The sequence below is a fragment of the Eutrigla gurnardus genome, assembly GCF_963514095.1.
Source record: "Eutrigla gurnardus genome assembly, chromosome: 10".
In the NCBI taxonomy this organism is placed as follows: Eukaryota; Metazoa; Chordata; class Actinopteri; order Perciformes; family Triglidae; genus Eutrigla; species Eutrigla gurnardus.
The window spans coordinates 29,621,292-29,682,239 of record NC_139924.1 but is presented as its reverse complement, the minus strand read 5'-3'; the positions used below and the strand labels follow the sequence as shown (position 1 = coordinate 29,682,239).

The 60,948-nt window shown below is 45.1% G+C and overlaps 2 protein-coding genes across 4 annotated transcripts in view; both read right to left on the bottom strand.

Annotated features, from left to right (window-relative positions):
- Positions 1 to 6,265: 6,265 nt before the first annotated feature.
- pld3 (phospholipase D family member 3) lies at positions 6,266 to 15,292 on the bottom strand. Of its 3 annotated transcripts, XM_084019071.1 has the most exons (13): positions 15,123 to 15,265; positions 13,218 to 13,288; positions 12,727 to 12,774; positions 12,493 to 12,653; positions 9,599 to 9,779; positions 9,374 to 9,491; positions 9,131 to 9,258; positions 8,761 to 8,958; positions 7,789 to 7,928; positions 7,507 to 7,672; positions 7,239 to 7,338; positions 6,940 to 7,169; positions 6,266 to 6,836 (listed from the first exon to the last, which is right to left on the bottom strand). In XM_084019071.1, the coding sequence occupies exons 2-12, from the start codon at positions 13,242 to 13,244 to the stop codon at positions 6,982 to 6,984; spliced, it is 1,455 nt and encodes a 484-aa protein (XP_083875197.1). In that variant the 5' UTR covers positions 13,245 to 13,288; positions 15,123 to 15,265; the 3' UTR covers positions 6,266 to 6,836; positions 6,940 to 6,981. The 3 variants fall into 3 exon arrangements, with proteins under 3 accessions (XP_083875197.1, XP_083875198.1, XP_083875196.1); XM_084019072.1 differs by having other exon boundaries at positions 6,266 to 7,169; positions 15,227 to 15,292; XM_084019070.1 differs by having other exon boundaries at positions 6,266 to 7,169.
- A 43,975-nt stretch (positions 15,293 to 59,267) lies between these two features.
- Positions 59,268 to 60,948, bottom strand: part of foxa3 (forkhead box A3) — a 3,520-nt gene continuing 1,839 nt past the window's right edge. The window contains exon 2 of the mRNA XM_084019251.1: positions 59,268 to 60,948. This exon is cut by the window's right edge and continues 590 nt beyond it. Within this exon, the coding sequence (XP_083875377.1) occupies positions 60,237 to 60,948 (712 nt within the window). The 3' untranslated portion in view covers positions 59,268 to 60,236.

The following is a 60,948-nucleotide window of genomic DNA, read 5'->3' as shown; positions in this document are numbered from 1 at the left end:
GCAAAATATGAAATATGTAAAAGGTGTGCAGATGCTTCACTGTTCCATCCATCCATTGTCTTCCGCTTATCCTGTATTCAGGGTCGCGGGGGGGCTGGAGTCGATCCCAGCTGAGGCGCGAACGCAGGGTTCACCTGGACAGGTAACCAGTCTATCACAGGGAGACATGTAGAGACAGACAGGTAACCAGTCTATCAGAGGGAGACATGTAGAGACAGACAGGTAACCAGTCTATCACAGGGAGACATGTAGAGACAGACAGGTAACCAGTTTATCACAGGGAGACATGTAGAGACAGACAACCATTTACACTCACATTCACACCTACGGGCAGTCATCTATTTACCTATCCCCATCCTGCATGTCTTTGGACTGTTTGCATGTGAACATGCAAACTCCACACAGAAGAAACCCGAACCCGAACCGGGAATCGAACCCAGGACCCTCTCGCTGTGAGGCGACCATGTAATGGGTAGCACCGTGCAGCCAGATGCTTCACTGCAAAATGCTAAATCTTTTTAAAAACACATTTTTTTAAATGCTTGTATTATCAGGTCAACACTTGTCAACACTTGCTGACCTGATAATACAAGCATTTATAAAAATTCAGTGAAACTTTTCCATACTCTCGCGTGAAACTCGCGTGACGGCATCGGCTGGGTAAACACGGAAGTGGTGTCGACGCAGCAGTATTGTTAGCAGCAGAGGATAGAAGATATCAGGCAAGTGTTCTTTTAAATAAACTCCTGGTGTACTTACAAACTTTCAAATGTACCATTAGCGCCAGTACTAAGCCATTCGGCTGATAGCCCTATCTTGACCAATGTTGACCATCACTAAAAATGCTTCTTAGGGGGTATTTGGCTGGATGTCATGGTGGAAATGACCTAGGGTGCATTTTACTCCGAACCATCACTTTAAGACAAAATCAGCTAACAAGTTATATTTCAGGGAGATACAGGGGAATTTTAGACAAAGCATCTGTATATCTTGTTACTACTTTTGAGTATTACAGCCTTATTATGACACAATCATAATACTGATGAAATATGGCACAAAATGGGTTACTTTCCCAAATTTCCAACGAAGTGGCCTCTTTTACAATAATAATAATCAATAATCGACCTCGAACCCTGGGCTTTATAAACCACAACCCCCCCTCATGGACCCAGTACAGCACAATGCGGCCCCGTAACCATAGTCCTATAGATGAGCGATGGCCGCCGGTGCTGGAGCGGAGATGCTGTCAGAGCAGATCAGACCGCCAGGACTGTGTCAGCTAACATGCTCATTGTTGGACTGCAGCTCCAACACAAAGCCCGGATTTAGATGTGGGGGGGGAGGGCAGAGTTGGAGAGAGAGCCAGATACTGGTTTTCCGCACTGAAGGATTATGCTTGATAATGAAAACAAGCAAGTGGATCATCGAGTCAAAAACAAGGATTCTGTTCAAAGAGAACAGAGACATTTTACGATAAGTCTTTTCACAGACAAAACCACCGTTAGCTTTCGAGGACAAAACCACCGTTAGCTTTATACAACAAAACCATCGTTAGCTTTAGACGACAAAACCAACGTTAGCTTTATACGACAAAACCTACATTAGCTTTAGACGACAAAAGCTACGTTTGCTTTATACAACAAAACCATTGTTAGCTTTATACGACAAAACCAATGTTAGCTTTATACGACAAAACCAATGTTAGCTTTAGATGACAAAACCTACATTAGCTTTAGACGACAAAAGCTGTTAGCTTTATATAACAAAACCAACGTTAGCTTTAGACAACAAAACCAACATTAGCTTTAAACAACAAAACCAACGTTAGCTTTAGACGACAAAACCAACAAACACAAACACAAGTAATGACCAGACTAACAATCAGACTAACGAGCATTGCTGCCAATAACACACCAAACCTTAGAAATATTCATATTATTCATCCTCACAAAGAATTACAGGTGTGAACATGTTAGCCACAGTATCAGCACCATGTGGTCCACCTCTGTCCAATGGAAGGACATGGTGCATTCCCAACAAACCAATGCATGACGAGCAGATCTACAACTGAGATTCAGGATCACCAAAACCTGAAATCCACCAAAATACTAGGAGAATTGTGGTGCCGTCACTTCAGGTTGTTGCCGAGATCACAGTTTAGTTTTCTTCGGTTCTTATTGTTGTTGCTGTTGACAGTGATGGTTTTTAAGTGTGGTACACAGATAAAGTTTGACACCTTGTATTTTAATGCTCTACGTCCAATCACATCAACTCAAACCTGACCGCAGTCACATGTTACACGAAGGAGCCACAAGTAGAAAACTACCAGAACCAAATCAGCAGTTTGAGGCTGAAACAGTGAAAAGAAAACCTTTTCTGATGGGCGTCGACTTCTGCCTTCTTTTCTATATAGAAACGCTTTACATGGTGAACGAACTCCGAAGTGATCATCAACCAGCAGAGACCTGAACAGGTTCACTGACTCATCAATAACATGCTGATCTGATCAGAAGAAGAAGTATTGATCCTGACCTGCGTTGGAGGAAGGCGTCCAGGTGACTCTGAATATTCCACGCAGACACTCACACATGGTCCTCAGCAGGAAGCCGCCGGAGGAAACAGCGATGGAGCAGCCCACACAGGGGCTTGAGAGCTGGGAGGACTGGGAGAGCTGGGAGAGCTTGGAGGACTAGGGGAGGCAGGTGGACGTCGGAGGTGATCTGGTTGTTCTGTTTGACTGTTTGGACCCACAGGAGACCAACCTACACTGTCTGTGTGGAGCTGAAATAGAAAGAGAGGGAGGGGGGAGGGGTGAGAGGAGTGGGGGAGAGAGGGATGGAGGGGGGAGTCAACAGGAAGAGAGACAGAAAGGAGGGACTGTCTCATCAGTCTGTACATATCAGTATGTACAGTCTGTACATAGAGACCACTGGACTCAACCTAACTATGTAGTTTAGTCTCAACCTAACTATGTAGTTTAGTGATTTCAACCTAAATATGTAGCTTAGTGGTCTCAACATAACTATGTAGTTTAGTGATTTCAACCTAAATATGTAGCTTAGTGGTCTCAACATAACTATGTAGTTTAGTGATCTCAACCTAACTATGTAGTTTAGTGGTCTCAACCTAACTATGGAGTTTAGTGGTCTCAACCTAACTATGTAGTTTAGTCTCAACCTAACTATGTAGTTTAGTGATTTCAACCTAAATATGTAGCTTAGTGGTCTCAACATAACTATGTAGTTTAGTGATCTCAACCTAACTATGTAGTTTAGTGGTCTCAACCTAACTATGTAGTTTAGTCTCAATCTAACTATGTAGTTTAGTGATTTCAACCTAAATATGTAGCTTAGTGGTCTCAACATTACTATGGAGTTTAGTGATCTCAACCTAACTATCTAGTTTAGTCTCAACATAACTATGTAGTTTGGTCTCAACATAACTATGTAATTTGGTCTCAACCTAACTGTAGTTTAGTATCAACATAACTATGTAGTTTAGTCTCAACATAACTATGTAGATTAGTCTCAACATAACTATGTAGTTTAGTCTCAACATAACTATGGAGTTTAGTGGTCTCAACCTAACTATGTAGTTTAGTCTCAACCTAACTATGGAGTTTAGTGATCTCAACCTAACTATAGAGTTTAGTGATCTCAACCTAACTATGTTGATTAGTGGTCTCAACCTAACTATGTAGTTTAGTCTCAACCTAACTGTAGTTTAGTCTCAACCTAACTATGTAGTTTAGTCGTCTCAACGTAACTATGTAATTTAGTCTCAACCTAACTATGTAGTTTAGTGGTCTCAATCGAACTATGTAGTTTAGTGATCTCAACCTAACTATGTAGTTTAGTCTCAACCTAACTATGTAGTTTAGTCGTCTCAACCTAACTATGGAGTTTAGTGGTCTCAACCTAACTATGTAGTTTAGTGGTCTCAATCGAACTACCGTAAATCCTCTAATATAGGCCCGGGCCTTTATTTACTCAAGCGTATCGCGGCCTAGGCCTTTATTGGAAGGAGGCCAGAATTAGAGACAGGCCCCTATTTCGGACTGCCAGTAGAATTAATAAAAACGAGATTTTGTGTCTATTTGAACCTATAAAATACTAGGTGCTCCGCAGCTGCCATATTACGGTAAACAACGTTTACTGCTTGCCAGTATTGCACGCTTGGTGGGCTGCCACTAGGAGGATGAATGACAGGCGCTCTCCTTCATACAATCACACGCACACTTCATGGCTGCACCTGATTGGACGATCGCTTTCACAGCTGTCCTGTCTGCTCCTGGATTTCAAACCGACCAACATGGCGGCTCGTTTGGAAACTTTCTCTTATTTTACGACGAAATGTGTTTCTGAAAACATTTTATGCGAGAAATAAGCGATGCAGTTGCTGAATCTGTCTTTATTTTAGATCGATCAGTTCAAACGGTCAGTTTGAAAGATTTTCGAGAGCTTGCAGGAGGCGGCGGCGCACCGTCTCTCGACAGTTGCCGACAGTCGAATGCATTGCAGGGCTTCTTATGGGAAGTGTTGAAATAACGCTGCCTGTGGACACTTGCCCCGGCCTCCATTAGAGACCGGCCGTTATTTACCTCCACCGACAGCGAGACCGGCCGGTAATAGAATACAGGCCAGTATTAGAGGATTTACGGTATGTAGTTTAGTGGTCTCAACCTAACTATGTAGTTTAGTCTCAACCTAAATATGTAGATTAGTGGTCTCAACCTAACTATGTAGTTTAGTCTCAACCTAAATATGTAGATTAGTGGTCTCAACATAACTATGTAGTTTAGTCTCAACCTAAATATGTAGATTAGTGGTCTCAACCTAACTATGTACCCTGTAAATGTGACGGAGAGTGAAGTTTGTTATTATGTGAATGTAGTTTTGTTGGAGAGTGAGTTGGTGTGTGTGTGTGTGTGAGTGTGTGTGTGAGCCAACAGTACTGAGACAGCATGTGTGTGTGTATTGTGTGTATTAACACTGCTGGACAGTCAGCAGTCCTCTGTAAAGCTGCTCCATTGTTCGTGCTGCTGCAGGGTTTAGTTGTGGTCCAACAGGGTCTGGTTCCTGGGCTTAGATGGGCTGGATTCTGGATCCCAGTCTGACAAAACCACGGCCCACACTGCTCGGACACTGCAGGTCCTCATGGACTGATCAGAAACTTTAGGACGGTGAATCTGAAACCAGACGTATAACGCGTGGACATTAAAGTGCTACTTCCTGTCCGTCATCACACCATCATGTTATGTCATGTTCCATATGGTAGTTAACGTGCTGCAGATGTTTGGTGCTGTTTTTCATGTTGTGTGGACAAGCTGAAAAGTTAAACGCCAACTTCTCAGCACACACATGGTGGGGGGGGACATAAATAACCTCCAGGGTGGGGCTCGGCTGCCTTCATTCTAAATACTTTACATACTGGGAGGAGACATGTTGGACATGCCTCAGTATAATAGTGTGTGTGAGCAGGTCCTGCTATATCTGAGAGCAGCAGAGCATTATTACTCCTCTTAGTTCTGTTCGTTCCTCAAAATGAGAAGTGTGTTTTTGAGATGGGAGGCTTCGGAATATTTATAACAGAATCACAAAGCTGCATCCTCTCTTCTGGCCACCAGGGGGCGACTCCTCTCTGCTTGTATAGAAGTCTATGAGAAAATGGTCCTACTTCTCTCTGCTGGCCACCAGGGGGTGACTCCTCTCTGGTTGTATAGAAGTCTATGAGAAAATGGTCCTACTTCTCTCTGCTGGCCACCAGGGGGTGACTCCTCTCTGGTTGTATAGAAGTCTATGAGAAAATGGTCCTACTTCTCTCTGCTGGCCACCAGGGGGCGACTCCTCTCTGGTTGTATAGAAGTCTATGAGAAAATGGTCCTACTTCTCTCTGCTGGCCACCAGGGGGCGACTCCTCTCTGGTTGTATAGAAGTCTATGAGAAAATGGTCCTACTTCTCTCTTGATGTATTATCTCAGTAAACATTGTAAACATGAGTTTATGGTCTCAATCTCTAGTTTCAAGTCTTCTTCAATCCAGCGTGATGTTCATTTAGTACATTATGGTCCATTGTTACACATTCTGAGTCTGATGTGAGGAGACGGTATCTAAACCTGCACCAACAATGCCATCTAGTGTTGGACATCTGCTACTGCAAATAATACAATAAAGACAGTTACTGGTGTGAATGAAAACACATTTACTGTAAACAGGAAGTGGTGGTAGACGGAGCAGCAACGTCATCAAACCACAGGAGAACGAACTGGTTTAAACTGGTTTATTGATAGTTGATCGTTTGTGAAGAGGACGAGGTTTCATCGCTCCAAACGAAGAGTTCATCGTCGTCCTTGTCATCAGCATAAAGTTTAAAAGCAGACGCAGCAACATTTAAGTACCTGAGCCGAGCGGGGGGCCCTGAGCCGAGCCGGGGGCCCTGAAGGGAGCCAGGGTCCCTGAGCTGAGCTGGGGTCCGAGGGAACCCACAGAGGATCCCACAGAGGCTGAGAAATGCATTGTGGTCGATTTTTAAAACTAGAACGTGATCAATGAAGAGATCATGTAACATGTCGTTCCATCAGTGAAACAGCACCCCCTTGTGCACCCGGCTCGACACCACATGATGGAACCCACCAGAGTTCATCTTCCTGGTTCTCCTGCTCTGAGCACAGCAGGTCACAGCAGAGGAGCTCTGATTGGTCAGCTGTGAAAGAAAAGGCGTGAAGATGCTAAATGCTAATACGAAATGTACCTTGCACCACGTGGACCATATGAGACTAGGGGTTCTGGGTTCGGGTTCAGGGTTGTTCTGCTGGTCAAAGAGGAGTCAATGACCTTCTTTGGACCTGAACCTCTGTTTAATGTTGCTGCCTTTTAAATACTGAAGTAAACTAACAAGTCTCTGAGGTCCGAGTGCTGGGTCAGACCTGCAGAAACTAACACAAGTCTCTGAGGTCCGAGTGCTGGGTCAGACCTGCAGAAACTAACACAAGTCTCTGAGGTCGGAGTGCTGGGTCAGAGGAGCGCTGTAGTCCGAGTCCCAGTCCCTCTCAAACACAGCCTTCAGCTGTGATTGGACGGTGGGCTCCAGAGACTTTGATGCGGTTTGGTTGACGACCAATGCTGAGCCTGCTGTGCTCACAAAGTAGTCCCCCGACCAGTTAGACGTCCCTGCAGACAGAAGACAGGGATTAGATTTCAGACACGGGGCTGATGGGTAATGGCGAGGCGGTTCCTTACCGATGTAGGCCACTTGGTCTGTCACCATGTACTTATTGTGGTTGACTCTGGCGAAGGGGATCTCCTTCTGCTGGGGGCTGGCAGGAACCACGAATAGCCTCTGGAGGGGGACAGGAGTCATCGTTACCGACTCTAATCAGGATCCTCGTGGACACCTGGCTTCCTACAGACTACATGACCACTAACTCTTTGGAAGGCCACCGCCATGGATTGTTTACGCTATGTGGACGTGGTCTTGGTTTTTGGCCTTCGCAGTTCTGGTACTCACCACCTGGATGTCCAGTCTGGTCTGGGGGTCCTGAACGGAGGCCAGAGACCTCAGGAAGGGGATCATGACGGGCTGGGTGCTAGCCCAGCAGCTGATCAGCAGGCGCACTTTGACCTTCTTCTCGTAGCCGACTCTCCTCAGCTGGGTGTCGATGTCGGCCCAGTACCTGAGAACAAGCCAGCACCACTTTAGTGATCCAGGTTATGTATGATTGAATTTCACTTCAAATAGATTATGATGTAATGACGGACATGGTTTTCTGGTCTCTGGTCTCTGGTCTACCTTTTTGGGTGGGAGAACTCCATGGTGGGCAGGTAGTTCATGACGGCGATGTAGATGAAACTCTGAGCATCGTCTATCACGGCGAGGATCGACTGGAGGTCTGAGGTCCTGCCAGACCCGCAGAAGGATGGAGGGGAACTCTAGGACACGAGGAACCACAGCTTCAGTTTAGAACCTCAATGGACTCTGGTCTAAACCTGAGGTCCACTAAGACCTATCTCTGGTCTAGACATGGGGTACACTTAGACCTGTCTCTGGTCTGCAGCGTATCCAGAACGCTGCAGCACGCCTTATCTTCAATCTACCCAAATTCTCCCATGTGACCCCCCTCCTCCGTGACCTCCACTGGCTCCCTGTTGCAGCACGCATCCAATTCAAGACGATGACACTGGCCTTCAGGGCCATCAATGGAACGGCACCCATCTACCTTCAAACATGGTCAAACCTCACGCCCCGACCCGAGCACTTCACTCCTCTACTTCAGCTGGCCGGCTGGTACCACCATCGCTGAAATCAAACAACTGTGGCTCAGCAAAGTCCAGACTCTTCTCTGTTCTGGTCCTCAGTGGTGGAACGAACTCCCATTCAGACTGTTCAGACTTTACCTCGACTCTGCATAGCATGACCCACTAACGACCCCCCCACCCCTAAAAATAGCACTTCTATGTTCTTACCTATAGCACTTTGATCATAGCACTGTTGTTCTTAAGGTATGTTTGCTGAACAGCTACTACTTTACTCAGACGAGGACCGAACACTTGTTTCTATTTTTAGCTCTTACTTTATCAGCAATGATAGGTTGTGGTTTCCTTGTTTCCTTCTTTTGACAAATGTACTTATTGTAAGTCGCTTTGGACAAAAGCGTCTGCTAAATGACCTAAATGTAAATGTAAATGGTCTAGACCTGGGGTCCACTCAGACTGGTCTCTGGTGTAGACCTGGGGTCCACTCAGACCGGTCTCTGGTCCTCACCGTCAGGTAGACGCTGGAGGGCGTGCTGTTGAGTGACAGCTGTAGGGGCGTGTCCTTGTTGTAGTGGGTGGAGAAGCTGCTGGGCCACGGAGAAGGGATAGACTGGCTCCCCCCCAGGAACCAGTAGGCCTCAAAGATCTTACTCAGGTCCTCCGCCAAGCAGCTGCAGTTGTAGACGACGGCGCCGAGCTCCTTCACCTGCAGCAGGAAGTGACATCATCACCTCTTACACAAGCAGCTCACTCTATTATCAACACTGAAACATCCAGACCCTGTCCACACAGACCTGATTCAGAATCAGGGAGTCCTGTTGACACATAAAGGGTATAAAATACTAGATTACATTGTGTGTGTGTGTGTGTGTGTGTACCTGTGTGAGAGACCTCCAGTCCATGTTGGCGCTGCCGATGTAAATGTGTTTCTTGTCGACAACCCAGAACTTCGTGTGGAGAACACCAGAGGTTAGCTGCCTCATGTTCACTGGCCTGATGTCAGCTCCTACACACACACACACACACACACACACACACACACACACACACACACACAAAAAGGTAAATGTGTGATAACTACAATATTATGAGTGATCAGAAGAACAAAGAGCTCCTGTCACCTGATTGGCTGAGGAGCCTCAGGTCTCCCTGTGGTTGGCTCTCCTGTGGTGTGTTCACTGCAATACGAACAGACAACTTCCCAGAGAGCTCAGCAAGTGTCTTCAGGATGGTCTCACCCTGTGGACATGAGGAGATAACGTTCATGTTGGAAAGATGGAACGAGGCCAACACCAAGACGAGACCAGTAACAGACTAGACCAGTAACAGTCCTCCTCCCAGCTCACCTGATAGGCTGTCGGCTCATGAGTGCCAGTGTCTTCGTTAGTGAGCGTCCAATAGAAGGAGGCGATGTCGACGGTGCTGTGAGCCACCGCCATCAGATTGAGCCAAGCCTGGAAGATGGAGGGGTGGGTGGTGCTGGAGTTGAAGTCCAGTCCTTCAGGGACGCTCTCCACCATCACAATCCTGAGGAGAGGGACGGCTTTCTGATCACTGATCAATAACTTCAGTCCTGCTGGGGTTGTCTCTAGAGTCTCCATCTAACACGGTGACGTATTTACACTAAACACCTCTAGAGTCTCCATCTAACACGGTGACGTATTTACACTAAACACCTCTAGAGTCTCCATCTAACACGGTGACGTATTTACACTAAACACCTCTAGAGTCTCCATCTAACACGGTGACGTATTTACACTAAACACCTCTAGAGTCTCCATCTAACACGGTGACGTATTTACACTAAACACCTCTAGAGTCTCCATCTAACACGGTGACGTATTTACACTAAACACCTCTAGTCTCCATCTAACACGGTGACGTATTTACACTAAACACCTCTAGAGTCTCCATCTAACACGGTGACGTATTTACACTAAACACCTCTAGAGTCTCCATCTAACACGGTGACGTATTTACACTAAACACCTCTAGAGACTTCATCTAACACGGTGACGTATTTACACTAAACACCTCTAGAGTCTCCATCTAACACGGTGACGTATTTACACTAAACACCTCTAGAGTCTCCATCTAACACGGTGACGTATTTACACTAAACACCTCTAGTCTCTATCTAACACGGTGACGTATTTACACTAAACACCTCTAGTCTCTATCTAACACGGTGACGTATTTACACTAAACACCTCTAGTCTCTATCTAACACGGTGACGTATTTACACTAAACACCTCTAGTCTCTATCTAACACGGTGACGTATTTACACTAAACACCTCTAGAGTCTCCATCTAACACGGTGACGTATTTACACTAAACACCTCTAGTCTCTATCTAACACAGTGACGTATTTACACTAAACACCTCTAGTCTCTATCTAACACAGTGACGTATTTACACTAAACACCTCTAGTCTCTATCTAACACAGTGACGTATTTACACTAAACACCTCTAGTCTCCATCTAACACGGTGACGTATTTACACTAAACACCTCTAGTCTCCATCTAACACGGTGACGTATTTACACTAAACACCTCTAGAGTCTCCATCTAACACGGTGACGTATTTACACTAAACACCTCTAGTCTCTATCTAACACGGTGACGTATTTACACTAAACACCTCTAGTCTCTATCTAACACAGTGACGTATTTACACTAAACACCTCTAGTCTCTATCTAACACGGTGACGTATTTACACTAAACACCTCTAGTCTCCATCTAACACGGTGACGTATTTACACTAAACACCTCTAGTCTCTATCTAACACGGTGACATATTTACACTAAACACCTCTAGTCTCTATCTAACACGGTGACGTATTTACACTAAACACCTCTAGAGTCTCTATCTAACACAGTGACGTATTTACACTAAACACCTCTAGAGTCTCTATCTAACACGGTGACGTATTTACACTAAACACCTCTAGAGTCTCCATCTAACACGGTGACGTATTTACACTAAACACCTCTAGAGTCTCCATCTAACACGGTGACGTATTTACACTAAACACCTCTAGTCTCTATCTAACACGGTGACGTATTTACACTAAACACCTCTAGTCTCTATCTAACACGGTGACGTATTTACACTAAACACCTCTAGTCTCTATCTAACACGGTGACGTATTTACACTAAACACCTCTAGAGTCTCCATCTAACACGGTGACGTATTTACACTAAACACCTCTAGTCTCTATCTAACACGGTGACGTATTTACACTAAACACCTCTAGTCTCTATCTAACACGGTGACGTATTTACACTAAACACCTCTAGTCTCTATCTAACACGGTGACGTATTTACACTAAACACCTCTAGTCTCTATCTAACACGGTGACATATTTACACTAAACACCTCTAGAGTCTCCATCTAACACGGTGACGTATTTACACTAAACACCTCTAGTCTCCATCTAACACGGTGACGTATTTACACTAAACACCTGTAGAGTCTCTATCTAACACAGTGACGTATTTACACTAAACACCTCTAGTCTCCATCTAACACGGTGACGTATTTACACTAAACACCTGTAGAGTCTCTATCTAACACAGTGACGTATTTACACTAAACACCTGTAGAGTCTCCATCTAACACGGTGATGTATTTACACTAAACACCTCTAGTCTCCATCTAACACGGTGACGTATTTACACTAAACACCTGTAGAGTCTCTATCTAACACAGTGACGTATTTACACTAAACACCTCTAGTCTCTATCTAACACAGTGACGTATTTACACTAAACACCTCTAGTCTCCATCTAACACGGTGACGTATTTACACTAAACACCTCTAGTCTCCATCTAACACGGTGACGTATTTACACTAAACACCTCTAGAGTCTCCATCTAACACAGTGACGTATTTACACTAAACACCTCTAGTCTCCATCTAACACGGTGACGTATTTACACTAAACACCTCTAGTCTCTATCTAACACGGTGACATATTTACACTAAACACCTCTAGTCTCCATCTAACATGGTGACGTATTTACTCTAAACACCTGTAGAGTCTCCATCTAACACGGTGACGTATTTACACTAAACACCTGTAGAGTCTCCATCTAACACGGTGACGTATTTACACTAAACACCTCTAGTCTCTATCTAACACGGTGACGTATTTACACTAAACACCTCTAGTCTCTATCTAACACGGTGACGTATTGTGTGTGTTTGTGTGTGTGCAGATGTTTGCCTACTTGCAGGGGTCTGAGCAGACCTGGTCCTGGGACAGACGGAGGTCCGGGACAGGCTGGGAGGAGGAAGTCCTCGGTGTCAGGAGGTTATAGAGGAAGGTGGCAGCCAGCAGCAGGGTGACCACGGTAACCACGGAGACGACGGCCATGACACACCTGCAGTACTGGAGGAGGGGGTTCACATTCATGTCTGAGAGGATTCAATTGTGGATCTGAAGTGGTCTCGTTGGGACCTACCAGCTGGCATCTCCTCTCAGATCCCCGTCGGAGCACCTCGTCCTCCAGCTTCAACCAAACAGGAAGACACAGATTTGATTTTCAAAATAGGAGTTTGTCGAACTGAACTGACTGAAGATCCTTCTCTGTATCCATTAAAATACATTTATCCATCCATCCATCCATCCATTTTCTACCGCTTATCCTGTATTCAGGGTCACGGGGGGGCTGGAGCCGATCCCAGCTGTCATTGGGTGAACGCAGGGTACACCTGGACAGGTAAACAGTCTATCACAGGGCCAACATGTAGAGACAGACAACCATTCACACTCAAATTCACACCTACGGGACATTTAGAGTCATCGATGAACCTATCCCCATCCTGCATGTCTTTGGACTGTGGGAGGAAGCCGGAGAACCCGGAGAGAACCCACACTAACACGGGGAGAACATGCAAACCTTTAACACTAATTGATTGATTGAGTGAGTGATTGATGAAGCCTCCATCTCACCTGGTTGTAGACGACGTCCGTCTTCATCGTCAAACAGGAAACAGCAGCCTCAGATCAGCAGCTCGGCAGCTCTGAAACAATCAATTTATTGTGCTAATGAGCCACTTCTGACATCATCAGTGGGTTGAGGAGCAGAGTGTGTGTGTGTGTGTGTTTGTGTGTGTGTGTGTGAGAGAGAAGTGAACGCCGTTTCCAAACTATATAAACACTAAAGAAGAAACCAGAATCATTAACTAGACACATCTGTTTGATTCTGTTTAATAAATATAGCTGAAACATAAAGATAAAATCTACTCACACACACACTGACAAACACACACACACACACAAACACAAAAACGCACACACACACACTTAACAAACACATAGACACACACACACAGTTCCAACCAAAGAGAAGCTTCCGGGTGTTTTCAGTCTCTAACACAAAGACCTGTCGACCCCCTGCTGGGGGATGACATCAGCACCGGCCGGCCACATGACCACACCACGATCCAGATCCATTCTGATCTAGACCCATTCTGATCCAGATTCATTCTGATCGTCGTGACGATGACGTTTAGAGGAAGTCCAGCAGCCTGAACGCTGACACAGCAGTTTCTCTTCGTCATGTGACTCTTCTAATGAGGAACAGCTGACTGTATCAGTGAATCATCGGGAAAATCCAGATCTCCAGTCCTGAAACCAGAGAGCTAGAATCCAGATCTCCAGTCCTGAAACCAGAGAGCTAGAATCCAGATCTCCAGTCCTGAAACCAGAGAGCTAGAATCCAGATCTCCAGTCCTGAAACCAGAGCCAGTGAGACCAGAGACACATCCATAGTAGGGCTGTTCGATTTTGCCCAAAAATAAAATCCAGATTTTCTTCTCTTAAAATCCGATTTTCGATTACGATTATTGTGTGAAATGACAAAAGGCAAAGAAATTATTTCAAATATGCTGTTTTTTATTGAACATTTTGCATTGGGATTTGAGTAAACCAAAAAATAAAGAACAATTAATGAACGTTTGCCATCTGGTTTTGCTCCATGTTATCTTCTTGTAGACCTCTTTAAACAAAAAACAATCCCTCTGGGATTAAGAGAAAAACCTCACTTTCACATGTATCTTAAGGTGTGTCCATTAAACAAGAATGAATGAATAAAGTGCAGAACTTTAACTTAACTAAAAATCGATTTTACGAGTTTCACGTTTTTTAACATCGTCCTAACTACATAATCGCGATTACGATTTAAAATCGATTAATCGAACAGGCCTACTCCATGGTAATTTATTCCATAACATATGAGACATGCTTTCATGCTACCGGGTCACAGATAATCCCTTATTAGGTTTTGTGCAATAGCCCCCTGGTGAAGATTTCATAGAGCTCTCTGCTGGTCTCCTGTGGTCTCTGCTGGTCTCTGGGGATCTACTGTGGTCTCTGCTGGTATCTGAGGGTCTCTGCTGGTGTCCTGTGGTCTCTGCTGGTCTCTAGGGGTCTCTGCTGGTCTCCTGTGGTCTCTGCTGGTCTCCTGTGGTCTTTGTCATCTCCACGTGAAACCGTGACGAGCTCGAGAAGTGATAGAGAACCCTCTTGACGTCTTCCTCCTTCACTCAAGTTGACTCGCACAAGTTTAGTGTCGGAGTGACGTCACCTCACGCAGGCTAACCCAGCTAGCATAAAAACAGCGACGGTATTCGGCAGTTAGGAGTCTTTAAAGCACACGTTAGTCTGAGAGGCTTCGGTTTAGGTGACTGTGACTCCGGTAACCGCGTCACAGTGACCGTTAACGTCGTCAACAACAACAACAACAACAACAACAACAACAACAACAACAACAGCAGCAGCAGCAGCAGCAGCAGCAGCAGCAGCAGCAGCAGCCACAACAGCAGCACTTAAAACTTCGTGACACCGTGAACTCACCCGTTAAAACGCGTCCGGGTTCGTTAACTTCCCGCCTCGTCGTCTCTTCGTCGCACACGGCTCCGTTACAAGTCGTTAAACGTCATTAAAAGTCGTTAACTCACCGGCAAACCGACGGAGACGCTGAAGCAGCGGGACGGGGCGGCGCGTTCACGTGATCACAGCCGGACAGCCAATCAAAAAGGAGCTGGACGGGCACGAATGGCCCGATCACGTGATCGAAGCCGGACAGCCAATCAAAGAGGAGCTGGACGGGGGGCGGTGCGGTCTGATCACGTGAACACGGTAGGCCAGCCAATTAGAGAGGAGCTGGTCGCCTGACGTCGCAAGCCGCGAAAATGCAGCTGTGAGTTGTGACCAGACGAGGGCGCTATTTGTCCGCGGGAGCGGCGCAGAGCCGCAGCTCGTCACCTGGTTTCAGGATTGTTACACACATTTTAGTCTCGTTGCGTCAAAACTCAACGCACAAAAACACAACACGTCTCGCTGCTAAACCCTCCAATCAGAAGCCGACAATCCAACGTTCAAACGATGACGCATGAAGGATGTAAAACACTGCTGCGTAGATGATTAATTTAATCTCTTTAATCTCATACACTTCTGTATTCATCAGGTCAGTGTCAAGTCAGACAAAAATTTATACAAATACATATATATATATATATATATATATATATATACAGCTGATATTATTGCAGGTTTTTACAACAACAATAACAAAAACAAAATAAAATAAAAGTAGAATACCAGGACAGAAACGCACAGAAACTAATAATTCTAGTAAAATGAGTGAAATAGAATCGAGAACCCAGAAGGAACCTGAACCCTGACCAGAACCCGGGTCCCTCTTGTCACCACGCCACCATGCAGCCCGCCATGACATTGTGTGTTTTAATATGCAAATGAGGCATAATTGAATGGTAACTTTGGAGAAACGTACAGACTCTTATTACAGACCAGTGCATTAAAACACCAATATTTGTGTTTCCATGACGACGGTTTGTCCCTCGGGGCTCATCTTATGAAACACTGGAACTGCAGGAAGATTAGCGTTCACATGATGTCACTGCCAACACCTGAAGGCATTGTTAGCAGCAACATTAGCATCTTCTGTTAATGACGACTCTTCAAACTGTGTTTTTAACCTGTTCATGCAAAGCAGGCCGGCCTCTTACCCAACATCTTACCTTTCACCTTTAACCTTTAACCTTCACCAATGTCTGTTGGATTTATAAATGGATTTATTTATATTAACGTCATTTGAAATGTTTCCACCTAAACTTCTTCTGTTCAACCTGAAACCCAGCAGGATTCACTTTTCCTAAACTTCATATTTAATGTGGAGACGAGAGTTCACACACCCACAGAAGATGAAGAGTGATACTATAATAACAACAATAATAACAATAATAAGAGTATGAAACAAAGCAACACTACTGCTATTAATGATAATAATAATAATAATACAAGTAAAAATAATAACTACTAACCTATAAGCGGTTGAAGATGAGATGAGATAATAATAACAATATCATAATAATAACAATTATAACAGTAAGAGGAAGAGCAATACTACTACTCATATTATTATTATTATGAATAATAATAATCATAGCTGCACTGTGGTGTAGTGGGTAGCACTCTCGCCTCACAGCAAGAGGGTCCTGGGTTCGATTCCCGGGTCGGGTTCAGGTTCCTTCTGTGTGGAGTTTGCATGTTCTCCCCGTGTGAGCGTGGGTTCTCTCCGGGTTCTCCGGCTTCCTCCCACAGTCCAAAGACATGCAGGATGGGGACCTGTCTGTCTCTACTTGTCTCCCTGTGATAGACTGGTTACCTGTCTGTCTCTACTTGTCTCCCTGTGATAGACTGGTTACCTGTCTGTCTCTACATGTCTCCCTGTGATAGACTGGTTACCTGTCTGTCTCTACCTGTCTGTCTCTACACGTCTCCCTGTGATAGACTGGTTACCTGTCTGTCTCTACATGTCTCCCTGTGATAGACTGGTTACCTGTCTGTCTCTACATGTCTCCCTGTGATAGACTGGTTACCTGTCTGTCTCTACATGTCAGCCCTGTGATAGACTGGTTACCTGTCTGTCTCTGCATGTCTCCCTGTGATAGACTGGTTACCTGTCTGTCTCTACATGTCAGCCCTGTGATAGACTGGTTACCTGTCTGTCTCTACATGTCTCCCTGTGATAGACTGGTTACCTGTCTGTCTCTACATGTCTCCCTGTGATAGACTGGTTACCTGTCTGTCTCTACATGTCTCCCTGTGATAGACTGGTTACCTGTCTGTCTCTACATGTCGGCCCTGTGATAGACTGGTTACCTGTCTGTCTCTACATGTCAGCCCTGTGATAGACTGCTTACCTGTCTGTCTCTACATGTCTCCCTGTGATAGACTGCTTACCTGTCTGTCTCTACATGTCAGCCCTGTGATAGACTGGTTACCTGTCTGTCTCTACATGTCGGCCCTGTGATAGACTGGTTACCTGTCTGTCTCTACATGTCAGCCCTGTGATAGACTGCTTACCTGTCTGTCTCTACATGTCTCCCTGTGATAGACTGCTTACCTGTCTGTCTCTACCTGTCTGTCTCTACACGTCTCCCTGTGATAGACTGGTTACCTGTCTGTCTCTACATGTCTCCCTGTGATAGACTGGTTACCTGTCTGTCTCTACATGTCTCCCTGTGATAGACTGGTTACCTGTCTGTCTCTACATGTCAGCCCTGTGATAGACTGGTTACCTGTCTGTCTCTGCATGTCTCCCTGTGATAGACTGGTTACCTGTCTGTCTCTACATGTCTCCCTGTGATAGACTGGTTACCTGTCTGTCTCTACATGTCGGCCCTGTGATAGACTGGTTACCTGTCTGTCTCTACATGTCAGCCCTGTGATAGACTGCTTACCTGTCTGTCTCTACATGTCTCCCTGTGATAGACTGCTTACCTGTCTGTCTCTACATGTCAGCCCTGTGATAGACTGGTTACCTGTCTGTCTCTACATGTCGGCCCTGTGATAGACTGGTTACCTGTCTGTCTCTACATGTCAGCCCTGTGATAGACTGCTTACCTGTCTGTCTCTACATGTCTCCCTGTGATAGACTGCTTACCTGTCTGTCTCTACATGTCAGCCCTGTGATAGACTGGTTACCTGTCTGTCTCTACATGTCTCCCTGTGATAGACTGGTTACCTGTCTGTCTCTACATGTCAGCCCTGTGATAGACTGGTTACCTGTCTGTCTCTACATGTCTCCCTGTGATAGACTGCTTACCTGTCTGTCTCTACACGTCTCCCTGTGATAGACTGCTTACCTGTCTGTCTCTACATGTCTCCCTGTGATAGACTGGTTACCTGTCTGTCTCTACCTGTCTGTCTCTACACGTCTCCCTGTGATAGACTGGTTACCTGTCTGTCTCTACATGTCTCCCTGTGATAGACTGGTTACCTGTCTGTCTCTACCTGTCTGTCTCTACACGTCTCCCTGTGATAGACTGGTTACCTGTCTGTCTCTACATGTCTCCCTGTGATAGACTGGTTACCTGTCTGTCTCTACATGTCGGCCCTGTGATAGACTGGTTACCTGTCTGTCTCTACATGTCAGCCCTGTGATAGACTTACCTGTCTGTCTCTACATGTCTCCCTGTGATAGACTGCTTACCTGTCTGTCTCTACATGTCTCCCTGTGATAGACTGGTTACCTGTCTGTCTCTACATGTCTCCCTGTGATAGACTGGTTACCTGTCTGTCTCTACATGTCGGCCCTGTGATAGACTGGTTACCTGTCTGTCTCTACATGTCAGCCCTGTGATAGACTGCTTACCTGTCTGTCTCTACATGTCTCCCTGTGATAGACTGCTTACCTGTCTGTCTCTACATGTCAGCCCTGTGATAGACTGGTTACCTGTCTGTCTCTACATGTCGGCCCTGTGATAGACTGGTTACCTGTCTGTCTCTACATGTCAGCCCTGTGATAGACTGCTTACCTGTCTGTCTCTACATGTCTCCCTGTGATAGACTGCTTACCTGTCTGTCTCTACATGTCAGCCCTGTGATAGACTGGTTACCTGTCTGTCTCTACATGTCTCCCTGTGATAGACTGGTTACCTGTCTGTCTCTACATGTCAGCCCTGTGATAGACTGGTTACCTGTCTGTCTCTACATGTCTCCCTGTGATAGACTGCTTACCTGTCTGTCTCTACACGTCTCCCTGTGATAGACTGCTTACCTGTCTGTCTCTACATGTCTCCCTGTGATAGACTGGTTACCTGTCTGTCTCTACCTGTCTGTCTCTACACGTCTCCCTGTGATAGACTGGTTACCTGTCTGTCTCTACATGTCTCCCTGTGATAGACTGCTTACCTGTCTGTCTCTACCTGTCTGTCTCTACACGTCTCCCTGTGATAGACTGGTTACCTGTCTGTCTCTACATGTCTCCCTGTGATAGACTGGTTACCTGTCTGTCTCTACATGTCGGCCCTGTGATAGACTGGTTACCTGTCTGTCTCTACATGTCAGCCCTGTGATAGACTTACCTGTCTGTCTCTACATGTCTCCCTGTGATAGACTGCTTACCTGTCTGTCTCTACATGTCTCCCTGTGATAGACTGGTTACCTGTCTGTCTCTACATGTCAGCCCTGTGATAGACTGCTTACCTGTCTGTCTCTACATGTCTCCCTGTGATAGACTGCTTACCTGTCTGTCTCTACATGTCTCCCTGTGATAGACTGGTTACCTGTCTGTCTCTACATGTCAGCCCTGTGATAGACTGGTTACCTGTCTGTCTCTACATGTCGGCCCTGTGATAGACTGGTTACCTGTCTGTCTCTACATGTCTCCCTGTGATAGACTGCTTACCTGTCTGTCTCTACATGTCTCCCTGTGATAGACTGGTTACCTGTCTGTCTCTACCTGTCTGTCTCTACACGTCTCCCTGTGATAGACTGGTTACCTGTCAGTCTCTACATGTCTCCCTGTGATAGACTGCTTACCTGTCTGTCTCTACCTGTCTGTCTCTACACGTCTCCCTGTGATAGACTGGTTACCTGTCTGTCTCTACACGTCTCCCTGTGATAGACTGCTTACCTGTCTGTCTCTACATGTCTCCCTGTGATAGACTGGTTACCTGTCTGTCTCTACCTGTCTGTCTCTACACGTCTCCCTGTGATAGACTGGTTACCTGTCTGTCTCTACATGTCAGCCTGTGATAGACTGGTTACCTGTCTGTCTCTACACGTCTCCCTGTGATAGACTGGTTACCTGTCTGTCTCTACACGTCTCCCTGTGATAGACTGCTTACCTGTCTGTCTCTACATGTCTCCCTGTGATAGACTGGTTACCTGTCTGTCTCTACCTGTCTGTCTCTACACGTCTCCCTGTGATAGACTGGTTACCTGTCTGTCTCTACATGTCAGCCTGTGATAGACTGGTTACCTGTCTGTCTCTACATGTCTCCCTGTGATAGACTGCTTACCTGTCTGTCTCTACATGTCAGCCCTGTGATAGACTGGTTACCTGTCTGTCTCTACATGTCGGCCCTGTGATAGACTGGTTACCTGTCTGTCTCTACATGTCAGCCCTGTGATAGACTGCTTACCTGTCTGTCTCTACATGTCTCCCTGTGATAGACTGCTTACCTGTCTGTCTCTACCTGTCTGTCTCTACACGTCTCCCTGTGATAGACTGGTTACCTGTCTGTCTCTACATGTCTCCCTGTGATAGACTGGTTACCTGTCTGTCTCTACATGTCTCCCTGTGATAGACTGGTTACCTGTCTGTCTCTACATGTCAGCCCTGTGATAGACTGGTTACCTGTCTGTCTCTGCATGTCTCCCTGTGATAGACTGGTTACCTGTCTGTCTCTACATGTCTCCCTGTGATAGACTGGTTACCTGTCTGTCTCTACATGTCGGCCCTGTGATAGACTGGTTACCTGTCTGTCTCTACATGTCAGCCCTGTGATAGACTGCTTACCTGTCTGTCTCTACATGTCTCCCTGTGATAGACTGCTTACCTGTCTGTCTCTACATGTCAGCCCTGTGATAGACTGGTTACCTGTCTGTCTCTACATGTCGGCCCTGTGATAGACTGGTTACCTGTCTGTCTCTACATGTCAGCCCTGTGATAGACTGCTTACCTGTCTGTCTCTACATGTCTCCCTGTGATAGACTGCTTACCTGTCTGTCTCTACATGTCTCCCTGTGATAGACTGGTTACCTGTCTGTCTCTACATGTCAGCCCTGTGATAGACTGGTTACCTGTCTGTCTCTACATGTCGGCCCTGTGATAGACTGGTTACCTGTCTGTCTCTACATGTCTCCCTGTGATAGACTGCTTACCTGTCTGTCTCTACATGTCTCCCTGTGATAGACTGGTTACCTGTCTGTCTCTACCTGTCTGTCTCTACACGTCTCCCTGTGATAGACTGGTTACCTGTCAGTCTCTACATGTCTCCCTGTGATAGACTGCTTACCTGTCTGTCTCTACCTGTCTGTCTCTACACGTCTCCCTGTGATAGACTGGTTACCTGTCTGTCTCTACACGTCTCCCTGTGATAGACTGCTTACCTGTCTGTCTCTACATGTCTCCCTGTGATAGACTGGTTACCTGTCTGTCTCTACCTGTCTGTCTCTACACGTCTCCCTGTGATAGACTGGTTACCTGTCTGTCTCTACATGTCAGCCTGTGATAGACTGGTTACCTGTCTGTCTCTACACGTCTCCCTGTGATAGACTGGTTACCTGTCTGTCTCTACACGTCTCCCTGTGATAGACTGCTTACCTGTCTGTCTCTACATGTCTCCCTGTGATAGACTGGTTACCTGTCTGTCTCTACCTGTCTGTCTCTACACGTCTCCCTGTGATAGACTGGTTACCTGTCTGTCTCTACATGTCAGCCCTGTGATAGACTGCTTACCTGTCTGTCTCTACATGTCTCCCTGTGATAGACTGCTTACCTGTCTGTCTCTACATGTCAGCCCTGTGATAGACTGGTTACCTGTCTGTCTCTACATGTCGGCCCTGTGATAGACTGGTTACCTGTCTGTCTCTACATGTCAGCCCTGTGATAGACTGCTTACCTGTCTGTCTCTACATGTCTCCCTGTGATAGACTGCTTACCTGTCTGTCTCTACCTGTCTGTCTCTACACGTCTCCCTGTGATAGACTGGTTACCTGTCTGTCTCTACATGTCTCCCTGTGATAGACTGGTTACCTGTCTGTCTCTACATGTCTCCCTGTGATAGACTGGTTACCTGTCTGTCTCTACATGTCAGCCCTGTGATAGACTGGTTACCTGTCTGTCTCTGCATGTCTCCCTGTGATAGACTGGTTACCTGTCTGTCTCTACATGTCTCCCTGTGATAGACTGGTTACCTGTCTGTCTCTACATGTCGGCCCTGTGATAGACTGGTTACCTGTCTGTCTCTACATGTCAGCCCTGTGATAGACTGCTTACCTGTCTGTCTCTACATGTCTCCCTGTGATAGACTGCTTACCTGTCTGTCTCTACATGTCAGCCCTGTGATAGACTGGTTACCTGTCTGTCTCTACATGTCGGCCCTGTGATAGACTGGTTACCTGTCTGTCTCTACATGTCAGCCCTGTGATAGACTGCTTACCTGTCTGTCTCTACATGTCTCCCTGTGATAGACTGCTTACCTGTCTGTCTCTACATGTCAGCCCTGTGATAGACTGGTTACCTGTCTGTCTCTACATGTCTCCCTGTGATAGACTGGTTACCTGTCTGTCTCTACATGTCAGCCCTGTGATAGACTGGTTACCTGTCTGTCTCTACATGTCTCCCTGTGATAGACTGCTTACCTGTCTGTCTCTACACGTCTCCCTGTGATAGACTGCTTACCTGTCTGTCTCTACATGTCTCCCTGTGATAGACTGGTTACCTGTCTGTCTCTACCTGTCTGTCTCTACACGTCTCCCTGTGATAGACTGGTTACCTGTCTGTCTCTACATGTCTCCCTGTGATAGACTGGTTACCTGTCTGTCTCTACCTGTCTGTCTCTACACGTCTCCCTGTGATAGACTGGTTACCTGTCTGTCTCTACATGTCTCCCTGTGATAGACTGGTTACCTGTCTGTCTCTACATGTCGGCCCTGTGATAGACTGGTTACCTGTCTGTCTCTACATGTCAGCCCTGTGATAGACTTACCTGTCTGTCTCTACATGTCTCCCTGTGATAGACTGCTTACCTGTCTGTCTCTACATGTCTCCCTGTGATAGACTGGTTACCTGTCTGTCTCTACATGTCTCCCTGTGATAGACTGGTTACCTGTCTGTCTCTACATGTCGGCCCTGTGATAGACTGGTTACCTGTCTGTCTCTACATGTCAGCCCTGTGATAGACTGCTTACCTGTCTGTCTCTACATGTCTCCCTGTGATAGACTGCTTACCTGTCTGTCTCTACATGTCAGCCCTGTGATAGACTGGTTACCTGTCTGTCTCTACATGTCGGCCCTGTGATAGACTGGTTACCTGTCTGTCTCTACATGTCAGCCCTGTGATAGACTGCTTACCTGTCTGTCTCTACATGTCTCCCTGTGATAGACTGCTTACCTGTCTGTCTCTACATGTCAGCCCTGTGATAGACTGGTTACCTGTCTGTCTCTACATGTCTCCCTGTGATAGACTGGTTACCTGTCTGTCTCTACATGTCAGCCCTGTGATAGACTGGTTACCTGTCTGTCTCTACATGTCTCCCTGTGATAGACTGCTTACCTGTCTGTCTCTACACGTCTCCCTGTGATAGACTGCTTACCTGTCTGTCTCTACATGTCTCCCTGTGATAGACTGGTTACCTGTCTGTCTCTACCTGTCTGTCTCTACACGTCTCCCTGTGATAGACTGGTTACCTGTCTGTCTCTACATGTCTCCCTGTGATAGACTGCTTACCTGTCTGTCTCTACCTGTCTGTCTCTACACGTCTCCCTGTGATAGACTGGTTACCTGTCTGTCTCTACATGTCTCCCTGTGATAGACTGGTTACCTGTCTGTCTCTACATGTCGGCCCTGTGATAGACTGGTTACCTGTCTGTCTCTACATGTCAGCCCTGTGATAGACTTACCTGTCTGTCTCTACATGTCTCCCTGTGATAGACTGCTTACCTGTCTGTCTCTACATGTCTCCCTGTGATAGACTGGTTACCTGTCTGTCTCTACATGTCAGCCCTGTGATAGACTGCTTACCTGTCTGTCTCTACATGTCTCCCTGTGATAGACTGCTTACCTGTCTGTCTCTACATGTCTCCCTGTGATAGACTGGTTACCTGTCTGTCTCTACATGTCAGCCCTGTGATAGACTGGTTACCTGTCTGTCTCTACATGTCGGCCCTGTGATAGACTGGTTACCTGTCTGTCTCTACATGTCTCCCTGTGATAGACTGCTTACCTGTCTGTCTCTACATGTCTCCCTGTGATAGACTGGTTACCTGTCTGTCTCTACCTGTCTGTCTCTACACGTCTCCCTGTGATAGACTGGTTACCTGTCAGTCTCTACATGTCTCCCTGTGATAGACTGCTTACCTGTCTGTCTCTACCTGTCTGTCTCTACACGTCTCCCTGTGATAGACTGGTTACCTGTCTGTCTCTACACGTCTCCCTGTGATAGACTGCTTACCTGTCTGTCTCTACATGTCTCCCTGTGATAGACTGGTTACCTGTCTGTCTCTACCTGTCTGTCTCTACACGTCTCCCTGTGATAGACTGGTTACCTGTCTGTCTCTACATGTCAGCCTGTGATAGACTGGTTACCTGTCTGTCTCTACACGTCTCCCTGTGATAGACTGGTTACCTGTCTGTCTCTACACGTCTCCCTGTGATAGACTGCTTACCTGTCTGTCTCTACATGTCTCCCTGTGATAGACTGGTTACCTGTCTGTCTCTACCTGTCTGTCTCTACACGTCTCCCTGTGATAGACTGGTTACCTGTCTGTCTCTACATGTCAGCCTGTGATAGACTGGTTACCTGTCTGTCTCTACATGTCTCCCTGTGATAGACTGGTTACCTGTCTGTCTCTACACGTCTCCCTGTGATAGACTGGTTACCTGTCTGTCTCTACACGTCTCCCTGTGATAGACTGGTTACCTGTCTGTCTCTACATGTCTCCCTGTGATAGACTGGTTACCTGTCTGTCTCTACATGTCAGCCCTGTGATAGACTGGTTACCTGTCTGTCTCTACATGTCTCCCTGTGATAGACTGGTTACCTGTCTGTCTCTACATGTCTCCCTGTGATAGACTGGTTACCTGTCTGTCTCTACATGTCTCCCTGTGATAGACTGGTTACCTGTCTGTCTCTACACGTCTCCCTGTGATAGACTGGTTACCTGTCTGTCTCTACACGTCTCCCTGTGATAGACTGGTTACCTGTCTGTCTCTACACGTCTCCCTGTGATAGACTGCTTACCTGTCTGTCTCTACATGTCTCCCTGTGATAGACTGGTTACCTGTCTGTCTCTACCTGTCTGTCTCTACACGTCTCCCTGTGATAGACTGGTTACCTGTCTGTCTCTACATGTCTCCCTGTGATAGACTGCTTACCTGTCTGTCTCTACCTGTCTGTCTCTACACGTCTCCCTGTGATAGACTGGTTACCTGTCTGTCTCTACATGTCTCCCTGTGATAGACTGGTTACCTGTCTGTCTCTACATGTCGGCCCTGTGATAGACTGGTTACCTGTCTGTCTCTACATGTCAGCCCTGTGATAGACTTACCTGTCTGTCTCTACATGTCTCCCTGTGATAGACTGCTTACCTGTCTGTCTCTACATGTCTCCCTGTGATAGACTGGTTACCTGTCTGTCTCTACATGTCAGCCCTGTGATAGACTGCTTACCTGTCTGTCTCTACATGTCTCCCTGTGATAGACTGCTTACCTGTCTGTCTCTACATGTCTCCCTGTGATAGACTGGTTACCTGTCTGTCTCTACATGTCAGCCCTGTGATAGACTGGTTACCTGTCTGTCTCTACATGTCGGCCCTGTGATAGACTGGTTACCTGTCTGTCTCTACATGTCTCCCTGTGATAGACTGCTTACCTGTCTGTCTCTACATGTCTCCCTGTGATAGACTGGTTACCTGTCTGTCTCTACCTGTCTGTCTCTACACGTCTCCCTGTGATAGACTGGTTACCTGTCAGTCTCTACATGTCTCCCTGTGATAGACTGCTTACCTGTCTGTCTCTACCTGTCTGTCTCTACACGTCTCCCTGTGATAGACTGGTTACCTGTCTGTCTCTACACGTCTCCCTGTGATAGACTGCTTACCTGTCTGTCTCTACATGTCTCCCTGTGATAGACTGGTTACCTGTCTGTCTCTACCTGTCTGTCTCTACACGTCTCCCTGTGATAGACTGGTTACCTGTCTGTCTCTACATGTCAGCCTGTGATAGACTGGTTACCTGTCTGTCTCTACACGTCTCCCTGTGATAGACTGGTTACCTGTCTGTCTCTACACGTCTCCCTGTGATAGACTGCTTACCTGTCTGTCTCTACATGTCTCCCTGTGATAGACTGGTTACCTGTCTGTCTCTACCTGTCTGTCTCTACACGTCTCCCTGTGATAGACTGGTTACCTGTCTGTCTCTACATGTCAGCCTGTGATAGACTGGTTACCTGTCTGTCTCTACATGTCTCCCTGTGATAGACTGGTTACCTGTCTGTCTCTACACGTCTCCCTGTGATAGACTGGTTACCTGTCTGTCTCTACACGTCTCCCTGTGATAGACTGGTTACCTGTCTGTCTCTACATGTCTCCCTGTGATAGACTGGTTACCTGTCTGTCTCTACATGTCAGCCCTGTGATAGACTGGTTACCTGTCTGTCTCTACATGTCTCCCTGTGATAGACTGGTTACCTGTCTGTCTCTACATGTCTCCCTGTGATAGACTGGTTACCTGTCTGTCTCTACATGTCTCCCTGTGATAGACTGGTTACCTGTCTGTCTCTACACGTCTCCCTGTGATAGACTGGTTACCTGTCTGTCTCTACACGTCTCCCTGTGATAGACTGGTTACCTGTCTGTCTCTACACGTCTCCCTGTGATAGACTGGTTACCTGTCTGTCTCTACATGTCTCCCTGTGATAGACTGGTTACCTGTCTGTCTCTACACGTCTCCCTGTGATAGACTGGTTACCTGTCTGTCTCTACACGTCTCCCTGTGATAGACTGGTTACCTGTCTGTCTCTACACGTCTCCCTGTGATAGACTGGTTACCTGTCTGTCTCTACATGTCTCCCTGTGATAGACTGGTTACCTGTCTGTCTCTACATGTCTCCCTGTGATAGACTGGTTACCTGTCTGTCTCTACATGTCTCCCTGTGATAGACTGGTTACCTGTCTGTCTCTACATGTCTCCCTGTGGTAGACTGGTTACCTGTCTGTCTCTACATGTCTCCCTGTGATAGACTGGTTACCTGTCTGTCTCTACATGTCTCCCTGTGGTAGACTGGTTACCTGTCTGTCTCTACATGTCTCCCTGTGATAGACTGGTTACCTGTCTGTCTCTACATGTCTCCCTGTGATAGACTGGTTACCTGTCTGTCTCTACATGTCTCCCTGTGATAGACTGGTTACCTGTCCAGGTGAACCCTGCCTTCTCCCAATGACAGCTGGGATCGGCTCCAGACCCCCCGCTAGGACAAGCGGTAGACAATGGATGGATGGATGGATAATAATCATAATAATATGACCACCACTAAAAAATGTGTCCTTACAGACATTTGCACTATGTAACATTCTGTTAACAAGGACACTATCTGTGTTGCCACGGCGACCATATCCCAGAATATCCCAGACACTTTTATGATTTTATGGCAACGTCGTAAAAAAGCTGATGACTTTTATTTTCAGTCATAACAAACTAAGTTATTTGTCTTCTGTTGATAACAGCTGATCGTCTCGTAGAAGCATGTTGTTGTTGTTTACTTGTTTAGTTGCCATCCACTGATATATATTTATAATGTCATATGTATAAATGTATAATGTCTGATATATATTTATAATATGTGATGTATATTTATAATGTCATATATATATTTATAATGTCATATATAAATTTATAAAGACTGATATATATTTATAATATGTGATGTATATTTATAATGTCATATATATATTTATAATGTCTGATATATATTTATAATGTCAGATATGTATAATATGTGATATATATTTATAATGTCATATATATATTTATAGTATGTGATATACATTTATAATGTCATATATATATTTATAATGTCATATATATATTTATAATGTCATATATATATATTTATAGTATGTGATATACATTTATAATGTCATATATATATGTATAATATGTGATATATATTTATAATGTCATATATATATATGTATAATATGTGATATATATTTATAATGTCATATATATATATTTATAATATGTGATATATATTTATAATGTCTGATATATATTTATAATGTCATATATATATTTATAATGTCAGATATATATGTATAATATGTGATATATATTTATAATGTCATATATATATATATATATATATTTATAATATGTGATATATATTTATAATGTCATATATATATTTATAATGTCAGATATATATTTATAATGTCATATATATATATATTTATAATATGTGATATATATTTATAATGTCATATATATATTTATAATGTCAGATATATATGTATAATATGTGATATATATTTATGATGTCATATATATATATTTATAATATGTGATATATATTTATAATGTCATATATATATTTATAATGTCAGATATATATTTATAATGTCATATATATATATATATATATATATATATATATATATATATATATATATATTTATATGTGATATATATTTATAATGTCATATATATTTATAATGTCTGATGATATATATTTATAATAATATAATTACATTTACATTTACATTTAGGTCATTTAGCAGACGCTTTTGTCCAAAGCGACTTACAATAAGTACATTTGTCAAAAGAAGGAAACAAGGAAACCACAACATATCATTGCTGATAAAGTAAGAGCTAAAAATAGAAACAAGTGTTCGGTCCTCGTCTGAGTAAAGTAGTAGCTGTTCAGCAAACATACCTTAAGAACAACAGTGCTATGATCAAAGTGCTATAGGTAAGAACATAGAAGTGCTATTCTTAGGGGTGGGGGGGTCGTTAGTGGGTCATGCTATGCAGAGTCGAGGTAAAGTCTGAACAGTCTGAATGGGAGTTCGTTCCACCACTGAGGACCAGAACAGAGAAGAGTCTGGACTTTGCTGAGCCACAGTTGTTTGATTTCAGCGATGGTGGTACCAGCCGGCCAGCTGAAGTAGAGGAGTGAAGTGCTCGGGTCGGGGCGTGAGGTTTGACCATGTTTGAAGGTAGATTATTATTATTAAGAAATATTATTATTATATTTGTATCTCCAGTTAATATCGTTACTATCGTTACTGGAAACATCAGAGAAAACTTCACGAATCAGCACTCTTAAATCCTGGTGACTTTTCTGATGCAGCTTCATTAAAGAATGTTTTTTTGTCCTATAATGCAACACTGCAAAGGTCGGCTGAAGAAAAGCTGTCATCGGCTTAGAAGCTGTTTGTTTGTTAAAGACAGTTTAGGACCTGATGTACTGACTCATTAGTCATTCACACACACACATACACACACACACACACACACACACCCTTCCACACACACACATATACACACACACACACAAACACACGCACACACACACACACACACACACACACACACACACACACAAACACACTGCAGCATCCGTGCAGTTAAAGGATGTGGAACAGGAAGTGGAGCGGCAGCGTGCGACGAGTCGCCGCCCAACTAACTGACTGTTTGACTTGTTGAGTCTCTGACCTCACCAACTCCACTTCTCACCCGGAACCCTGACACCAAGTCCAGACCAGCAGCAACATCCGGTTCTGAACAGTGAAGGTGAAGGTCCTTAAAGCTGCATTCTCCCTGCTGGCCACCAGGGGGTGACTCTAAACATGAGTTTATGGTCTCAATCTGTAGTTTCAAGTCTTCTTCAATCCAGCATGATGTTCATTTAGTACATTATGGTCCATTTAGAGTCCACCAGACCAGAAAGCAGGGGATGCTTTAGGGGGCGGGGCTTACCTGCTGATTGACAGGTCCATTTAGAGTCCACCAGACCAGAAAGCAGGGGATGATTTAGGGGGCGGGGCTTACCTGCTGATTGACAGGTCCATTTAGAGTCCACCAGACCAGAAAGCAGGGGATGCTTTAGGGGGCGGGGCTTACCTGCTGATTGACAGGTCGCTACCAATGCTAGTTAGCTACTAAGATGACTTTAACACTTAGCTGTAAAGTTGACCTTGAGTTATGAACTTTGTTAGCAGCTTCACACCAGAATCCACATGGATCCAGATCCAGTAAGGATGCTGCTGATCAGATCCACCCGTCGCTCCTCCACACTCCAAATATGGTCACTTCCTTCACTAAATGCTGAACTCAAGACTTCAAAACCGTAGACCACAAACCAGGTCTGAGGTTCTGACTTTCCAGATGTTTTTCACTTGAGGTCTACAACACACACACTTTCTCTCTCTCTTCCTCTCTCTCTCTCTCTCTCTCTCTCTCTCTCACACACACACACACACACACACACACACACACACACACACCTGGACCACACCTCTCTCGCTCCATAACAAACATTCCTTCAGGTCAAAGTTGCTCAACTTAGACTGATAACATTCTGACAACAAACCTGGTTCAGGTCTGATGGATTCAGGTCCATGTAGAAACCAGATCGACTTTAAAGTGAAACTAAACTCTGGTTGATGTGGAGAATAAAACCAGGAGGAATTGATTTTGACTGCCAGTTTGTTCTGTCCTGAACTGGACTCGGTCACCAGCGTGGGAGGGCGTGGGCTGGATCCTGGTGGAGGTCTAAGGTTGTGGTGGTGGGCTGGATCCTGGTGGAGGTCTAAGGTTGTGGTGGTGGGCTGGATCCTGGTGGAGGTCTAAGGTTGTGGTGGTGGGCCGGAACCTGGTGGAGGTCTAAGGTTATGGTGGTGGGCTGGATCCTGGTGGAGGTCTAAGGTTGTGGTTTGGGTTTTAATGTTTTAATGGGTTTAATATTATATTAATATGATAAGTAGAACTGAAGTTGGTTGATTCTGATCTCAACGTTTGAACTCTTTAATCAGAAACATCAACATGAATAAAAGGGACCCGGGTCCAACGTGGACTTTGTGTGCAGATCAGATAGAGCAGGTAACTGATTACCCAGTCCGGTCGAACCAGGTCTGTGTGGGATGGGGGGCGTGGGCGGTGGGGGGGTCATCTCTTTAACCCTTAGAGCCTTAGAGCCGGACCACGAAGGCGAAGCGTTTCTTCACCATTGTTGTGTTGAAGCGTGTTTTTGTTCCGTTAAGACTCAAGACAAACAGACCAGGACCTTTAAGACCACGAGGGTCACATGACCACCTGAGTCCCTGTGAGGAGGGGGCGGGTCCCGATGGGCGCGGTGGGAGACATCTTCCTGGATCAGGATCAGATTAATTGATTCCTGATCATGTTTGTTTTATATATAATAATAACAAGAATCAGCGTCATTTAAGATCTGCAAATATGAATAACAACTCAAAGTTTCCCCTCTCTCTCTCTCTCTCTTTCTCTCTCTGTCTCTCTCTGTCTCTTTCTCTCTTTCTCTCTCTCTCTCTCTCTCTCTCTCTCTCTCTGTCTCTCCCCCCTCTCTCTCGTCCAGCACGAGGAAGTGGAGTTAGCTAAAAGTGTTGAGGTTAAAGGTGATATTGGTCGTCATGGCAACCGGTTTTCGGTCAGTATCGGGGTCTTATCAGGGCTCTCTGGATCAATAGGAACCCGCTCTGTGAACCTGAGACCTCCTCAGACCCTCAAACAGATTTGAAGTGATCTGATTGGTCAGGGACGGGCAGAAGGAATGTACCACGAATGTTAGCATTTATACTACAATACTACTGCTACTTCTAATGTTAGTATTTATACTGCAATACTACTGTTACTTCTAATGTTTATACTACAATACTACTGCTACTTCTAATGTTAGTATTTATACTACAATACTACTGTTACTTCGAATGTTAGTATTTATACTACAATACTACTGCTACTTCTAATGTTAGTATTTATACTACAATACTACTGCTACTTCTAATGTTTATACTACAATACTACTGCTACTTCTAATGTTAGTATTTATACTACAATACTACTGCTACTTCTAATGTTAGTATTTATACTACAATACTACTGCTACTTCTAATGTTAGTATTTATACTACAATACTACTGCTACTTCTAATGTTAGCATTTATACTACAATACTACTGCTACTTCGAATGTTAGTATTTATACTACAATACTACTGCTACTTCTAATGTTTATACTACAATACTACTGCTACTTCTAATGTTAGTATTTATACTACAATACTACTGTTACTTCGAATGTTAGTATTTATACTACAATACTACTGCTACTTCTAATGTTAGTATTTATACTACAATACTACTGCTACTTCTAATGTTTATACTACAATACTACTGCTACTTCTAATGTTAGTATTTATACTACAATACTACTGCTACTTCTAATGTTAGTATTTATACTACAATACTACTGCTACTTCTAATGTTAGTATTTATACTACAATACTACTGCTACTTCTAATGTTAGCATTTATACTACAATACTACTGCTACTTCGAATGTTAGTATTTATACTACAATACTACTGCTACTTCTAATGTTAGCATTTATACTACAATACTACTGCTACTTCTAATGTTAGTATTTATACTACAATACTACGGCTACTTCTAATGTTAGTATTTATACTGCAATACTACTGTTACTTCGAATGTTAGTATTTATACTACAATACTACTGCTACTTCTAATGTTAGTATTTATACTACAATACTACGGCTACTTCTAATGTTAGTATTTATACTGCAATACTACTGTTACTTCGAATGTTAGTATTTATACTACAATACTACTGCTACTTCTAATGTTAGTATTTATACTGCAATACTACTGTTACTTCGAATGTTAGTATTTATACTACAATACTACTGCTACATCTAATGTTAGTATTTATACTACAATACTACTGCTACTTCTAATGTTAGTATTTATACTACAATACTACTGCTACTTCTAATGTTAGTATTTATACTACAATACTACTGCTACTTCTAATGTTAGTATTTATACTACAATACTACTGCTACTTCTAATGTTAGTATTTATACTACAATACTACTGCTACTTCTAATGTTAGTATTTATACTACAATACTACTGCTACTCGGAGTCGGGTTTATAGAAATGCATCATATTTATGTATTACATTAGTTTCCCTCGAAGAATCAAAATTAATATGTTAAAATATTTCATTTTCCATAAGTAAAGCATAGAACTTTCTTTACTACTACTACAACTACTAAGTAGTACTGCTAGTACCTTTACCACTACTATCATGGTCATTGTGATAGTGAACCCTCATCAGGTCCTCATGGTGGATCTGGCTCAGAGTCTCTTACTGGAACAAAGCTCCAGTCTGTTGCTGCCCCTAAACCTCTTATCAGTGTGTATCCTCCCCCCCCCCCCCCCCCCCCCCCCCCCCCCCGCCCACCTGTAGCGCCGGGCCACATCGCCACGGTTACACATTAACCAGGACTTCCTTTTATCGGCCCAGACAACCCCGAGGTCACTGCCCGACCCACAACGCTGCACTTTCAGGTCTCCCAGTGAGTTGCTCTTGTTTCGCTCCAAGACCAGGTCTAAAGGGGGGCAGTGTTGGTGCCCCCCCAGGTCTGAGTCCGGGTTCGGGTTCCTTCTGTGTGGTGTTTGCATGCTGGGTTCTTCTCCGGCTTCCACAGTCCAACACGTTTGTGTGGTGGACCATGGTGGACCGTGGTGGACCATGGTGGACCTTAGTGCACCGTGGTGGACCGTGGTGGAGCGTGGTGGACCGTGGTGGATCATGGTGCACCATGGTGGACTGTGGTGGTCTGGGTAGCTGTCCAGGTGAACCTGCCTTTGCCCAGCGATGCTCTTCCCCTAAAACAACGCAAGGTTGGGTTCCTGCGATGCTGGACTCTGTGGGCGAGGGGGGGGGGGCTGACCAATCATTAATCAGCAGGTATGCCCTGCTGCTATCAGCTGGCAGGCGGCCCATCCCCCGAACAACAAAGACTCAGACTCGAGGCCTCCGGCTCCCAGTCGTCTCACTAAACCAACAGGCTCTTTTTATTAAAGGCTTTAATCTGGACCTGGATCCAGATCAGCTACTAAAACCTACTCACCTGTTCTGGACCTGGATCCAGATCAGCTACTAAAACCTACTCACCTGTTCTGGACCTGGATCCAGATCAGTTTCTTTTTGTCTCTAAAACAACGTTCATATGAAGTTCATCGGGATCCTTTTTCATAAATAAACTCATCATGTGACGAATAAACTACGTTCTTCTAGAGTAATATTTGCTCAAAATTACAGTTACCAGTAGGAACCCATTTATTATTATTATTATTACTGTTATTATTATTATCATTATCATTGTTGTTATTATTACTGTTATTATTATTGTTTATTATTTTTTCTTATCATTGTTATTATATTACACACATAAAACATCTGGACGTAACAGAATCACATGATGAGTTTAATCCTGATGAACTATGTAGAGACGATTGTATGAGCCCCCCCCCCCCCGGTGATCAAATAAGGGTGGGGCTGGTTCAGGGTGGGGGTGTCGGGGCCGGGTCGCTCTCAGGCTTCCAACTGATCCATCAAGACCTGGAAACTGTGTTTGTTCAGTAAAAACCTCAAAGAACCTCCTCCTCCATAGACCCGCCCCTTTACCCAGAACCACCCAGGACACCCAGGTGTGACAACACACACACACACACACACACACACGTGATTCAATGTTCCAGTGCTGCAGCTCGTTAAATCATAATTATTAATAATATTCAATCTTCTTTTTCATGTTAATTTGTTCATGTCTGTCGTCATTAAAACAACGTCAGTTACAACGCAGTTTAATCCCAACACCGACCTGCTGGTGTGTGTGTATGTGTGTGTGTGTGTGTGTGTGTGTGTGTGTGCCCCCCCTACAGACAGAGCAGCTCTGTTAGCTCAGTGCAGGTGAGTCTGTGAGTAAACAGAACAGACAATAGATCCCATCCCATCGTCTCTTGTCAGCCGCCATTGTTCTGTGTGTGTGTGTGTGTGTGTGTGTGCGTGTGCTAAGTAAGAATATACCAGTTATAACACACACACACACACACACTCACACACACACACACACACACACACACACACACACACACACACACACACACGTATAATGCTTCTGTGTTTTCCAGTTTTTTCCTTCAGGCGCCACCGAGCTATGAACCAGGAAGTCCACTTCAACGTTTGTGTTTCAGTCGGCTTGGAGACTTGAAGACTCTGAGACTCGAAGACTCTGAGACTGAGACTTGAAGACTCTGAGACTGAGACTCGAAGACTGAGACTTGAAGACTCTGAGACTGAGACTCGAAGACTGAGACTTGAAGACTCTGAGACTTGAAGACTCTGAAACTCGAAGACTCGAAGACTCTTAGACTCGGAGACTCGAGAGATTTTCCATTTACACTCGTCTCCTTTTGTCATGAAGACAGAACAGCTGCTACAAAGACATCCTTGTGGGTGCGCAGGTAGGGAAGTGGTTAGAGCGCATGCCATGTACGAACCTACATATGCAGCAGACCCCAGTTCGAATCCTTGCCCGAGGTCCTTTACTGCATGTCACACCCCCTCTCTCTCCTATGTTTCTGATCTATCCCCTGCTAATAAAAGGCGTCTATGCCTCAAAAAATCTTTAAAAAAAAAGACGTCCTTGTGAACGATGGCAACGCTTCATGATGACAGGAAGCTGATCTGTGGAGGGGACGCTGTCCTGCAGCCGCCATGTTGTTGAATACACAGCATGTGTGTGTGTGTGTGTGTTAGAGAGAAAGAAATATGAAGAAAAGTTCAACTAAAACACAAACAATGAAAACTGAAGCTTGTTGGTGAGAAAACCTTCGTCTCACTTAAAGCAACACTTAAGAACTTTTCCTCTTCGGTCCCCCTACAGGTTGGAAGCGGAATTGTCCATTACTGCCATCGTATATAATTTAGCCTACCGCAGCCTACCGTTAAAAACTCTTTAGTGTTGCTTTAAACCTCACTCACTCCCAGTAATCCTCCTCTTCCTCCTCCTCCTCCTACTCCTCCTCCTCTTCTCCTCCTCTTCCCACCCTGCCTCCCTCCCCCCTCCTCTTCCTCACCCCGCCCCATCCATCCCTCCATCCCTGCATCGAAGAGCAAACAGAGAACAGTGGTCATCGCCGCGGTAACAAAGCAGCGATGAATAATGGCGGTGAAATGTCACCGTTCCCTCGTTAACCATTAACCCGCCGCCACCTGAACAATGAACAGGGAGGGGGGTGGGGGGGCAGCTGAACAGACCAGGAAGGACTTTATATTACAGTCAGACTGACTGACGCATCAACGTTCAGACCATTTACGCACAACATTATCATTATTATTATTAATAATAATAATAACAATATAAATATTATGATTATTATCATTATTATTATTATTATTATTATTAATAATAATAATAATAATAATAAGTATAATTAGAGAAGTATATATTATAATATAGAATAGAAGTATATATTATATGATAGAATAGAAGTATATATTATATTATTGAATAGAAGTGTATATCATATTATAGAAGAGAAGTATGTATTATATTATAGAATAGAAGTATATATTCTATAATAGAAGAGTTCAGACCATTTACACACAACATGATCATTATTATCATTATTATTATTATTATTATTATTATTATTATTATTATTATTATTAATAATAATAATAATAATAATAATAATAATAATAATAATATTATGAGTATTATAATCATTACTATTAATAATAATAATAATAATAAGTATAATTATATATTATAGAAGAGAAGTATATATTATATTATAGAATAGAAGTATATATTATATTATTGAATAGAAGTCTATATTATATTATAGAATAGAAGTATATATAAGTATGTCTGCTGCCCCTAAGTGGCCCAAAAAATCAGTTATTGCAGTTTCAAAGATCCTCAAGTCTATATATATATATATATATATATATATATATATATATATATATATATATATATATATATATATAAAATATCCTCCTTCTCTCGAAGATGCCGCCTCCTCCTCCTCCATCGGTGCTCCTTTCCTCCCTATAAATACCGGCTGTGTTCCCTCCGGCCTCCAGCTCACACTGCTACCTTTGTACCGCTGACCGGCCAGAAGAGACTAAAATTAAATGCTCTTTGATTGCAGCTCAGTTGGTGTGAGCGTGAGGAGGATTTACGGAGAGGAAATTATATTTTTAGGCTGCGATTTAGTGACGATTGCTTGTTAGTGTTTAATGAGAGAAATAATCAGGACGGTGACATTCCAGGGAATCGAACCACCGAGCCTTTTAGGAGCTGAAGGACTCCGGGAGTCAAGTAGGATGTGACAATGTTGTATTCATTTTAAGTATAGTTACATAGTTCAACATTTCTCCTTTTTGGGCCTTAAAGTAATGAAACAGCAAAAAAATTATTTATATTTCATTTTTTCATTCGTGAACATGGAGACGAATCTTCCATTTTTTTCCACCTTAAAACCAACGTTAGCTTAAGACAGCAAAACCAACGTTAGCTTAAGACGACAAAACCAACGTTAGCTTTAGACGACAAAACCAACGTTAGCTTTAATCAACAAAACCAACGTTAGCTTTAGACAACAAAACCAACGTTAGTTTAAGACGACAAAACCAACGTTAGCTTAAGACGACAAAACCAACGTTAGCTTTAGACGACAAAACCAACGTTAGCTTTAGACAACATAACCAACATTAGCTTTAATCAACAAAACCAACATTAGCTTTAATCAACAAAACCTACGTTAGCTTTAGACAACAAAACCAACGTTAGCTTAAGACGACAAAACCAACGTTAGCTTTGATCATCAAAACCAATGTTAGCTTTAGACAACATAACCAACATTAGCTTTAATCAACAAAACCAACGTTAGCTTTAATCAACAAAACCAACGTTAGCTTTAGACAACAAAACCAACGTTAGTTTTAGACGACAAAACCAATGTTAGCTTTGATCATCAAAACCAATGTTAGCTTTAGACAACCAAACCAACGTTAGCGTTAGACAACAAAACCAATTATATTTCATATAAAACATAAAACTTATGAATTCACATTGATTTTGATCTGTTTTTTAAGGCGGTATTGTTTTAGTGAAGCTTCCCTCTTAAAGGAGATCATATTAATGTAGTTACAGTTTATTGCTGTTGCATCACGTATGCATGAAACAAAATCAATAAAAACCTGCTGTCTAGCACCTCTACTGGTCAAAACTCCACAGGTTATCTTGCGATGCGACGTTGAAAGTAATGATTTTATTTCCCAGTCAAGCTTATAATTGTAGTCGTGTTTATTTCTGTCAAAGCTAGAAGTTCTCTGTTAAATGACCAAAATAACCGTTTTCTATTCTGATCCGTCCTTTTTTCCTGTTTGGAAGTCAGAGGGCTCTTTGAGTCATCGTGGTTTTTCAGAGAACCACCACAGCAACCAGAGACCTCTAAAGCACCTTCCTTCTTCTGAAGAGAGACAGGGGAGGGGTGCGACGGGGGGTGAGGAGGAGAGGGAGCGGGGGCTGCTGGGTAAATAAGATGTCTAATTCATGCAGCGGATGTTTTGAAGGAAACAGACTGAGGATGTAGCTAACTGAACCCTCTGGCTCTGGACCTGAACTGGACCAGGTCTGTGTGGCGCTGACGGGAGGCTCACCTGTACCTGCAGCAGCACACAGTTCCCTCTGTGTCCACGGCAACCGGCTGGCAGAGCAGCACCGAGTCCACCTCTACGTAACCCTGGTGACTGCCGACGGAGCTGCAGCCGAACACCAATGATCCAAGGATTCAAACGCATCGCCGTCGTTTGTTTCTACGAAACCTCAAACCGGCTCTTCGTCAAAGAGTTGCATTATTATAACTTCAAGACTGTTGAATGACTTTCAGACTAAAGTATTTCAGTTGGAAGCATCGTTAGCAACGTTAGCTTTAGACAACAAAACCACCGTTAGGTTTAGACGATAAAACCAACGTTAGCTTCAGACGACAAAACCACCGTTAGCTTTAGACGACAAAACCACCGTTAGCTTCAGACGACAAAACCACCGTTAGCTTTAGACGACAAAACCACCGTTAGCTTTAGACGACAAAACCACCGTTAGCTGTAGATGACAAAACCACCGTTAGCTTTCAACAACAAAACCACCGTTAGCTGTAGATGACAAAACCACCGTTAGCTTTAGACGTCAAAACAACCGTTAGCTTTAGACGACAAAACCAACGTTAGCCATTGACGACAAAACCACCGTAAGCTTTAGATGACAAAACCACCGTTAGCTTTCAACAACAAAATCAACGTTAGCTTTAGACATCAAAACAACCGTTAGCTTTAGACGACAAAACCAACGTTAGCCATTGACGACAAAACCACCGTAAGCTTTAGATGACAAAACCACCGTTAGCTTTCAACAACAAAACCACCGTTAGCTTTAGACGTCAAAACAACCGTTAGCTTTAGACGACAAAACCAACGTTAGCCATTGACGACAAAACCACCGTAAGCTTTAGATGACAAAACCACCGTTAGCTTTCAACAACAAAATCAACGTTAGCTTTAGACGGCAAAACAACCGTTAGCTTTCAACAACAAAACCAACATTAGTTTTAGACGACAAAACCAATGTTAACTTTAGACGACAAAACCAACGTTAGCTTTCAACAACAAAACCAGCGTTTGCTTTAGACGACAAAACCAACGTTAGCTTTGAACAACAAAACCAACGTTAGCTTTAGACGACAAAACCACTGTTAGCTTTCAACAACAAAACCAACATTAGCTTTAGACGACAAAACCACCGTTAGCTTTAGACGACAAAACCAACGTTAGCTTTAGACGACAAAACCAATGTTAACTGTAAATGACAAAACCAACGTTAGCTTTAAACGACAAAACCAAGAGTGTCAGAGTGTGTGTGTATGTGTGAGTGTGTTGTATCTGTTGAAGTTTAAATCTGACGCTTCATCGTTCTTCCTAGCGTCAGGGTTCTGTTCTGATTGGTCCGTTCTGACTTTAACTTTGAGCTCTGGTTGGCTCATGCAGAATAGTTCTGTGTATTCAGACAATAAAACGTTACGCTGATACGTTAAATAGAGAACTTTTCCTTTAAAGACTTTTGAGCCCTTAACACATAAGGTGACATTAATTGACGTTCGACAACGAGTGATTTGTTTTAATCAATCCACAATGAAATCATCAATCAATGATATTTGTATAATGTTAACATCCGGCTGCAGCGTCTGAGTGATAAGTTCATATCTCCCCATCCTGTAACTCTCGAATGGAAAACACGCCGAAAGAAATGTCTTTTATTTGAGGAGGAGGGGGAGGAGAGGACGAGGACGAGGAGGACGAGGAGGAGGAGGAGGAGAAGAGGAGGAGGAGGACAAGGAGGAGGGGGAGGAGGAGGAGAGGAGGAGAAGGAGGAGGGGGAGGAGGAGGACGAGGAGGGGGAGGGGAGGAGAGGAGGAGGAGGGGACAAGGAGGAGGGGGAGGAGGAATAGAGGAGGAGGAGGAGAGGAGGACGATGAGGAGGAGGGGGAGGAGGAGGAGAGGACAAGGAGGAGGGGGAGGAAGGGAGGGGGAGGAGGAGGAGAGGAGGACGTTCAGTAAACGTCATTTCAGCGTGATGCGCCTCAGCGGTTTAGTCTGAACTGAAAGGAAACTGGGCTCTTAAAGATCCCTGAACCATCACCAGAGTCCACAAGGGAACCAGTTGGACCAGTTCCCTCCCAGTGCTGCTGTGTTTGCTCTGATCAGCTGATCTTCAGCCAGCGCCCACGGCAACAAGAGTGGCGACGCCGTTTGGTTCAATAATCAGAGAAATCTGTTGTTCCTTCATAATATTTCATTCACCTAATAAGGAAAACGTTTTAATGAAGAAAAACATTTTTCATTTGTTTTCACTTTAACATGAAGCGTTGTGACCGACCTCTAAGCCCAGTCCAATCTCCAAGCCCCGCCCCCTCCTGTCCCCCGTGGGCCTTCGTTGAGTATCCTGTACGAGTCCCACAGCTTACAGGTTACAATAGTGCAAAATACAAAATACAATAATAGACTAAAATACAAACAGTAACAGTAACACAAATAAACAGACCAGTTCAACCTCAAAGTCAAACAAATATCACGGTTTTCGTACAATTCAAATGGGATCAAATATTCTGGAAGACGGTCCCATGGGGGACACAGGAAGGGGCAGGGTTTACAAACAGAACTGAAATGGGCCGTGGCCACATCGGAAGAAAAGGCATCTTTTATATCTTGAAATGAATGTGATGTTTTCATGATGGAGCAACAGGAAGCAGTCACGCCGATGACATCACCAGCATAACTGGCATCATATTTCATCTCCTCCCATTACTATGGAAGTTATTCTGGTTCCTTTTTAGTATTGTTGCATCGAGGCGGTCTGGAGGTTCAGGTCCATGAGAGGAGCAGCATTCACCGACAGCCGGCGTGAGCGCGGCGATACGCGGAGCGGCGATACGCGGAGCGGCGATATGGCGAGCGGCGCCTGAATGAGCCCATAGATACAGACTCCTCAACGACGACGCCATGAAAGAAACATTGAGCTCCTGATGGCTGAGATGATGGAGTCTGGACAGAGAGCCGAGTCACACACACACACCCACACACACACACGCGGGGAGAGAGAGGGAGGTGAGAGCGAGGGATGTGCAGCGAGCGTGACTCATGCGAGAGTACACATTGTTAGCATGCTGGAAATCCTCACAGTTCCTGGAAGGAATTAAAATGGCTGACGTGACACCAGGATGCAAGGTCCCGCCCACCACCGGTCCACGCCAGGGTGTGGGTGTGTGTGTGTGTGTGTGTGTGTGTGTTTGTGTGTGTGTGTGTGTGTGTGTGTGTGTGTGTGTGTCGGGTAAAACTTTTTCATGGCTTCACCTGAAAAAGGCTGCAGGTTTGAACAGGTGGAAGGGTTAAAGGTCGACTCGGTCTGCGTTTCCAGTGGAAACTTATTTAAGCGTCAGTGATGATTGGTGATCAATGGTGATGACTGGTGATGAATGGTGATGATTGGTGATGATTGGTGATGATTGGTGATGAATGGTGATTACTGGTGACCAATGGTGATGAATGGTGATGATTGGTGATGGATGGTGGTGAATGGTGATTATTGGTGATGGATGGTGATGATTGGTGATGAATGGTGATGATTGGTGATGATTGGTGGTGAACGGTGAATATTGGTGATGAATGGTGATGATGGTGATGAATATTGATGAATGGTGATGAATGGTGGTGAATGGTGATGAATGGTGATGAATGGTGATGATTGGTGGTGATTAGTGATGGATGGTGGTGAATGGTGATGAATGGTGATGATTGGTGATGGATGGTGATGAATGGTGGTGAATGGTGATGAATGATGAATGGTGATGAATGGTGGTGAATGGTGATGAATGGTGATGAATGGTGATGATTGGTGATGGATGGTGATAATTGGTGATGATTGGTGATGATTGGTGGTGATTGGTGATGATTGGCGGTGAATGGTGATTACTGGTGATGAATGGTGATGAATGGTGATGAATGGTGGTGAATGGTGATCAATAGTGATGAATGGTGATGATTGGTGGTGATTAGTGATGGATGGTGGTGAATGGTGGTTATTGGTGATGGATGGTGATGATTGGTGATGAATGGTGATGATTGGTGATGATTGGTGGTGAATGGTGATGAATGGTGATGATTGGTGATGGATGGTGATGAATGGTGATGATTGGTGATGGATGGTGATGAATGGTGATGATTGGTGATGGATGGTAATGAATGGTGATGATTGGTGGTGAACGGTGATTATTGGTGATGAATGGTGATGAATGGTGGTGAATGGTGGTGAATGGTGGTGAATGGTGATGGATGGTGGTGAATGGTGATGATTAGTGATGGATGGTGGTGAATGGTGGTTATTGGTGATAAATGGTGATGGATGGTGATGAATGGCGATGATTGGTGATGGATGGTGATGAAAGGTCATGAATGGTGATGATTGTTGATGGATGGTGATGAATGGTGATTATTGGTGATGATTAGTGATGGATGGTGGTGAATGGTGGTTATTGGTGATGAATGGTGATGATTGGTGATGGATGGTCATGATTGGTGATGGATGGTGATGGATGGTGATGAAAGGAGATTACTCCACAGCTTCCCTGACATGAATCTGATTGATTGACAGCCCTAGTATTTTCGGTTTTATATTATAACGGTTTTCCTGCTCGTGTTTATGTTTCATTCATGTTTAATACTGGGAACGTTTCATGGTGATGTTGTTTCTACGTTTCTGTGTCCTGGGTTGCCCCCACCGCCGCAAGAAACCCTCCTGCTGGCGAGCGTCCTCCATGTTGATTTGATCTTTTTTGGCTGTTTCACCACAGCTCTTTGAATAAAGCTACTCAGCACCATTACGGGAAGCATCACAACCAACCTTCCAAACGCAGATGTTCAGAATTAGTTCTCACTTCACAGCCACGCCTGTAGAAAATCTCTCTCCTCGTCTTCAAGACCAAGCTCACCAGAAGAAGCTGAGTCTATATTTAAACGTACAAAAAGGTTGCTTTGTAAATGCCGAGGTGGCTTCAGAAGGGAGGAGGAGGGGGGAGGGGCATTAACAGAGGAAAGGTGGGTGGAAAAGAAGTGTGAGAAGGTACGGCAATTCAATTTCAATTCAATTTTATTCATAGTGTCATACCACAGCAGAGGTCATCTCAGGACACAACACATTGAGCAGGACGAGAATACGCTCATGATGTTCAGAGTTAATACAATTTCAAAGTCACAACATCACCCAGGGGCAGTGGTGAGAAAAAACTGCCTGGAGAGTATCAAAATACAGTAGTTAGGTTGAGACCACTCGACTACATAGTTAGGTTGATAATAAACTACACAGTTAGGTTGATTATAAACTACATAATTAGGTTGAGACTAATCTACATAGTTAGGTTGAGACAATAAAACTACAAAGTTAGGTTGAGACCGCTAATCTACATAGTTAGGTTCAGACCATTTACAGTACATTTATGTCATTTAGCAGACGCTTTTGTCCAAAGCGACATAAGTACATTTGTCAAAAGGAAGAAACAAAGAAACCACAACATATCATTGCCGATAAAGTAAGAGCTAAGAAATAGAAACAAGTGTTCGGTCCTTGTCTGAGTAAAGTAGTAGCTGTTCAGCAAACATACCTTAAGAACAACAGTGCTATGATCAGAGTGCTATAGGTAAGGGTTTTTTTTGGGGGGGGGGTTAGTGCGTCATGCTATGTAGAGTCGAGGTGAAGTCTGAACAGATGAGTCTTGAGCCTTTTTTGGAAGATGGAAAATGACTCTGCTGTCCTGAAATTGGTCGGGAGTTCGTTCCACCACTGAGGACCAGAACAGAGAAGAGTCTGGACTTTGCTGAGCAACATTCGTTTGATAATAAACTACATAGTTAGGTTGAGACCACGAAACTACATAGTTAGGTTGATAATAAACTACACAGTTAGGTTGATAATAAACTACATAGTTAGGTTGATAATAAACTACACAGTTAGGTTGATAATAAACTACATAGTTAGGTTGAGACTAAACTACACTTTAGGTTGAGACTAAACTACATAGTTAGGTTGAGACTAAACTACGTAGTAAGGGTGAGACTAAACTACATAGTAAGGTTGAGACTAAACTACATAGTAAGGTTGAGACCACTAAACTACACTTTAGGTTGAGACTAAACTACATAGTTAGGTTGAGACTAAACTACATAGTAAGGTTGAGACTAAACTACATAGTAAGGGTGAGACTAAACTACATAGTAAGGTTGAGACCACTAAACTACACTTTAGGTTGAGACTAAACTACATAGTAAGGTTGAGACCACTAAACTACACTTTAGGTTGAGACTTAACTACATAGTTAGGTTGAGACTAAACTACATAGTAAGGGTGAGACTAAACTACATAGTAAGGTTGAGACCACTAAACTACACTTTAGGTTGAGACTAAACTACATAGTAAGGTTGAGACCACTAAACTACACTTTAGGTTGAGACTAAACTACATAGTAAGGTTGAGACTAAACTACATAGTAAGGTTGAGACCACTAAACTACACTTTAGGTTGAGACTTAACTACATAGTTAGGTTGAGACTAAACTACATAGTTAGGTTGAGACTAAACTACATAGTAAGGTTGAGACTAAACTACATAGTAAGCTTGAGACCACTAAACTACACTTTAGGTTGAGACTAAACTACATAGTAAGGTTGAGACTAAACTACATAGTTAGGTTGAGACTAAACTACATAGTAAGGGTGAGACTAAACTACATAGTAAGGTTGAGACCACTAAACTACACTTTAGGTTGAGACTAAACTACATAGTAAGGTTGAGACCACTAAACTACACTTTAGGTTGAGACTTAACTACATAGTTAGGTTGAGACTAAACTACATAGTAAGCTTGAGACCACTAAACTACACTTTAGGTTGAGACTAAACTACATAGTAAGGTTGAGACCACTAAACTACACTTTAGGTTGAGACTAAACTACATAGTAAGGTTGAGACTAAACTACATAGTAAGGTTGAGACCACTAAACTACACTTTAGGTTGAGACTTAACTACATAGTTAGGTTGAGACTAAACTACATAGTTAGGTTGAGACTAAACTACATAGTAAGGTTGAGACTAAACTACATAGTAAGCTTGAGACCACTAAACTACACTTTAGGTTGAGACTAAACTACATAGGTAGGTTGAGACTTAACTACATAGTTAGGTTGAGACTAAACTACATAGTAAGGGTGAGACTAAACTACATAGTAAGGTTGAGACCACTAAACTACACTTTAGGTTGAGACTAAACTACATAGTAAGGTTGAGACCACTAAACTACACTTTAGGTTGAGACTAAACTACATAGTAAGGTTGAGACTAAACTACATAGTAAGGTTGAGACTAAACTACATAGTAAGCTTGAGACCACTAAACTACACTTTAGGTTGAGACTAAACTACATAGTAAGGTTGAGACTAAACTACATAGTAAGGTTGAGACCACTAAACTACACTTTAGGTTGAGACTTAACTACATAGTTAGGTTGAGACTAAACTACATAGTTAGGTTGAGACTAAACTACATAGTTAGGTTGAGACTAAACTACATAGTAAGGTTGAGACTAAACTACATAGTAAGCTTGAGACCACTAAACTACACTTTAGGTTGAGACTAAACTACATAGTAAGGTTGAGACTAAACTACATAGTAAGGTTGAGACCACTAAACTACACTTTAGGTTGAGACTTAACTACATAGTTAGGTTGAGACTAAACTACATAGTAAGGTTGAGACTAAACTACATAGTAAGGTTGAGACTAAACTACATAGTAAGCTAGAGACCACTAAACTACACTTTAGGTTGAGACTAAACTACATAGTTAGGTTGAGACTAAACGACATAGTAAGGTTGAGACCACTACATAGTTAGGTTGAGACCACTAAACTATTTGGTTGTAACAGGACACCAACATCCGTCTCCTGGTTTAAGTCCTGTGTTTTCTGACCCATCCACCATCCAGACCTTCGGGACTTCGAATCCACCTTTCCTTGAAAATAATTCACATTAATATTCATTAATAATTTATGCCATTGAGTTGCGAGGGAACGTATTTGTTGTTATTTTATGTCCCTTAAAAAGCTGAAATGGGCCGAAGGTGAACGTGGACCGCTGCAGCACCGAAGAGCAACGAGATCCAGCACCAAGGTTCTGGTAGAAGCCGTTGGATTGGACAGCAGAGCTGCCAGTGGCGGCGAGGCAGAGAGACATTCCCGTCCGGCGGCCGAGGAGCCGCTGGACGGCGGCGTTCTCTCCGCCATGAAAGGTGTGATTGTCCCTCAGCCTCCCCGAGCCAGGAAAGTTCCCCAGCGGCGGTCGGCGGCCCCTCAACCTGCCAGGAACGCTGGAGGAACCCAGCGTTATGTCAGATACCACGCTGGGACGGGGGGGGGGGGGGGGTGCTTCTCAATGTGTTATAAATACTTTAGAGAGAGAGAGGACAGACAGGAGGACAGACCGGACACCTGAAATGAGGTCGTCGGCTCAGAGCGTCTGAATGAAAAGGAGGTCGGCTCTCAATGTGTTTATTTTGACAGGAGGGAGTGAGAGTGGGGGGGGCATGGGGGAGGGGGGGCAGGGGGAGACAGAAATGGAGGATGAGAGAGAGAGACAAATTATTTCAGACATTCCTTCCCTCCAGAAGCCTTGTCGTCTTCAATCCAAACAAGCTGCTGGCTGACCAGGATGAAGACCCGGAGGACCAGGACCTGAGGACCCGGAGGACCAGGACCCGGAGGACGAGGATGAGGACACAAAGGACTAGGACCCAGAGGATGAGGCCCCGGAGGACGAGGGCCAGAGGACAAGGCCCCTGAGGACGAGGACCGGAGGACGGGGGCCGGAGGACGAGGACTGGAGGACGAGGGCCGGAGGATGAGGACTGGAGGACGAGGACACGGGGTCACAGGTGGACAGTTTACTCTTTGTCCGTTCAGTGGGGGGGGGGGGGGGGGGGGGGGGGGAAAGATGGCTGCAGGACATGGGAACTATTCAAACACAGTGTGAGCCTGAAGGCTAACTGATCACCACGACGCCTCGCCACCTATTCTTCAAAAAAGTGGATTTTCAGGCATCAATCGAGAACGTCATCACGTCGCTTCAGGGTTCTTCTTCAAGGACGGATCTGAGTCCAGGAAGTAGTTTATTCTGCTGGTGTTCAGGGACACGGATCCTCCCTCAGCACCAAAACTACCCCAGTATTAAGTTCATCAGGATCTACGTAGTTAGGTTGAGACTAAACTACATAGTTAGGTTGAGACTAAACTACATACTTAGGTTGAGAATAAGACATAGTTAGGTTGAGACGACTAAACTACATTGTTAGGTTGAGATTAAACTACATAGTTAGGTTGAGACTAAACTACATAGTTAGGTTGAGATTAAACTACATAGTTAGGTTGAGACTAAACTATTTTATTCTGACTCTTCTACATGTTTTCAGAGTTGTGAAAATAAGTGCAGCTTCTCGACCTGAGCGTGAGAGGCTGTCAGGCTCTTCTCAAGGAGGCCTGTTCACACACTCGCACTTTCTCTCTCTCTCTCTCTCTCTCTGTCACACACACACACACACACACACACACACACACACACACACACACACACACACACACACACACACACTCTCTCAGTCCGGAGCCAGCAGACATAGTAGCCTTCATTCATCCTCTGGCAGCCCCCCCCCCCTCACCCACCTCTGGCTTTTAGTCCTTTCCCCCTGCTTTTTTCGTCCCTGCACCCTCCTCCTCCTCCTCCTCTTCATCACCTCCTCAGACCACGTCCATTTTGGGGTTTGGGAAGGAAGAAAAACAGCGAGGAAAAGACAGGATGGACACATCCATAACACAAGCTGATCCATTTAAGACCTGAGCCAGACTCCACAGTCCGGTCCTGTTTGAGGACGGACATTCAGGTCTTTGTGTCTCTGGATCTCTTTGCCGTGACTTCTGACCTCCCTAAGAAGAAAAGAATACCTGTGTTCCTCAGTATCGCTGCTTCTCCACCAGAGACCCCAAGTCCTCATAGAACCAGGTTTCCAGTCTCATGGTCTAGTCTCCCGATCCGCGTTACTGACACCAACTCTACGTCTACGTCGACGTCCTCGCTCGGCACGACTTCTGGTTCTGGCCCTCGAGACCACCTCACGCTACGAAACTACACTTTGGGACTTACGGTATCCAACAGGTCTGGTGGTCTAAGTCCTGTTGGTGAACCCCCACCCCACCACCACCATCAGTAGTCTTCCTCGATATTTGATTACGATTGATTGCATTTATTGATCATCAAAACAGTTTATGATTAAACTTCCGCCAAGTCAGCAGCTCCGTGTGAAAGCAGGTCAGCAGCCAGTTCAGGTGACATGTGAGTCAACAGAAACAGCAAAGGGGTTTCTCTGGACCCTCTCATGTGTGGGTGTTAACTCTGCCCCCCCCCACACACACACACACTAATGCCCCCCAGCTGGAGTCCCACTGAGTGTGTGTGTTGCTGTAAATTGGTCCTCAGCAGGGAGCCTCTGATTGGATCAACAGTCCGCCGCAGTGACAGGATGGTGAAAGTGTGTGGGGGGGGGACGGGGGGGAGACGGGGGGGGGTCTAATCAGCTGAATATGCAAATCTCAGTCTCAAATCGTCTACAGATGATCAAAGTAGATCTGAAGAAAAGCTCTTTGTCATTAGAACCGAATCACAAAGTTCTGACCTGGAAGCCGTGAAGCCGACAACGTGAGGAGGTCCAGGTGTGGGGGTCCAGGTGTGGGGGTCCAGATGAGGAGGTCCAGATGAGGAGGTCCAGGTGTAGGGGTCCAGGTGAGGAGGTCCAGGTGCTGGGGTCCAGGTGAGGAGGCAGGTGCTGGGATCCAGGTGAGGAGGTCCAGGTGTGGGGGTCCAGGTGAGGAGGTCCAGGTGTGGGGGTCCAGGTGTGGGGGTCCAGATGAGGAGGTCCAGGTGTAGGGGTCCAGGTGAGGAGGTCCAGGTGTTGGGGTCTAGGTGTGGGGGTCCAGGTGTGGAGGTCCAGGTGAGGAGGTCCAGGTGTGGGGGTCCAGGTGAGGAGGTCCAGGTGTGGGGGTCCAGTTGAGGAGGTCCAGGTGAGGAGGTCTAGGTGTGGGGGTCCAGTTGAGGAGGTCCAGGTGAGGAGGTCTAGGTGTGGGGGTCCAGTTGAGGAGGTCCAGGTGAGGAGGTCTAGGTGTGGTGGTCCAGATGTGGTGATCCGCAACCATGGTTGTCCCCCCTCCCAATTCCCCCACTGGTCTGAGTCCCAACCGGGTCTGGATTGGGTCTCGTACATCCGTCATGGCGTTGTAATACGACACAGTCATCTACAGTGAACCCTACCGGGGCCAAAGAAGTGGACCGGGGGGGGGCTAAGTTCTCGGCTCCAGGACCCAGCTGTATGTGTGTGTGTGTGTGTGTGTGTGTGTGTGTGTGTGTGTGTGTGTGTGTGTGTGTGTATGTGTGTATGCACAGCTGGACACACACACCACTAATGAAGTCAAAGCGGCTGCCATTGTCACGGAGGTGCGACTGTAGTCCAGGGACCAGGTCTCACTTTGAACCAGTTGAAATGAAAACAGATGATATGGGATGCAGGTGCTCGACCCTCCGCTGGCCAATCAGAGCCAATTTCCAGGGCCAATTTCCTGGAGGCTTCTGGACAGACGAGGTGTGAGACGGGCGGGTCCTCAGGTGCACACCTGTCCGACTGATAAGATTAGTGCAGGTGTGTGTGTGTGTGTGTGTGTGTGTGTGTGTGTGTGTGTGTGTGTGTGTGTGTGTGTGTGTGTAAATATGTGGAATATTAAACCATCAGAACCGTAAACAAAGATGAATTCTCTGATTCGCAGTAAATATTTGCAGCAAATAATCAGTGTCATGAGTATATTTGCTGAGTCATGGTGTCGTCCTCATCGTCCTGCTGCTTCCTGGCAGATCAGGAGCCCAGTTTGATGTAGATCTGGTTCTGATGTGGTTTACCTGCGCAGGGGAACAAGACAGATAAACTTCCTTCAACACAGTTTCTTTATTATTTCCTGCTTTAATCCAAACGATGGGTCCACATCGGTCCTCAGACCTCCAACAGGTTCACATCAGTCTCCGGACCTCCGTAGTAAAAGTTCTATTTGGACTTTGGAGCGGAGCCAGACTCAACACACATCGTCTTCATCGCCTTCATCGTCCTCATCGTCGTCATCGTGTCGGTGATTTACAGAAGACAAATCAAGAAGTGTTGTCTTAAAGTCTAGCCAGTCACACACACACACACACACACACACACACACAGTCCAGATGTTGGGAACATTCCTGAGGGTCTCATCACACTAGTGGACATCTCTTCCTCACAGCGTCCCAACAACGTCTCACTGCTTCGTTCACAGTGAAAGCAGCGATGAGTCGTTCGCCGACACAAATCCCGAATCACGTTTAATGTTCAAAACCAACGTTAAACAATTAAACCTCAATAAAACCTGTAGCTCTGAACGCCACATCCACGTTTAGCACACCATGACGACGGATCCAGATCTGTGGTTTTAGTGCAGAGACTTCACCAGAACCTACGATGATGTCACAATTTGTTTACAGCTGTGAGGAAAGTCTTGACGTTGATGATGAAATATTTAAGTGGAGTCGAAGCTCAGGACGCCACACTGGCCAAGCCACACCACACCACGACACGCAAGGCTAAACCACACCACACCACGACACGCAAGGCTAAACCACACCACACCACGACACGCAAGGCTAAACCGCACCACACCACGACACGCAAGGCTAAACCGCACCACACCACGACACGCAAGGCTAAACCGCACCTCACCACGACACGCAAGGCTAAACCGCACCACACCACGACACGCAAGGCTAAACCGCACCACACCACGACACGCAAGGCTAAACCACACCACACCACGACACGCAAGGCTAAACCACACCACACCATGACAAGCAAGGCTAAACCACACCACGACACTCAAGGCTAAACCACACCACACCACGACACGCAAGGCTAAACCACACCACACCACGACATGCAAGGCTAAACCACAACACGACACTCAAGGCTAAACCACACCACACCACGACACGCAAGGCTAAACCACACCACACCATGACAAGCAAGGCTAAACCACACCACGACACTCAAGGCTAAACCACACCACACCACGACACGCAAGGCTAAACCACACCACACCACGACACGCAAGGCTAAACCACACCACGACATGCAAGGCTAAACCACAACACGACACTCAAGGCTAAACCACACCACACCACGACACGTAAGGCAAGGCTAAACCACACCACGACATGCAAGGCTAAACCACAACACGACACTCAAGGCTAAACCACACCACGACACGACATGCAAGGCTAAACCACAACACGACACGCAAGGCTAAACCACACCACACCACGACACGTAAGGCAAGGCTAAACCACACCACACCATGACACGCAAGGCTAAACCACAACACGACACGCAAGGCTAAACCACAACACGACACGTAAGGCAAGGCTAAACCACACCACACCATGACACGCAAGGCTAAACCACAACACGACATGCAAGGCTAAACCACAACACGACACGCAAGGCTAAACCACACCACACCACGACACGTACGGCAAGGCTAAACCACACCACGACACGTAAGGCAAGGCTAAACCACACCACGACACGTAAGGCAAGGCTAAACCACACCACACCACGACATGCAAGGCTAAACCACAACACGACACGCAAGGCTAAACCACACCACACCACGACACGTAAGGCAAGGCTAAACCACACCACGACACGTAAGGCAAGGCCAGGCAACGCCACACCACACCATACTAACACCACACTACGTAAGGCCAAACCACACCACACCACACCACGACACGCAAGGCAAGGCCAGGCAACGCCACAACACACCACATCACACCACATCACACAAAGCCACACCACACTATGTAAGGCAAGGCAAGGCAAGGCAGGGCAACACCACACCACACCACGTAAGGCAAGGCCACACACCAGACCACGTAAGGCAAGGAAAAGGGGGGCAACACCACACCACGTAAGGCAAGGCCACACACCACACCATGCTGACCAATATGATCTGCAGACCTAGAGGCTGAAAGCAAAGAATCAGAGGGGCCACGTGGACATGTGTAATACATGACTTTTATTTTGAAATGCACAGCGTGAGGCTGACGGAGCAGGCAGGTCAGGTGACCTGTGTGACATCACAACAGAGACAATGTTACTCACGCTGATAAGATTAGAGGAATATTATTGACACTTGAAGAGGAACTGGGTCATGACAGGAAAGAGGATGAAACGGTGAGAATGTCATATTCAATCAGCCAGGGAATCCAACCAGCAACCTTCTGCTCCCTGACCTTTGACCTGCTGTCGTTTTTTGTGCCGTGATCATCCCTGATGCACCTGATTGATACTATGTTCCATGTCCAGCAACACACACACATTACACAAATTAAGTTTCAAAGAAAGAAACCCACACTTTCACACACACACACACACACACACGCACACGCACACACACACACACACATAAATGCAATCAGCCTCCTCTGTTTTTATCTCAGGCTTCTTTGCAACAGCAACGACTGACAGAACAAAGTCCAGCAGCTTATCTTTGTCTCTGTTGGCCACTGTGTCTGTCTGTCTGTCTGCCCGTCTGTAAGGTTGAGACCACTAAACTACATAATTAGGTTGAGACAATAAAACTACATAGTTAGGTTGAGACTAAACTACATAGTTAGGTTGAAACTAAACTACATAGTTAGGTTGAAACTAAACTACATAGTTATGTTGAGACTAAACTACATACCGGTAGTTAGGTTGAAACTAAACTACATAGTTAGGTTGAAACTAAACTACATAGTTAGGTTGAAACTAAACTACATAGTTAGGGTGAGACTAAACTACATACCTGTAGTTAGGTTGAAACTAAACTACATAGTTAAGTTGAGACTAAACTACATACCGTTAGTTAGGTTGAAACTAAACTACATAGTTAGGTTGAAACTAAACTACATAGTTAGGTTGAGACTAAACTACATAGTTACGTTGAGACTAAACTACATACTGGTAGTTAGGTTGAAACTAAACTACATACCGGTAGTTAGGTTGAAACTAAACTACATAGTTAGGTTGAGACAATAAAACTACATAGTTAGGTTGAGACTAAACTACATACCGGTAGTTAGGTTGAAACTAACTACATAGTTAGGTTGAGACTAAACTACATACCGGTAGTTAGGTTGAAACTAAACTACATAGTTAGGTTGAGACAATAAAACTACATAGTTAGGTTGAGACTAAACTACATACCGGTAGTTAGGTTGAAACTAAACTACATAGTTAGGTTGAGACTAAACTACATAGTTACGTTGAGACTAAACTACATACTGGTAGTTAGGTTGAAACTAAACTACATACCGGTAGTTAGGTTGAAACTAAACTACATAGTTAGGTTGAAACTAAACTACATCGTTAGGTTGAGACAATAAAACTACATAGTTAGGTTGAGACTAAACTACATACCAGTAGTTAGGTTGAAACTAAACTACATAGTTAGGTTGAGACTAAACTACATACCGGTAGTTACGTTGAAACTAAACTACATAGTTAGGTTGAGACTAACTGCGTGGTTCTAACGGGACACCAACATCAGTCTCCTGGTTAAAGTCCTGGTTTTAGACCCGTCCACCATCCAGACCTCTACGTGGACCTCTAGGACTCTTTGAAATGTGATCTACCACTAAACACGTGTTTTAGTTGCGTGTCGTATTTAGGAGAGCAGGCTGTTAATGTTATTGTACTTGGAAAGTATATATATATATATACTGTATATACACACACACACACACACACACTATATACGTATAAAAGTCCATTATTGAGCTGAATTTAAAGGTGTGACATAAAATTAAAAGTGTAATATTTAGGGTTAAACTATCTGCAGATTCTTGTTTTTCCTACTAAAAAAGCAGCAGAAGCAGATGACTTTGAACGCATCATGTTAAATGTTTTACTGTCATAGAAGTCTGAATTTACAGTATGTTTCTTCTTCTGCTGTCTCTTTACGAGCTGCAACGTCACCTGTCTGTCTGTCGATTAACTGTCTCACCACCGCCCTCTTTATCAGCTGCAGCCTTTTCTATTGAATCCATAAAGACTTGATGAGTCGAATTCTTAGAATGAATAACAGACCTTTTTTTTTGTTCAACATGCAAATGTTGTGAGATCATGTTGAGATCCTGACTGACTGACCTGTCTGTCTGACCTGTCTGTCTGTCAGAAGGAAGTTTGTCCTGAGGGCTGAACTGTAAGTGCTGCCTCTCTCTCGCCCTCTCCCTCGTCCCCTCCCTCTCCTCAGGCAACAACCAGAGTAAACAGAGCTTCCACCTAACAGGATCCAGGATGCACACCCTCATTTGCATGTCACATCTTAGAGAGCTGCACCGCCCTTCTCTCTCTCTCTCTCTCTCTCTCTCTCTCTCTCTCCCTGCCTCTCTCTCCCTCTCTCTCTCTCTCTCTCTCTCCCTCCCTGCCTCTCTCTCCCTCTCTCTCTCTTTACAGTTTTTCACCTGCTAAACTCTGAACCACGACTTTGTCAGTTTACGTAACATGTGTTTGCATGAGCAGCATGTCGTCGGTGTGTGTGTGTCGGTGTGTGTGTGCGTGTCGGTGTGTGTCTGTGTGTCGGTGTGTGTCGTGTGTGTGAGTTGGTATGTGTGAGTGTGTGTTGGTGTGTGTCAGTGTGTGTCGGTGTGTGTGAGTGTGTGGCGGTGTGTGTCAGTGTGTCGGTGTGTGTGAGTTGGTATGTGTGAGTGTGTGTTGGTGTGTGTCAGTGTGTGTCGGTGTGTGTGAGTTGGTATGTGTGAGTGTGTGTTGGTGTGTGTCAGTGTGTGTCGGTGTGTGTGAGTGTGTGGCGGTGTGTGTCAGTGTGTCGGTGTGTGTGAGTTGGTATGTGTGAGTGTGTGTCGGTGTGTGTCGGTGTGTGTAGGTGTGTCGGTGTGTCGGTGTGTGTCAGTGTGTGTGTGTCGGTCTATGTGTCGGTGTGTGTGTCTGTGTGTGTCGGTGTGTATAGGTGTGTCGTTTTGTGTCGTTTTGTGTCGTTTTGTGTCGGTGTGTCAGTGTGTGTCGTTTTGTGTCGTTTTGTGTCGGTGTGTGTCGGTGTGTGTAGGTGTGTGTCGGTGTGTGTGTAGGTGTGTGTCGTTTTGTGTCGGTGTGTGTGTCGGTGTGTGTAGGTGTGTGTCGGTGTGTGTCGGTGTGTGTCGGTGTGTGTGTGTGTCGGTCTATGTGTAGGTGTGTGTCGGTGTGTGTCGGTGTGTGTAGGTGTGTGTCGGTGTGTGTCGGTGTGTGTCGTCTGTGTCGTCTGTGTGTCGTGTGTGTCGGTGTGTGTCGTGTGTGTGTCGGTGTGTGTCGTTTTGTGTCGGTGTGTGTGTCTGTGTGTCGGTGTGTGTCGTGTGTGTGTCGGTGTGTGTCGTTTTGTGTCGGTGTGTGTGTCTGTGTGTCGGTGTGTGTCAGTGTGTCGGTGTGTGTCGGTGTGTGTCGGTGTGTGTAGGTGTGTGTCAGTGTGTCGGTGTGTGTCAGTGTGTCGGTGTGTGTAGGTGTGTGTCAGTGTGTCGGTGTGTGTCAGTGTGTCGGTGTGTGTGTCAGTGTGTCGGTGTGTGTCGGTGTGTGTCGGTGTGTGTCGGTGTGTGTCGGTGTGTGTGTGTGTGTCGGTGTGTGTGTGTGTGTTGGCGGCCCGAGGGCGGCTGTCGTCAGGTGTTCAGTGAGACTGTTGCACCTGAGGAGGCGAGTGTCCGTCGCCATGACAGCGAGCAGCGCGTCGTCGTTTTAAAGCCGCTAATTATGCAAAACGTGACACAAACTGTCTTTGATAAGATCTAATCAGGGAGACCTTCCCACCACAACCGTCTCCTGTCAACAGCCTGTCGCATCTTCCTGAGGCGACCCTGGACCCCGTACCCTGGAACCGACGATGAAGGGTCCAACTTAGTATAACTCATGTCAAGAGTTTCTGCTGATCAGGGGCCTCATTGTGACCCGATCCCTGAACCAGACCAGCTGGGGGACGAGACGCCAGCCATGCTGGTTGTCGGTTAGCAGCATTGAAGAAGAAAAATAAAGCGAATAAAGCCGCCGTTGTTTCGTCGTCTTGACGATGTATTTCAGTCGAAATGAAAAGTTCCTTTCCTTCACCAGGTTTCCCCTGACGTGTGTCGCGCTTTCATTAGCCGATCGGCCGGACGCCCCAGGTCCACGTCATAGAACCAGAACCAGAGCAGACCGGACACTGAGCTGTTCTCAGAGGTCATGTGACTAGAACAAGAGAAGGCTTTTACTGTCGTAAGTTGTCATGGTGACAGCACACGTCAGTAAAAGTGATGTCACAGCTGACCAGGAAGAGCGAGGTCACGGCGGTTCCCACAGTTAGCTACATAGCTAGTTAGCTTGGTGGCTTTATACGATATATATCGTTAATGATGACAATGGGACTCTGACTGCAAACTTAGCGTCGGTGTTAGCTAGCTCCACCAAATAAAAATATTATATACAATATATATAATACAACCCTACAGTCTTCTTCATGAACACAAACATTTAGTTTTCCACTCATTGTGGTGCAGAAACACACCTGTCCTTCAGATCCAACATGAACGAGGATGAATGAGTTGAGTTTACTCAGTAGAGTTAGTAGATCCAACGAGCTGCATCTCTTCAGGGAACACGACTTCCTGACTGATGGAGAAGACAACCTGTGGCTTCACAAATGTGCTGTCTACACAGGGTTTGGATCCCGGGTCTGAGGGTCACCTGAGGGTCACCTGAGGGTTTCGAGCATAAGCTACACTCTTAACTGCTGCTTTGTTGCTGGTAAAGCTCCAGTCTGTTATCTGTGGAGCCTGAATGAGACCAGTATCAGGGCCGCCACCTGATTACTGCAGGACGTATCGGACTGACATTTTACAGTCCGCCAGGTTAGTCATACCTGGTGTGTGTGTGCGTGTGTGTGTGTGTGTGTGTAGCTGTGGAGACCATATCAGGAGGCGGTGCTGCCTATCTTATCAAGCCAACTGCTCTGAACGGACTATTGTGTATGCAAGGTGACGAACTCCCTGTAGATTCCCACTCAGACTTTAGAGCAGTGGCCCTTTCTGTGTGTGTGAGGGTGTGTGAGGGTGTGTGTGTGTGTGAGTGTGTGTTGCTGCAGGCTACACTCTTTAAGCCTCGGGGTTTATGGTCGCTGGGCTCGACGTGACAGAGAAGAATGGGTAGCGACAAATACGTGACAACTCTGACAACACAGAGCTACGTTGGGCAAGGCAGCAGAGAGACAGACAGGTGGTCAGGGAGACAGGTTGAGACAATGTATTCGGTGGTGGATAACGTTTCTCTTGACATATCACAAACTAGTTTCAAAGAGTCCCAGAAGTCCACATAGGGAGGAGGTCTGGATGTTGGACGGGTCTAAAACCAGGACTTTAACCTGATGTTGGTGTTCCGTTAGAACCACATAGTTTAGTCTCAACCTAACTATGTAGTTTAGTGGTCTCAACCTAACTATGTAGTTTAGTCTCAACCTTACTATGTAGTTTAGTCTCAATCTAACTATGTAGTTTAGTCTCAACCTAACTATGTAGTTTAGTCTCAACCTAACAATGTAGTTTAGTCTCAACCTTACTATGTAGTTTAGTCTCAACCTAACTATGTAGTTTAGTCTCAACCTAACTATGTAGTTAGTCTCAACTTAACTTGTAGTTCAGTGGTTTCAACCTAACAATGTAGTTTTTTCTCAAACTATGTCGTTTAGTCTCAAACTATGTAGTTTAGTCTCAACCTAACTATGTAGTTTAGTCGTATCAACCTAACGATGTAGTTTTTTTCTCAAACTATGTAGTTTAGTCTCAAACTAACTATGTAGTTTAGTGGTCTCAACTTATGTAGTTGAGTTTAATTGTAGTTTATTTTAGTTGTATTTTCAGTTTCAGTTTAGTTGTAGTTTAATGAATTATAGTGTAGTTGTAGTTTAGTTTCCACTAGTTTTGACTGACTGATTGATTGATTGATCAAGGTCCCGTCAGCGAGGCTAGGTGATCCACACAGAACTTTAAAACGGGTTTCGGAGGTGAAGAATAATAAACTCCATCTGAACACCTTTCCTCGTCATCGTCGTCAGCGATGGAAAATAAAAACAAACTCGTGGTTTCGCCCACATTTTTTACCTTTTTAATAAGAAAAATGAAACAGGAATCATGTAAATCACATTTCAACCAACAACAACAGCAACAACCAATATATTATGTCAGCACACTTTAAAGTCTGAAAGCTTAAATAAAATATTCTCTTTGACACTGAATGACGTCATGTGACCTGAACGTCATCTGACCTGAACGTCATCTGATGGTCGTCGATACTGTTCTCAGATCAGTCGGCGTAACTGTAAAGGTTTAGTTGTAACACACACACACACACACACTATCAGCCCACCCGGATAGTGCAAAGTACTGTATGTAAATCTCCCATGATGCATCTGTGCCGACTGCACCTCATTCCTTCATTCAGACTGAACGGCTTCGTTTTCTTCATATCGACCAAAACTTCAAACGCTGTAACACCGAAACCTCCGGGCCGACTGCAGTAACCTGAACTCATCGTCACGTGATCACGTAACTGTCATATCACCACGTACGTGTCATGTGACCACGCAGCGGCGTCACATGTCTCAACAACATATATTTAACTTTATTCCCTTCATAAATAAACGCACGTTTCCTTTTAACCCAGCAGCTCTATTTACATTTGTACAGGAGGTGACCTCACAGAGAGACCGGTCACATGTCCTCGTCACAGGGTCACATGGTCTGACCGACGGGCCGCCATGCTCGTCAGAGCGCCCTCAAACACGGCGGCCATTTTGGATGTGAGTCTCAACCAGGCGAGAAGAACGAGGAAGAGGAAGAGAGCTGGAGTCCATTTTAGAAGAGACGCCTCCATGTGTGTGTGTGTATATGTGTGTGTGTGTGTGTGTATGTTAGTGTGTGTGTGTATATGTGTGTGTGTGTGTATGTTAGTGTGTGTGTGTGTGTGTTTTTATATATATATATATATATATAACAATGGCTATGTGTGTGTGTCCATGTGTTTGTGTGTGTGTGTGTGTGCGTGTCCACTAGGAGGCGTTCAGCACCGAGCGGCTGTACAGAGTCTGGTAGTAGGCCCCTGAGTCCATGGCGGTGGGTCCTGGACTGTCGTAGATCTGCTTGGCGCCCACCGGGGATCCGCCGGCGTAGCCGTTGTAGGCCATCACCTGGTCCTGGTAGGACTTGAGGTCCATTTTCTGCTCGTTGGCCATGAGGTTGGTGATGGAGAAGGGGTGGTTGAAGTTGTAGTGGGGGTCCAGGGACTTGAGGGCGTCGCCCTGCAGGTCCATGTGATGCTGCATGGAGCCCGGCAGCAGGTGGGCCCCACCCACTAGGGACTGGGAGTGGAGGAGCGCGTTGGAGGAGGCGGCGGCCGAGAGGGACAGGGAGGAGGCGGTGGAGGAGGACGTCGCCATGGAGACGGGCGGGCTGTGGAGGTGCGAGGAGGACAGCAGGGGGCAGTCGAGGGGGACCAGGGAGCTGCGGGGGTGCGGCTGGTCGTCGGAAGAGCCGGGGTGGGAGTTGTCTGAGTGGGCAGAGTCAGCCCCCTCCGACCCCCCTGTGGGACTGTGGTCCTCCACCAGGTGGTCCCCCCCCTTCCCCGAGCCCCCCTCCTGGCTCTTGGCCTTCTTGGCCAGCTTCTCCTCGATCTTGAACCTCTTCTGGCGCCGCAGGTAGCAGCCGTTCTCGAACATGTTGCCCGACTGCGGGTGCAGTGTCCAGTAGGAGCCCTTCCCTGGC

Coding starts and splice junctions, on each gene's coding strand:
- pld3 (XM_084019072.1), bottom strand. CDS start 13,244: ATGAAGACGGACGTCGTCTACAACCAG. Junction 8,959..9,130: donor ACTGGAGGTCTCTCACACAG/GTACACACACAC, acceptor TTCCTGCTGCAG/GTGAAGGAGCTCGGCGCCGT. Junction 7,170..7,238: donor AGACCAAGTGGCCTACATCG/GTAAGGAACCGC, acceptor TTCTGTCTGCAG/GGACGTCTAACTGGTCGGGG.